The sequence below is a fragment of the Acromyrmex echinatior genome, chromosome 18, assembly GCF_024713525.1.
Source record: "Acromyrmex echinatior isolate Ae372 chromosome 18, ASM2471352v2, whole genome shotgun sequence".
Lineage (NCBI taxonomy): Eukaryota > Metazoa > Arthropoda > Insecta > Hymenoptera > Formicidae > Acromyrmex > Acromyrmex echinatior.
Genome location: NC_141869.1, coordinates 4,222,231 through 4,277,990, shown reverse-complemented (window position 1 = coordinate 4,277,990; position 55,760 = coordinate 4,222,231). Strand labels below are relative to the sequence as shown.

Genomic DNA, 55,760 nt, shown 5'->3' with positions numbered 1-55,760 from the left:
AATTTTTTATATTTGTTATTACTATAAAGATTAAATCGATATTTTTATAAAATCTATTAAGTTTCCTAAATCGTACCACCACAAGATAAGAGTGATAAATCGATAATAAAAAAATTTATAAATAAATACAAATGTTAATTTAAAAAATTAATTCAAGCATCTTATTTGATATTCTTATCTTTTTATTATTCCTATATAATAATTATTAAATATTTGATTCTTTTTCGATAAATTATTATAATTACATATTAGTTAATTATTAGGTACGAATTAATGATTTCTTTTATTAATCTTATCGTTTTAAATATTTTTATTTATAAAAATTTAATACTTTTAAGTAAGATACGATTTAAAAGAGCTATATACGATTTAGGCGAATTTTTACTTAAATTATATTTATTTTTTGTAGCATGTTATTAAAAAACTTGTAACAAATTAATTTGTTATTGGTAAAAAGTTAAAAATATAATAATAAATGTAATGAAACGTAAAGCTACAATTTCTAATGTTCATTTACGTACAAATCATCAAATAGAAAACACAATAAAAAATAACTTAAGTGGCACGCATTAGCAACTGTCTCCTATATCTAATGTTAATTCTGACAGAACTGACAATGAGCTTGTATGTAAAATCAAGCTTGCTATTTAATGTAAAATTTTTATAAAACGCTAATATGCTTCGCAGATTTGTTTGATGGACAGCTGGCACTGTCGGATGAAATTGCAGGTCTATCTTTCGCAAATATAAACCGATTCCCCGAAATCTTAGAATGACGGGGTAGACTTTCGGATGAAATTGGTAATAGTACGATATCCATTCACTTGCGAATGCACCTGTTCGATAACCGGTTCGCAATTTTACTTGCTTTCTCTCCCTCTTCACTCTATAAATCTCTAGATATCTTCTCTTGTAACTTGCAAATGTCTAATGACTTTTTAGAACGAAGTTGTCAAGAAAAATAACGAATAATCACAGTTGCAATTAAAGAGAACTTGTAACGAAAATTTAATGCTCGTTAAAAGCACGACTTTAAATTCGCATACACGTGTATTAAATGAGATTAAAATTCAACATGTATGGAAAAGATGGTTTTGCTAAAGTAGGTATCTAAAGCTAGATGCAGATCTGAAAATAATTGTATCAGACCATCAAAATAATTATATAGGACACTCAAACTGATTGCTGGAGTGTCAATACTTTTTGCAGCATTGCTCGTTATGTTTAATCATCCTATATATACATAATTTTAACATTCTAACACACATTATTTTGATAATCCAACAATTATTTTCTAGTTATATGTTTACATATTTTAGCTTTAAAATTGTGTGGGTTACAATAATAATACAGGAAACATTTTATTAATTTAATAGATTCGATTAGATGTACCTTTGTTTTTTAAATAATATTTAAAAAATTGCATTATGTTACTAGAATTACTTAATGTCGCAGAATCTTTCAATGGTGTGCGAAACTCAAGATCATTCTTATCCCATGCCGAATCCCTTAAAAGCTTCTTCAGTCACCTCGAGACACGTTCCACTGGATCGACTTGAGAAATAGATGAAGCGTTACGTAAAACTGGTTAAAGTGTATCTTACCAGCTGAATAAGGTAGATAGATTAGTCGGTACACCCATCGAAAATCATGGCGCGATGCGCGAGTCCGTAACGAGGAGAAGCTAATCCTGGGTTCGTGTGAAACGGCACGAGCGATCACAATTTAAGAAAGGGACGCTCGCGCATCCGCGATCGGTATCTGTCGTGAGTAGGCGCGAGCACGAACGAGACCATAAACTGGATCGTTACAGAAAAGATTCAAGCTATAAGCGCACTGCGAATCGCTTCGAACATCACTTCCTTACTTCGAAAGTGACGCAACTCAAAAAAACATCATCTTCGAGTTATTACCGCATGAATGAGTTAAGCAACATCTGGAATGAGATTCTAAGGCGTAAAACTTAAGCTTCAAACCTTAAACCATAAGAAATTGATTAATCACAGTTAAATCTGAGAAGAATAATCCACTATAATTGGTCAATTTTTTAAGGCTTAAATTTTACGCTTTAACATTTCATTGTATGCTGCACCGTTTTAGATATACATTACACTAAGAGAAATGTTTGGTATGAATAAAAAATATTTTATTACCCAAAGACTATTTGTTGAATTTATTAAACTGATGATTCAATATAAATATTATAATATATTCAAATCTTTTATAGTTAAAAATAGAACATTTTGTTACAAAACAATTATATAAGAATAATGTATGTCTCACTCTCTACAAAGTGAAATCATGTTAGGTGTTTTTTTAAACTTTTTTATCTTGACAAGGGTATATAGATTCGAATTGATTGATTATTAACCGCCTTAAAAATCGTCAAGATTAGCTATAATGTGACGAGAAGTCGAAAATGGTCTCTAATCTTCGTTTTACAGGTGGATGTCAAATTTCTTTTATGAGAAGACACGCTATCTCTAAGAGTTATCTCCACGAAACACTCCTTGCTCTATTATATAGATTATTTTGTTGAAAAAAAAAATCAATTTTGTAATTCAATTTAATTTTATATTATTATTTACAAAACGTGAGTACGCCAAATAAAATTGTATTGTAAATATAATTTTAAATCAAAAGATTTACACTAAATTTTGCTTATCTTTAAAAAATATATATTTTGCTATTTTAAAAAAAAAATTGTGTCTATTGGCTACTTGTGAATAATTCTCTTTTTGTTACCATTACTAATTTTTTTATTAATATATTAGGTGTTGGAATTAATTCGTAGCGTTTTACAAGTGATGGGAAGTACTTTCATTAATGTATTTTTTAATGCTCATGTGAAATAAATAACATTCTTTCATTAAAAAACGCTACGAATTAATTCCAACACCTAATATATTAAATATATATTCTTTTTATCGATATTATTTGATCACTCAATAATTTTTTCAAATTGAAAAATAGTTTTTCTCTTTTGTGAGAAACTTAATTTTTTAAATAATATTACTTTTGAAGTAAAAGAGCGATAAATATTTTAGCTACTAATACCTACTGCAAATAAATCTCTTTGCATATCATCCTTAAAAATTTCTTACGTATAAAAAATTTTTTAAGATTCTCCAATATTACATTCTTTGATATTGGGTCATTTAAAAACTATCCGCGGTTTTTTCATTCAAAAATTGAACAAAAATCCGCAGATACTTTTTAAATGACCTAATATTTATAATATTGAATCCACGAATTTTGAAATGTTTTTAAATCATCAGAACTTTGAATCATGCTAATTTGATATTTTATTGTAATTTATTTTATTACATTATTTGTAATTTAATTGCTTTAAACATGAAAAAAATAATGCTATATGTATACATCGAAAATAAGATTTATTATTTATGGACTCATTTCTTACCTCAAATATTACAGATGAAATACTATACTTGTATCAAGTTTGAACATAATAAATGTTTCTTCTATTTTTAAACTGCTTGATATTGGTCGTTCTACTTCTGAACCATTAATGTACCGGTATCTGTAGTTTCGATTTCATTTATAATTTGTCCTGTAAAATAGGCCTACATTTGTAATCCTGAAATTATAGTCTGACACAGGTCTGACACTTTCGGTTTTTATCTTATAGTACCACTATAGTTAGAAGTTGCTATTAGACAAAATTATAGCTCGCGCCCATTATCTTCCGTTAAAAATTATGTCGACTGCGTTGCATTTTTATACGCAAAAGCATTTAGAAATTTCTGATAAATATTGACGTGTTTTAAAAGCAATATTATTATACATAATTATTGCATTTTTAAGCAACTTTTTTATTTAAATTAAAATTTTAATAAAAATTTTTTAAATTAAAATTTAATTTAAATTAAAATTTTTAATAAAAATTTTATAAAAATAACCCAAGATGTATTATGAACTAAAAATCAAACGATTTGTAATTTTACAAGTTTTAAATGTGTTTAGTACATAAATATACATTAATGCTTAAAAAAACCGAGTTATTGACGCAAATATAAATCAGAGCTTTGTTAGGTATTTATTGGAAGAGATAGATGATGACATACCAACAGATATCTTGCCCTCGAAAAAAACCCGCAGCTGAAAATATCTCCCGAGAGAACCACAAAGTTGAAGATATCTGTGAATCCGGAAGTGTAGGAGTCCACAAATCTACACTTAATCTTATTCGATTGCGGACTGACGCAAGTATGTCTCGTACGTAGTAACGTGTATATCGATCGAAAATACTTATGACGACAGCGTGGATACACGTTTACAATCTGGCGTTCCGTTTACGCGATACCAGTTCGTTTTTGTGCGCGTTTTACGCCAGCGGTTTGCCTCAGGTAGGCAGGGTCGCCGGTGCATTTTTGTTTGTGTAAATTGTGAGAGAGCCAGATCCCAAGTTTTACATGGAGCCGTGTGAGTATCGGGAAACGCCGATCGAAAAGTGCGGCCCTTACGAGAGAGTCGACCGGGTCGTCTCGACTACCGTAGTAAATCTTGGGATTTTTTAGCTCTCAGCCAACTATAATGTAGAATGAGGAGAAGAGTTGTTAATTCGTTACCGGACATCGTATTCGTGCTTTGCTCTCTCTTTTCTCTCTCTCTCTCTCTCTCTCTCTCTCTCTCTTCTCTCCTGCATCCACACGCACTCTTGCACTCTTATATTCTCCTTTGAATAAGTATTTATTTAAAAAACTGCTCGTGCGTAGTTTTTATTTTTCTTATCACCATAGCTTTGCACTAGCTACTTTTCTTTCTTTTACTCATTTTATTTATTTTCTCTTTTTTATTATTATTTTGTGTATTTTTCATCGCTTAGTTCATTTTATTCCTTCTGTATGTAACAATTATGTTGTAAATATGGATTATATCTTAACGCTTTAGAGAATTCTCATCCTAAACTTACTTAACAAATAGCGATCTATTTATGTATCTTTCTTTCTCTCTCTTTCTTTCCCCTTCCTCTTCAACTTCTTTCAAAAGAAGGAAGTAATTCATGTCCGCCCAGTTCTGGCCAATTCTTTAAAAAACTGACTTTAATAATAAAAATAATCCTGAGATACGTGAAAAATTAATATTCAATTTCGCGACAATTTGAAAGATAATAACTCATTTATTATAAATCACATCGAATAACAGGAGTTTTTTGCGCGAATACTATACACAAATTTGAATATTCGTGCCGTAATTTATACGCAAAGAGGATTAACTAGATAGTTGTCTCCGTACGAAATATGTATGCATTTCCATTAGCATGACGTTAACAGTTAATTAATTGTTAATTGGGATGTATCAGCCTAAATTGCTTTGCATGCTTATTGCGATAATTGAATATTCTACCTTCAGTCAATGTGATCATTTGAATTAGTAATTATGTAATAAAATTTACTATATGTATAATATTATGTAATATATATTATTACATCATATAGATAGGAATGGATATAAATTCAATGATGATCCATTGGCACGATAAAAATAATTATATTCAATTATAAATTAGAATTATATTTTTTTATTCTCCAATATTTGTGTAAGTTTTGACAAGAGTTTATTGCGTGACGAAATTCAATTCCGATGGAACTGATAATCCTGACGATATATATATTCTTGGGTAAGTTTCTTACTCTGGCAGATTGCGAAATTCGGGGAAATATTAGGTATAAAATCGAACAAAAATCAAGCATGGTTCCCTTGGTGAACGGAGACACATATAAGTATATGTTATAAAGGGAACATGCAGACGGAATAGCGTCATAACAAGTACGTCCACGAATCACGAATGTTCCCAACGACGACAAAAGGGACCATCTCTCGAATAAGGATCGGAAAAAGGTAGGACGAAAAAGGTATGACAGGCCCGCAGGTACGACGGACTGGAATTAATACAAAATCTTGGTGGGCCAAGAAAGATGCCAGCGAAACTGTGAACTTTCCATAGAACGGCGCACAGGAGAAAAGAAAAAAAATACCGCGCGACTCACTGCTGTGCTATCGATAATAATACCATGGTAAATCGTGCTCTCTCCGAGTAGGCCGATGATCTAGCAGGTCGAATTTCGTTACTGCTGGTTCTTTAACATTCTCCGCCTGATCCTTCCGCTACAGGCTCTGTCGTTGCCTTAGGCCCACAGCCTTCATCTACCTGTTTCCTCCTCTTTCAATATTCTCTTTTCCGTTCTCTTTTTCGACGCATCTGAACGGCAACAATCAGCATTCGATCGAGGCATAGATCGCCACAGAATCGTCTAAATTCTCGCCGGCGATGAAAATCGAGGTTTTGAATTTTGAGAGAATATCTAAATGTCATTTCTTTTTTTATATTGTTAATCGCAAGACAAGTTTCAATGTTGTAGCAGACGAGATAGACAGACAGATAAAGAGTTAATTAATAGTTCTTTAAAGTTTGACTTTTTGATAAATGGGACTTATCATAAATCCATATAATAAATTATGGTGATTTTGAATATAGTAACTGCGATTTGAATCTGTCTACCTGAGTCGACTGTCCTCGAAACTTTTAATGTCCTCAAAATTGTTAATAACTTTTTGACCAAATGTGCAAACAAAAAATCAACTTGTTGCGAAATATGCAAACGGAAATCTATTGATTGAGATTAATTAAATGTATTTTGACTAGAGGGGGAGTGTGAAATGAACTCCCCAAAATTGTTTTTTTAATAACTTTTTCATCAGAATCGAAGTATGCAAACGAAAATTTGAAATGTGCAAACGATGAGTAACCGAATGAGTTATAGAAAGTTAATTCATAAGTTGGAAAGGATCATCTGTACACAGGTACAAAGTTGTCTATGTTTGACGATCAGAGACTCTCTCAATTTTCTCCGGTGATGAAAATCGAGGTTTTAAAAAAGTATGTGGTCGTCGGTCTTTTTTGTACTGTTAATCACAAGGCAAGTTTTGATGTTGCACACAAACAGGATAGTCCGCGGATCGAGATCGAAAATAACTCATATAATTAAACTCACGATTCCAATCTCACTTCATATAACGATAACATCCACCTCGCCTCATAGAGTCTAAACTTCTAAACTTTTGTGATTTATGTGCGGAATGTCTCAGTGTTATAGCGATTTTTTTCAAAACAAATAATAATTAATATATGAGATTGACATATATTTCCATAGTTTTTCTTCGGCCATCTCTTAATTTACAACTGCGGTTGCTTGATTTTGACTACCTAAAGCCCAGTTAAAATCCACGTTCTAAATACGGCTCTCTAGCGCGGCAACGAGAGCTCGCGCTATCAATCTTATAGCATAAACAGAGATACGAGCGTTTATCGTGTGCGGTTGCACATCCTATAAACATAGATAGGAGGTAAATAGGTACTGGCGAGATATGTATGCATTGACAAACGTGTGCGCACGCGTTTATACACGTACAACTATTTGTACAACTGCACTCGCGCTACCTCGTGTCGATCATACTGACCATTGGTTTTCTGCACTCATGCATTGACGAACAAATAACGTCGAACAATTCGATTAGGAAACATCAAAAGGTAGGCCCGCCGTTTGGATCCTATTATTCTTGGAAATTACTTCGTCCAGATTGCGCACAGGCACACAATCCAAAAGAAAATGATCATCATATTAATTTTCTCGAATTTAATCCGGTGCTACTAAAGTGAAGATATGTAGTACTGATTAAACTCTAGCTAATCTAGAAGCTTAATAACATAAAATGTATTTTTAAATATTTTTAATTAGATTAGTCCCTTTTAGATCCAACTTATACCATAAAATGTATCATAAAATTGTCAAAAAATTTCAAATTATTTTAAAATCTTTTTTTCATACAATGACAAGCCTGTAGTGAAAATGATGATTGTTTGGTAATATTTGAGATTTATTTCATCTAATACTCTGTCTCAGCAACACTAGATTAAAAAAGTTTTCGTTAAGTTTCTAAAAAATCAGATGTATATATAGTACTTCTGTGTCGTACCTAAACCATTAGTTTTCCCCTGTAAAAATGGGAAAAATAGAACGCCTGTCCTAAGGAGTCAGAGAAGTCATATTTGTATAGAAAAGAATATCCTTTTTTTCTAAAAGCATTAGTCATCGTAATTTTATTGATGGATTCTCAGAAATTCGGTGTCACAGTTCAGCTTTTAGCCTTTTCATTTCTTGAGCCTGAATTTTGGAGACTCTTTTGGAAAGGGATTTGGGTGAACGGTGATCTGTGAGAAAAGAAAATGGATTTTTCTCTTTCGCGCGCGTGCCAAGTGAAGTACGTCGTAGAAGGTACACGCGCCGGGCAAGCGGTACACCAGCAGGTGAAACTCACAGCTGCTGGACAGCTGGACCGATATCTGCTCCCAGCTACATTCCGATGCGAGTCCGAGGCGCGCGATAAGGCACCGCCACGCCGCGCTACGCAACGTGCCGCGTCGCGCAATACGACGCGCGTAATTCCAGCCGATGCGAATTATGCGTGTACACACTTGGTCGCTAAGGCGCAACGCCGTCTCGCCGCTTGGTCTCGTCGTCGCCAGTTACTCTGGTGATTATTCGCGATTAGATTACTGCTCGCTCGGTGAGGCCGTCGATCGTGGTTGCGTGGACGGACATTATCTAACAAGAAGCTAGCAACCAACTTGCGACATCTCTTAAGTACGCTTACTACCTTTGTACGCATCGCTGTTTAAAATAGGCAAACACTTCGTTTTTCGGGTAAAGTGTTAACATAACAAGAGCTAATCATTGATGTATAATCTTTTTTTTAAATTGTTTTAATTTAAAATTTACATATAAATATTATTAGACACTAAGATTTAGCCTCGACTGTATTTGATTCTTTTTATTTATTTGACTAATTTATTGATTTATATAGTCATTAATTAAAAGGAAATCAGAAGAGTAAAAAAAATGCTTATTTTTACAAATTCTTTTTTGCGAAAACTATTAACTTTATTTAAATAAAATTTTTTATTATTTTATATGTATATTAGTGAGAGTATTATATAAAATTTGTTAAATTAAAAATATTAACATATATCGCTGTCAAGTTTATCTGTATAGCCATTTATGATGATCATCGTAACTTTCGTATCTAGTTTGTTTGAAATGAAAAAATTCAACAAATTCTTGAAAAAAAATTAATAAATCTAATCTTTGTTATAGCTGATTTTAACTATTCTTAATTTTCACAAAATGAATTTAATAATTTAATACTTCCGAATGTCTCCCTTCAGAAAATTATAAAATCATCTCAGCATACACGGTATGTCAAAATTATTAGTATCATTTTAATTAATTTTTATTTTTTTATCTAACATAATTTATTAAAAGTATATACTGTTTAGTGTTATAATACGTATAATATATTTAATTAATATATTATGCAATAATAAAAAATGTATATGTCACAGTCAAAGTGTTAACTTTAGTAAATGTATGTACACTTTATGTACACTTACTAGTCAACGTATACATTCATACTTAAAAATAAAATGTTAATTTTAACTTAAAGACGTATATAATGGACTTTCTGACATGCAAAAATATTAAAATTAACATTTGTGTACATAAAAATGTTAATTTAACATTTCTGCATATCTCAGAAAGAGAAAGTCCATTATATGTATTTGAGTTAAAATTAACATTTTATTTTTAACAATATATGTATAGTAAATGTATACATTGATTACAACAGATTACAGCAGCAAATGTATACTTTTATTGAGTTAACATCGAGTTAACTCAATGTTGAATAATCGATAATAATTTGAGAAAACATTGCTGTAATACATTTTATATTTTTTCAAACGAGCATAGCACAATTGTTCACACAGTTTCCTATCAGCTTTAAACGTTTATCTAAGATGCGTCTTTAGGATTTAGATGTTCTAACGTGTGGTCGGTGGCGCCCAGGATGTGACGTCAACATGCGTGTCGTCTCTGAAGATGTGTGCGATACAAGCGGCTTGTTTTTACCGTCGATCGTGAGCTCGCGCGACTCTTGAAGACCCTACGTGATGAGCATCGAAGATAGTTTCACGAAAATGAGAAGTCACACGTGAGCCGTTTCCAAGGCTCTTCTGAAAGTACAAATCCAAGCGAGCAAAACGATTCATCATGCGAATATTAATCTACGACTGCAATTTGGAATACTTTTTCCTTCATTTAAATCTCGAGACATAAAAAAGCCTTTAATTTCCCATTAGACCGATTCGCATAAAAATAAACATATTCTACGTATCGATACGATCGTTTGCGATGATAGGTCAGTGTACATCGGGATAGATTTTCTAAGATTTAAATCGATTAATTCCTCGAACTAGGTGTCTAAGATGACCGAGGGCCTAACCACAGAGATATGCATTTTGATTTATTTCATATACGAGCCTTCACTGACTCACTCGAGTGTGACTCATACGTGCCGTCGTTCGGTATCGCGCGAGCCTGCGAGTTGCAAGCACGCTTTCGTATCCACCGGCTACACGTGCACCGTCAACATGATGAGAGTCTTGGATAAGGATGCCCTCGCGAGTGCACAGGCTGACTAATTTCACGATATTGCCCTACTAATGCTGCGCAGCGTCGTTATCACATGAAAAGCACGACGAGCGTTCAGACTGGTTCAAGGTAAAACATTGTTAGAACGTCCTTCATTAAAACATCTTTTTTTCACAACTGTGATCTAACGATAAGGCATGTTACAATCTAAAAATACAAAAGAAATCGAGTGAACTGCATTATAATCTGTATATATATTGAAGGAGAATCTATCGAAATTAAGTGCGAGGATTTCCGTTATCTAATCTGTCCTCCACGGCGTGTAACAAACAAGATAAGAGTGCACACGATTACGCACTGCAAATTCATTATTTTCTCCCTGACACAATATGATGCTATTATATATCGTAGATTAGCGGCGAGAAACTTCGAGAAGGACTTTTTTTTTTCAATGAATTTTATCACAATATTAACATTTAAAGACAGGATTTAAATTTCAATTTATGATTGTAATTTTAATAGTAGATTCTTTCAACGATTTAAAATTAATTTTTTCATAAAGGAAATCTTTATACTAAAAGAAAAAAAGATCAAGAGCAATAAAAAGATGTCAAATAAAAGAAACAGAAATTTTATTTTAAAACGAAATGGCAGTTTTGACTAATTTTTTTCAGTCAAATCGAAATAAATAAATAATGAGATACAAAAATATAGTCATAAAAATGAAGAAATAAATTATAATTATGTAACTCAACAACTACAATTGTGAAAACTACACTTAACAATAAGTTCTAAAGTATCCTGTTAGAGATACAGAACACTATACTGAGAAAAAAATTGTTCATTTGATTAAATTAACTTGATTCTTTTGTCTTTACTTTTTTTGTTAAAGACTATATGCATTTAAGTCAAATATGATATATTTGAATTTAGGAATTAAGTATAATAATATAGTAAAGAGGATACATGATGATTTTTGACTCGGTGAATTTTGAATTTGAATACTATTTTGAATAGTGTAATCCCAATATGCGCTTTAGCCCGAGAAAGAGCAGTTACTCGAGTGAATCGAGAGTACTCGAGAAAATCCTTCAGAGTCCCGCGTGGAAACAAAAGCCGTATGAGATGACGAGCGATCCGGGTACCCGCAGCGAAGACTATCGGGACTGAGTCTCTTGACCGCGTGCAGAAATGCGATCCAAGCTACGGGTACTCGGAGACCTTCGAGAGCCAGGAAAGGAAAGCAATATACGCTCAGACATCCCTAGGTCTGCGGATCGTTGGATCCTAGCTTGAATCGAATATTTTAAAGCCTCACTTTCGTGAATAATTGCGTAAATTACGCAGTTTTGAAATGATTTATTGCAAAAAAAAAATATTAGGAGCGCAAACAGATTAATTTTCAGTTGACTTTTCTTTGACATGATATTAATTCCAATTTAAGTTTTTGAAAAATGGCTACTGAGCGTTGGAGAATTTTTTGAAGAATTAGAATATAAGATAACTAAAATTGTGATACAATTGATACGATCAGAATCTTTTGGTTCGTTCATTTTCAAGAAATTTTTAATATTAGGTAATTTTTGATAAATTTATATATTCTATACATTGCCCTCTTTCAATTAATTTTAATCTTGGTTTAATTTTACTCTCCAACTTTTTCTATAGTTTTTAGAATTAGAAAAAACTGACGAGTAAGTTGAACCGAGATTAAAGTTAATTGGAAAGGGGCAATACAGAATATACAGATTTGTCAAAAGTTATTTCACATTAAGAATTTTCTAGTTACTCGTTCTAAGAATTCTAAAAAGATGAAAAATAACTGAGATTAAAGTTAATCTAATCAACATTGTGTGATAGAAAGTAATCAACATTGATTATAGAAAGAGGCACAAAACAGCTTGCAAGAGACTATATGTTATAATTAATTAAAATAGCTAGCCCCATTCCACAGGGCTGCGAGTTGTTAGTTTATCAAAGCATTCTTCGATCAACAGTAAAGGAGTAGATAAGGAGGACAAGCTGGATCGCACCATGGTGGCCGACTCGAGGGGGACCAAGGGAGATAAAGAAGAACGTGAGCAGTTTAAAGGAACGATGGACGGTAGTCGCGTGGAACTCGCGAGGTTCCGTGTTCGTACATTAAATCCGCACATAGCATACTAATGGCAATTTCGCCCTTAGCCCATACGCAGGACTAATATGTATTAAGGAAGACCCTCTCGCGTGTCGATTCCGAATGCACGGGACATAAGACGCGCGTGGGTCGTCGTCTTGGTCGCGTGGTGTAACCTCTTAACTACTTGCTCATTGTACTCATCTCGCATTACCTTTCTCCCGCTTAACATTCAGGAGTAATAATGACTACGATTAACATTCCAAGTTAAAATTCTGTGTACGCTATTTTCAATCGTTACGAAGTCAGGAGGTTTTCCTTCGAATTTTAAAAATGGAATTGCTGCGTTAAATGAAAATGCTAGTTCTAATTATAAAGATATGATAAGATAAGAGTAATTGATGGTAATTTGTAAATTCTGAATCATCGGTACCTAGGCTATCCCACTTTTTTTTCTTGCGAACTTACCAAACGTCATATAATTTTATATTTGTATACGTCATATTCAATCATGATGAAATCAGAAGATTTTCTTTTGAGTTTTCTTAGAAAAGAACTAAGAGAAGCTACCGCATTACATGGAAATAATAATTTTAATTATAAAGATATGATAAGATAAGGATAATTGATAAAATATTGATTTTGTAAGTTGTGAATCACTGATGTTTTCCTTTCGTTTTTAGGAATTTATCTAACGTCATATAATAATTCTATAATTATATACACCATATTCAGTCATAATAAAATCAGAAGATTTTTCTTCGAATTTTAGAAAAGAAATTGAGACAAACTGCCGCGTTAAATAGAAACAATAATATAATTATAAAGATAAGAATAAGTGATAAAGTAAGTAGTTAATTTTATTTTCAATCATGATGAAATTGGAAGATTTTCCTTTAAGTCTTACAGAAGATATGAAAAGATGCTACCGCATAACATTGAAATAATAATTATAATTATAAAAATATGATAAGATAAGAATAATTGATAAAATATTGATTTTGTAAATCCTGAATCATCGGTAAATCCTGTGAATCATCTCTCTTTTTTTGCGAATTTATCTATAATAATATCACATAATTCCGTAATATATCACATTCAATCGTAATGAAATCAAGAGAGATTTTCTTGCAAGTTTTAGAAAAGAAGCTGAGTTAAATGGGGACAAACTGCCGCATTAAATGGAAATCGCATAATATTAATTATAAAGATACGATAAGATAAGAATAATCGATAAAGTATTAATCTTTTTTTTAATTCTGAAGCATCAGTAGCGCGTGTCCTTTTTTCTTTCTCTTTTTTTGCAAATTTACCAAACGTCATAATTGCGTAATTGTTCGAAATTGCGTCTTGTGTCCGAGCGACATTTCGAAAATTACTCCGAGAAAGAAAAAAAAACGCGAGATCCCGAAATGATGACACAAAGTCGACGGGATATCCTGTCTAGCCTCGTCCATTTACGTCGGAGGAAACGTAAGGTCAACATATTCGGGTTTATCTGCACGGGATGTATATCATTTCGGGTAGTAAGGCGACGCGCGTGCGAGAAGAGGAGCCGAAAGAGGAAGTAGCAGGAAAGAGAAATATACGGGAACGGGTGAAAGCCAGAAACGCGCTGCCACAAAATAACAGACGTGGCGTGTCACTACCCACCGTGACACGGCATCATGCATTTCGTGAATTTTCACATCCGGCGCATTGTGCGAAACGGCATACCGTGGCGCGTCCGCGTCGTTCGGGGCCCTTAAATTATCTGCGGAAGTCGCAGCACCGAATTCTCCATCGATTATCTCGCTCTCATGCTGGGGGCTTCTTGCGATTTTATATCATGGTAATTTCATTAATAAAAATTTATTCGGCAATTATAAAAGCGGCGATAAAAAAAAGAATATTATTAATATAATTTATCGATATTGTAATATCACACGAAACATTCTAGATTCAGCTTATCTTCATCTATTCATGATGTAAGAATAAAAAGTGTAAGAGGCTTTCTACGATAAGCCATTAGTAATAAATTAGAAGTTAGAAGTTAGAAATTGACTAATCATAATCGATTATTCTTCTTATTGTTACGTTCGACTGTGATTGTTCAATGTCTTACTCCTGATTTATTACTAATGGCTTACTGTGGAAAGCCTCTAACATTTGATATAAGAGTACAAGGTAACATTGTACATAATGACGCTTGAATTGATTTAAGACCAATCTCTGATTGACGGTAAATTTCTAATGACGGGTTTGTATTGGTTTTTAAGATTTGAGGCCGATTTCTAATTGAATCATGAGAGTTTGAACACTTGACTGCACATTCACGAAAATGTACACTTATACTCCGATTCTGTAATTTTTAATGACAGTTCGTTAGCACTGTCATTAAAACAATTATCATTGCGCAGCTTTTTTTTTATATAATACTTGCTCAATGACTGTCTAATGATATCAATACTATCATTAAGAGTTACATAATCGAACCTTAGGTATTCTCACAACATGAATTTAATCTTATTTTTTTCTTTTTTAATAGAATAATTAAATCATGAAATTTTTATAATACATTGGATGATATATTGAAAATTGAATGCTAATGAAAATCAGACATGCTTTGCCATCTGTTGAGTTCTGATTCAACCTTGACGACAAGGAATGATATGATCATTTCATATATATACCAATATATAAAATAGAAAGTTGATGGAATTAATTATTTATCTTATATATATATTAGGTGTTGGAATTAATTCGTAGCGTTTTTAATGAAAGAATGTTATTTATTTCACATGAGCATTAAAAAATACATTAATGAAAGTACTTCCCATCACTTGTAAAACGCTACGAATTAATTCCAACACCTAATATATATATATTTTTTTTTAGAACTTTATAAATATGATTTGCGAATTATCATATATTCTTATAAAAGCGCACTTAAATCAAGTAAACTTTTCTAGATAATCGTCAGAAGATAATTCATGGTTCGCATTTTATCCTACGATGGTCAGACAGACAGTTACTTAAAATCTTTTCAAAATTAGTCATATTTTTAAAATTTGTTTTATAGCTCAAAATCTATTCACAGTTTTGCTACAACAAAAGTCTTTCAATTTAGTCGATGTATGTTAAAAATTTATAACAAAATTGCGAATTAAAAATAATCTTTGCATAATAACAACGGAAAATCTTTTTATCTTACGTCAACAAAATATAAAGCATCTTGTTGTTATCATTTTTTAATATCTTTATAATTAAATCTCGGATTTAATTATCAAAAAAGCTGCTACGTATTAATTAAAAAAATAAGCTTAAATTACAGAATCCTAGTAATATAATTTACATATTTAATTTCTTTAAAAAAATCGATATGATAATGTGCAAATAATCATATATTACGCACGTGAAGAAATGGTTGTCAACTCACAGGCAGTCTCATATAAGATTATAGATCATTATAGATTATTGATCGCGCGTTTGCTCTACTTATATTTCTTTCATTTGTTAATCCTGAATTGTTTAGCCGTTAATTTAGTAAAATTAATTTTTTTGCACATATTTATAACTCAATAAAAACATGGAAGATTTACTGATATAAATTATTGGCTACGGTTGATTTAGACACTCACGCGCTTTAAGAGCGCTTTTAATCATCATTTTATATTTCCCGTTCATTAGACGTAAAATAAGAATAGAAGTACTGAAAAGTGCTGAAAGCGTCCAAATCGATCGCAGCCTACATATTCCGCGAAATCACTAATGTGAATTGCGAAATTTAATATCTCGAAAAATATCTTAAAGATCTTTAAACCTTTGCCGAATAGCAATCGTCTTGAAATAAAATCATTTGCAGCTCCAAGCTACATATACATACATATGTATCGTGATATTGTGTAAATCCCGCTATTAAATAAAGTACAGAGCAAAACCGAGAGAAGAGCAGAGTAGCTCTTCTCAGAATGCAAATCGCGAGTCGAATGTAATTTATGAAAAATCCGTGGGTTGGGTCAAAACGAAATTGCTGTTGGTCGCACGATCGTTTTATTGCTTTTTCCCAACGAACCATTTAACGTGGTAGATAAAACGATCTCATCGAATTAAATTGCTAAGCTGTAAACGGATAGTGCAAGCTTGTTTTTTAATGAACTCGTCTCGTGCTTTTTTCTGCTCGAACGAAAGTACTTCTGAGATTTAACTACTATATCTAAAAGTGAAGATATAGCTAAAAGTAAGGATAAAAATAGAAACGCGATAGTGCATATACAGATTCTATATAGCAACTGCATTCGAGAGCGGATGCACTTATCCACTTCTCGACACTTTTGAAGGATTCGGTCCACTTCAACTCAAACTCGATAGATTCCAGCTCGAACAACCTTATGCTTGATGACGAAATCGTTCCGTTTTTCTTTCATCTTTATGCTTGCAACGAATTCGAAGCACACAAAAACGGAAGAAACATAATAAGGGATAAGAATATCTGCTTTCTGAACAAACAGAATTCTGTGAATTATAGTTTCGCTATATTTGTCGTCATCAAATTTGACAGTTTGTTCTAGATATTAGGAAACAAAAGCAAGCAGAGATCAGCAACGAAAACGTTTGCGCATTTCCCGTGGGATTAGACATATAAATGACTTTATTACGTGTCATCTCAATGTGTCACTCGGGAATTGCAGTCAAATGCATATCTGCAAGCGTTAGCAACTCGGTATGAAGTTCGTCTCATTTAGCGAATTAACTTAATATCTCACGAGTAATCGACGAACTGCTTATGCTATTTTATATTTAAAATCGAATGCAAAGACGTTATTATTTTATACTTAACTTATTCGTAAACCTTACCCATGTTTCTTGTCTTTATTAACAGGCATTAAAAGTGTTCGCAATTTATTATTCTTTGTTGTTTCTTTTTATTATTTTTTATGAACAATTACTTAGAAGATAAAAGATAATTTTTGTAAGCAAGAAGCTTTGGAAATTAACCGAAAAAAATATATAAAATAAGATTATCAGATCTCTAATATATGCTATATAATATATGCTAGTACGCGCGATGTTTAATAATCTTTCTCTTTCAGCAGTTGGTCTACGTGGAATGCTCATCGAATTGCGTGATTCGCGTTCAAAATGCAATTGCACTATTGCTGCTGGCATACTGAAAGTCAAATTGCGGTTTTATTTTGCTAATGTGATCGTCAATGATAATCAACCGCGCAAGATTAAAGAAATTGTAAGTTTCGTTCATGCACAATTTTTATCATTCCGCGCATACAAATTTAAAACAGAGTCCGCGTAAGAAAATGATACTTTATCTTGAATTTAAAAAAGCTGCGTTTCGTATTTTCATATTATATATGTAACAACTTTATTTACGTAAAGAGTAGAATACACACAATAAATTTATTTCTACGGCAACGTCTCTTATTCTAAAGTTTGTTCTCCGCTGTAGCTTCATTTTGCATATCTTGTATACTTACGTTAACATTTTTATGAATAAGCAGCATAGCGATGTAATTAAATTTTAGAAAATATAAAAATTCTGTGTGAAATATGGAAGTTTCTCGAAATATAAAGAAAAAAGATCTAAAAAAGTTATGAGATAGAGAATATAAAAAATGAATTTCACATTCGAATCGTATGTAATAAATCGTATGTGTGTTGGGTTTTACTATTAACATTTTAAAATTATATATTAATTTTAGAGAGAATTAATATTTCTACTGTGCAACGTAAAAATTTTACTTATCTGTAAAATCTAACGCATTGCATAAATTATAAATTTCATATATATATTAATTTTAGAAGGATTAATACTTTTATGGACGTATTTTAATTATTTATAAAATCCAGCGCATTCCTCTATGAATTGTTAATTTTATATATAATTTATTTATTATAATGTTCGTATAATATAATTTATCAATATTCACGAAGTTATGAAAGATATAAGTTTTTACAGTCTGTATTTTCTTCTCAATCTAACCGCATTTTCCTGTGCACAATTACGACCTGTCCTAAGCAGTACATATTACTTATGTTACATTCGGAGCCACAGAGTAATGCGTTCCATTATGACTACCACCCGCATGCATTTCTCGTTCGTGTTTGTTCTCTCGTTGTTCCAAACCGATCGTGCGATGATGGAACTATTTATTCTGTGAGAGACGTTTTCCGGTTAGAATAACTTGTTCATCTTATCGACGTCGCATAAGGATGAGTCAATTTTATCCTTGCTATTATTAGCGTGTCTAATCAAGAATATTACGTAATCAAACTGTATAGATAGTAATTCCGCTAATTAAGAATCTCAGACCACTTTTTTTGACCACAATTTCTCTTTTTTGAATATTTGAATAAGAATCGTAAATCTGTCGTTTTAGGCGACGCTAACAAGAGATAAATTAATAATCGATAAATCGACCGACGATTCGTCGAATAGCTAAACGAGGCTCGTTTTGCCGATTAAACGAATTTGCACGAGCGGATCTTGTTAATAACTTGACGATCGTAAACTACCTTTTCCCCATGAGTCAATATACCATACATTTTGAATTACGATTTTAGCTCTCAAACGAGAAATCACAGAACGTTACAGGTGGTCAATATTTCAAAGTGTTTTTATATCTTTTGGAATATTTAAGATAATATAAAAAAAACTAATTTGATATGCGAATAACAAAAATTTTCTCATTTTTTAATTTAGAATTTGTGTTCTAATTAAATAATTATGTGCAAAGTTGAAATCACATTTAGTTTAATAGTTTATATATGTATAATCAAAATTTATGTTATCATCATGTTGTCACATTAATATATTAAAATGTATATTTTGCAATTTAATTATCATAGACAAATCTGATATATAATCTGATATATTTATGAGCATATAAAAATATATCTATGAGCATATAAAAATATTGCAAAAGGATCATATTTACAATTAGAATAGATTATTAAAAAAATTTGAATACTTTCCGTATATTCATTTTATTATTATTATTGTGAAACAGATACGGTATATACTGTTTTATATAGAAAGATAAAATTCAGAAAAGATTAATAAAGACACATATTAAGATTAAATATTACATCAAATTTATGTATAAATCACATTTGCCATATAATTTTGATAATTCAATATAAGTTTTCTAATTACTTTTTTTTTTTAGTTTTAAAATCAGAAGTGCGCGCGCGCGCGCGCGCGCGTGTGTGTGTGTGTGTGTGTGTGTGTGTGTGTAATAAAAAAAGTAAAGTAATTTTCATTAAAACATAATTTAATGCGTAAATATATATATATATCGACAATAGAATATCTTTTTTTCATCTTAAGTTAAAAGAGAAAAATTTAAATCTCATGGTGGCATTCTAATAAGGGCCCTTTAATATACCAAAATACTAATAATGTCACGCGTAATTAATAATCGATTAATTAATCATAATCAAATTGAGGGAAACCTCTAATTAATTTTACATTTTAATTCATTTATATTCTAAATTTTCAACACGTGTCGAAAGCATCGAACTGTGACGCAGTACTCAACCATACATTGTCATATATCAAATGCATCACGCTGGTATTTCATCTACTCGCTTATATCTCTGCGTTATGTCCGCGATGGCTATTTGTTTCGAGTACCCGCCAACGCTGTTTCGCGAGCATTATTAAAATGGGCTATCGCACAATTTGCATGGCGACAATAGCCTAAGGCGACGCCCTGAAAAGGAGCCGCGCGATAAACGGTGGTAATAACGGCAGTTCTTGATATGACGAAAGGAAAGGGAAAGTCGAGGATGCCTCCTTGGGTTCGAGGATGTTTGGATGAGATAGATAGTAAGAAAAATATGAAGAAAAAAAGGAAAGACGAGAAAAACGCAGGAATGCGAGATATAAAAAAAGCAATGGAAGACATTATTATTTGACTATCCTGCTCTTTGTCATCATTCGCTATGTATTTTCGCTCTTTGAGCACGTACGCGACATTTCCAATCTTTGAACGCAAAACATGTGGAATTTATATGTGGAAAACATCGCCTTTTTAGCATAATTATTAAAATGATTATCAAAAATATACTAACTGACTTTGCCTGACAACGAAAAATATATGTATAATGTCGATACCGAGAAATGAGATAATATCACAAAAATTGAATATCTACAAGTTAAAAAAACATCAATATCATTGTTTAACGAGCTTAAATAATATAAATATTCGATTGTATATACATTTTTCTATCATATTCTAGAATAATTTAAGAATAAAATTGAGTTCGAAAAAACGAAGTCTTTTATTTTCAAATGGTAAAGAGCTTGCGATTCTTTCAATGAAATATTTATATAGGGAGATTGTCTCGTAAAAATATATAGTATAAGAATGGCTGAATCCACTCGTATCTCGAGGAGGAACAAACAGTACAGTTGTATTCGTGGCAAATTGGATATTTCAACGTAGATACGTGGTGACGAGAAACAGATCGTATCTGTATACATCGATCCTCCGTAGGTTTTACTATGTAAACAACTGCAACAATCGACACCACAAATTACGTATCGCAGTAATATTACATACATTTTTTTTAAAGAAATGACAGGTTTAGATCGATTATGGCAGCGGTAGGGAAATGAAATATATTGTATTTATTACCGAGATCATTAGTGTGCAAATGAAATTGAATATATCATTATAGTCATCAATATGCAAATGAAAGATAAGGCTCAATCCATAGATTATTAATACAAATCGCTTATCTTGTAATAAACGATTAATTCGACGTTTCATAGGCAGAAAATATTCATTGTGTGTTGTATAATTATACTTAGGGATTCATTGCGAATTAAAATGTATAACGTGCTCAGCTGGGCTCAATAGGCACATAAGTTTTATTTTCAATGCAAATACTTTTACTATTGCGTCACTATCGGATGTAGGAATCGAACGATTCGAGGTTTATGTTGAAAATTGATGACACGAACGTGACTAATGACTAGTGACGCGATATTTTCTCTAGCCTGCTTTCATTCCCTCCGTTTTTTTTTTCTTTCCTTCGTACTCATCTCCTCCGTTTGTCTAGTGACTTGCCTAATTTTATCATCATTTCTTGTAACTACGTAATATATTGCTAAATGATTCGGAATAATTTCAAACGAGTTAGCGCGTGACGTATTCGTTACTTTCAATGATTGATATGAATCGGATTCCTCAATGCAATACGCTGAAATAAGTTACACAGACGTAAATCGGACATTTTGCGTGGTCTGTCATGATCTACGATGCGAGATAATTTATGTTAGCCGATCAAAGAGAAACATTACGTGGCCTGCATTTCGGATGGTTTGCATTTCTCGTATCTTGTTTCTAAAGCGACTCCTAAAACTAATATCACTTAGAGAAGGTAACGATTGAAATTCGAAATTGTGGTTTAACTCATAGTGGAAAGTGCGAACCTGTACGTTTCGCTGCTCATCACCGTAGTTGATTTTGGATTGTATTTCGTGTAACAGATTTAGATCGATTAACTCTTCATCACATTTGAAAGTTATTTGGAGAGCAAATCCTAAATAACAATTAATTTAAGAACATTTCATTACTAAAAAATATTAAAGAAACACATAATATATTTTTTATTTTATTAAAATGCCTACTTTTGATATTTTATTTTTACGCACATTTTTGCATTTGATTCTTATATATCCTTTCTTATTTCGCTAATTTAATTTGTGAGAGAGAGAGAGTGAGTGAGTGAGTGAGTGAGTGAGTGAGTGAGTGAGTGAGTGAGTGAGAGAGAGAGAGAGAGAGAGAGAGAGAGAGAGAGAGAATTCTTATTGTCCTTACTTTTAAAAATATTAATTTTGAAAACATTTACTTGGAGGAAAAGATGTACATATAATACCTCATTTACATTTTATATAGGAAATATTTAATAGGTAATATTTATAATCTTTACACGGAGAGAATTTTTTCTTAGAATTTATCCTAAAAATATGACAGTCGTAGGACAACATTATATTTCGAAGAATTTTAATGTAAATCTCTCTCATTCATTAATAAAACTACAATAAAATATAAAATAAGTTTGATCAATTTTACTGAAGTGCATAGTAAAAGTCTTTTAAATATTATATTATACCACAACTACTATATTTTCAGGATAAATTTTAAAAGGAAATTCTCTCCGTGTAACAGTAATATTTAATCTTTAATAATCAATATTTAAAATTTAAGGATTACGTTCGTAAAGTGTTGTTCAATCAATTTTAAATTCAAAGTTACGAAATATTTATTATTTAAGACATTATTTGAAAATATGACAACACTGTATAATGATTCGAAGAGGAACAGGAGTGATAATGTGGCTTTCTACAAAAATAGATTTAAAAAATTGGTTTTGTTAAAAAAAATAGTATTTTTACAAAATTTTGAAAAAAGTAAAGTGCAGAACGTATGCAAATCTATATATATATACACACACACACACACACACACACACACACACACACACACACACACACACACACACACACACACACACACATAACTTCTTCCACATATAGGCTGCTCAGTACTAAAAATCTATAGTACATAAATTATAGATTAACAGTGCCTACAATCAATTTATGGAATAATTATTTTGATATGAAAATCTTGAAAAGGAGGCTAACAATCAATACATTTAGGGAAGCACATTAGCAAAATGATATGCTACAATCAAATAAAATATTAAATGATAAACAATACACTCAAATATGTTCGTGTAATAATACGTTCAAGTTTAAGAAGAATGAGGAAGTATATTATTAAATACTGAAATGTATCTAAAAAATATTTCAGATTGCTTGAAAGTAAAAATGCGTAATAATAAATACTGACTATATATATATATATATATATATATATATATATATACTGTATATTGACATATTAGCGTCATGGTGTAACGGCGAGTAACTGAACCAATAATTTCATAAATAATAAGTAATAAATATAGAATACTCCACTTAACGGAGATATTAATGATATATATACTAGCCATAATAATACCACTCCTCTACTAAAAAAAATATTAAAAAAGTATCATATCAGAGCTTTTGAAAATAATGTGATAAATTGTATTATCGTTATTATCATTTTATATCGCGATATTTTTTTTGTAAGCGAAAGGATACCGAGTACAAGGATACATTTTTCGTTCAGAGCGCATAATATCGCATGCGAAAAAGAATTGATCATGTCTTCATACAATGAGATCCATTTTACGTGCCTCATCGGTGCTTTCCCAGCGAATCGCCAGGTAATCTATCAAGGAGCGACTTTTCACGCGAAAGTTTTCAAGGCCAAGCACCTGTGGAATACACCTATACCTAGAAATCCCAGTGACAATCTCGTCGTTGGCACTTCGCGGCGAGATACGAATTCACCACAGATCGTGGGTGGTCGCAGTTATCTCGGGAACAAGAGGAGAGAATGCTGTGACCGAGGTACACGGGTACGTTTGATTGGACGAGAATGCTTTGGCGGCGAATCGGCGGCGGGGTGGGAACCACCATCCCGGGGGTGGGGACGTGCATACGGTGTGAGGGGGTGCGAGAGTCGCAAAGTCGCGGGCTTATATAAACGCGCGGCGAACCGTTCGCCTTCACAGAGTATCAACCGTCGCTGGACGACACACCACCATCCCCAAAGATTCTCCGACAGGCTCGCTTTTGTCAGTTACCCCTGGCCTTCATCAGCGACAAGGTACACATTCGTATCCATTATTCCTTTTTACGCGCAGTAATCTTGGTATTTTAAAAAAACGTCCCGTAAGTGTTATCGGTAGTTTTTGTCATATACAGATTTTTAAAAAAATTACAGCTTTTTGCAATGCAAAAATATCAAAGTATTAATAATCTCTAAATTGTAAGCGATCTTCGAATTGTGAACCAAATGATGAATGCAAGTTAAGTAACTACTGAAAGTAATATCTCTTTTTAAAAGGAGATGTAAAATATAATTCGTATTGGATCGACGAGAATATAAATCAATTAAGAGAACTAAATAATTTTGATCAAATCGAATCTTAGTGTTTAAATATTTCAAAGTAAATTTATATTCAATTATGTAAATCGCGCGCCGAAATTTTTTTCAGTCTTAAAATGCAATCATGGATAGAACTAGAGTAGTAATAAGACATATTAAATTAATAAGCAATTTAATCATTTTGATGCTAATAAGAATATTAGAAGGATATTAATAATTTGATTTGCTAATCTAAGTATTTTAAGAACTGTAAATGATTCAATGATTAACGAAATAAATAATAAAGAATAATTTAATTTATTACGAAAAATATGATTTCAGCCAAGATTCGAATCTGAATAAAATATAATGTCTTCAATTTATTTTTAATAAAATAGAGAGAAAATGGATATCAAAATCTCATCTTTGTCTCAAATTTGTTTTAAAAATTTCTTAGTTACAAAGATACCTAAAGTTAGTTTTGCCACAGCAATGCAATGGTAGCAAATCTTTCAAATCGGATGACAAATTGCACGCATAACCCTTACAGTTACAGGAGTAACTCTGCTTGTATGATTATCCAGTAGTAAATTCTAGCACTGTGTCTCCCAGTAGTAAGACCCCGCATTGCCACAGACAGTAGTAAGACTCCATGTTACGATGAACAGTAATAACTTCCCATAGTTTGTCAGTAGAAATTATTGCGGATACTTGGAGAACCCCCTCGTATAATTCTCGGATATTCTCTAACATGAACAGGATAATTCATTTTTATTATATTTTTGAAATTGGAACTAAAACGACTTTATTCATGTGAAGAAAGGAATTGATTAAAACAAATTTTTTCTGAAAAATTTAGGACTTGGATAAAATTTTATAGAAAATTACGTTTAACAGTAATAACTTTCCATGCATTTTTTTCAACTCATAGAAGTTACTGTAAATATTTGGAGAACCTCTCGTATAATTCTCGTATATCTCTAGTACGAACAGAATAATTCGTAACTATATTACTACTATAATATAATTTTGAACTTGAAACTTTATTCATGTGATGAAAGAAATTGATTGAAACAAATTTTCTAAAAAAAATTCAGGACTTAAATAAAATTTTATAGAAATTTATAGAACGGAATATTTTACAAATTAAATTATCATATTAAACATAAACACGTATTTAAAAAATTCATTTCGTTATTTAGTCTTTGAGGGATTATTACGTTTGCTTTATTAGAGATAACAAATCTTTTATTATGACAGGTAAAAAAATATATTTGGAAAAAAAAACATTTACTGATTGCTGTTTTTAACACGTGAAAATAAGAGTATTTCTGGATAATATTTAATAATGAACAAGAGACAAATAATTTCATCGCGAAGAAATTATTTAGGTTGAACAAACATCGCAGAATGATTCACACAAAACTTCGCAAACTCGACTGCGTAAATTCTTCCGAAGTTTGACGAATTGCGTTTGTTTAAAAACTTCAAGGCGCTATCAAAAAGATGAAAGGAAAAACACAAGGTACGGGAAAAGAAACTTCATTTTAATAAAAAAAAAATGAATATCGCATCAAATCCATTCATCCAAAAAGTTTTTACCGATTACGATACAATTATAATAATATAACGAAAATTCGTTGCTTGTTTTTAAAAATTAAATGGATTTTCTTTCCGTCGGAGAAATGTAAAATATGAAACTTTATCGTTGAGAAATTTTATTATCATTTAATGCAAAATATGAGAGAATTTATATGACTTTATAAGTTACAAGATCTTCCTCGAAATTTTTTAAAGGAAAAAGCGATTTCAAATTCATGAGAAAAATTTTTGCCGTGAAATTGATACAGGATATACTGAAGCATCTTGTGTTAATACATAAAATTCGACCTGGATGGATTTTCATCACAAAATGCATGATCAACGTTTATTCTATGCTTGAACACGATCGTGGTCGAGAGGGCATATGACGTGCGTACAGCTTGTAACAGCAAAAGGATTAATTGTTGACAGATAAAGCACCTAATGAGGCACATGCACCGCAATAACCAATCGTGATTCCGCAATGCTATTGCCAGCAAACGAAGAAAAAGTCCGATGTGTATTTCGACACAAAATACAAAACCGCAGCGAACGCATTATGATAATTTGCAATCGATTAATATCTAATTACCGCCCCCGGACATTATCGCGAACGGGTGCGGAATTATACGCACGGTGAGATTACCCTGCAATGCGTATCCTCGTAATTTCCTCAATTGCACGATTGATTAATAGGCCAATTAATCAATCGTTTGAATTGCACGTAATTATTAGCTTAAAAATTAGCATTACTGGAAAGTTTCTTAATAAGCAGTTTACCAAATAATTCAGAAAACCACTTGAAAAACAAAGTAATTTATAAATTTGTCAAATAAAAGAAAGAATTCTATATTTGGTGCGGAGATTTTAATAATATTTAATTTTAATAATATACAATTTCAATAATATTCAAATAATATATACAGTTTTGAGATACTTATCATTAAATATTTATTAATACACTGAAAGAAAAGATTGGTTGCTGCAACAATTTAGATAGTAAAATATGGCATAACATTTTTATATGGCTGCAGCAACCAGTTTTTGGTTGTAGCAGTAAATTTTTAGTTGCGTTAGCCTATCGAAATCATATACTGATATTGCTAACGCAACTAAAAATTTACTGCTACAACCAAAAACTAGTTGCTGCATCCATATAAAAATGTTATGCCATATTTTACTATCTAAATTGTTGCAGCAACCAATCTTTTTTTTCAGTGTATCATTAAATTTAATATGTGATATCATTATTTCGACTTTATGATTGCGTTTCAAATTCGACAAATCAAATTGGTTTATGGTACAATTTATAGAAATGAAAAATATTAAAAAAGTTGAATATTATTAAGCATCAAGAATTTCGCTTCAACTGAATATAGGATTTATTTTTTTCTCTTAAATTATATTAACCTATTGATCCATTTTCTATTTTATTCACATAGTATTATATTTGTTATCCAATTTTACAAAAGCAAAACGAATTCACGACACAACAGTGCCTATTTTTATACAAGCGGTAGAAGCCTGTTGGCACGCAACTTCATGCGTTTTCGTCCGAAACTTTTAAGTTTGTGGTAACACGAAAAGCACTTAAAGTTCTTTCCGCAAATTGGAAAGCCAGTTTCATCAACGTGAAGATGAAACAAAGAAAGAAAAATTGTGAAATTGTGCGTTCTAAAAGCTTCGATGCGAATCATTTAACTGCTAACTGATAACAAATTTCACACTTTAATTCATATGAAATATCCTGTGTGTTATTTTATATTTTTAATTTAATTAACATTTCTATAATCTTTTATTTGTTGGAAAATATCTAAATTTTTCATGAAATTTTCTACAGCTACGTATATATATATATATATATTCGAGAGAAAAATTTGTTAATCACACTTTTAGATCTGAAATGAATCATGAACAATGACTACAATTTTATTATTTTTAAATATGATCATTTCTGAACTTTATAATATTTGTATTATTTAAATCCATTAATTTCCAATTAAATTGAACAAATAATTCTTTTGAAAATATATTGAGAGAATGAAATATACGCACGGTTTATATTATAATATTATTAATAAATGTTACAATTTTTAATATTTCCTACGTAAATCGAGACGTGTTTTATGGCTTGATTAAATTTTAAAAGAGGAAAGGTACATTTGAAAGAAATGTGCTGAGCGTCCCATCGGGAAGGCGAAGTGAAAAGGCTGAATTTTGTTGCGGTAGCTATTATAAATTGATGATCAAATATTGACGCATAATGGTTTGCGTGCGGCAATATAAGTAAATATTTTATGATTGACTTTAGATAGAGACTTTAGTGATCGCGTATTTACAAAACGATTAACGACGATGGTGAATGGCGCGTTCGGAGTACGGCGCCACGCCGTGTCGGCAGGAAATGTTGGACGAAAGGATTGGCTCCAGAATTAGCGGTAAAAAACTAATGTTGTCTGAGCGCTTTTTCTGTCATTTAACTAACAAGCGGGAAATGCAAGAGATAGTCGCAATTAATTACTTTTTATGAATAAAATCATTCGAAATGTATTTCTTAACAAAAATTCTTTCTTACGATTCTAATAATTTGCAGCTTCAATAATGCTGTTTTAATAATTACAACTCTGCTTTAAAGAGAGAAAGAGAAAGAGACAGAAAGAGCTTTGAAATAAAATAAAATTATACGAATAAAATATCTCTCTGACATTATTAAAAAATTATCGCTCGAGGAAGCTTATTAAAAATATAAATTATAGAATATTTTAACTATGGGAAATTTTGTAAAATAGCAATAAGAGAAAAAAGTAAGTGACCTATAGAATAGAAATAGTAAATAAAACTTTGATCTTCAAGTTAATTTTATTATTGTTACGTCTGTCTATGATTAATGGATTGCGACACGAAGTGCATTAGTCATTTCTATTTCTAGGTTTAAACAAGATAACGCTCTTTTTGGAATAGCGGCATTTGTATAACCTGACGGAAAGCAAATTGCACTCTGCACACAAAACGCTCGACGGGACGTGGCTAGCAATGTCATTTTGTAACGATACGTTCATGAGTTTCGTATGAATGGACCCTTGATGGTAGCGAGTTCTACCTGTAACCTGAACACGTTTTAACTTTCACGCTCAACGATATGAAAGCCGCGAGAGGATATATCTCGTCGACGAGCGTGTGCGATATATTCTCTCGTCATGGTAAACTGTTTAAAGTATTTATCCTCGGGTTCGCGCATATACGTACAGGAAAAGGATGTATATTTCATATTCGTTTCAGAATTTACGCAATTTTAAATGCATTCGTATGAGTAGAATGAACTGCGTGAAGTGTCAGTGATTTACAAAATACGTTAATTTTTCATATCGCGCTTTTCCGAGCAACATTACAGATTGAACTTTATATGAGAAACTTTGGGAAAATATTGTTAACGAATTGTATGTAATCAAAAAAATTCATGGCAATATATTTATTTCGAATTCGATTCGGAGTAACAATTAATGGTTTTTTTTTCTATATGACTGAATTTTTATTTGATTCTAAAGAGTACAGAGAAATATAATAAAATAAATTTATTAATAAAATAGATAAAGTAGAATACGACAAAATATAATAATCAATTATAATAATTTTTAGAAATATATAGATACCACTTTTAAGTTCGTCTAATAATAATTAAATTTTCAGAAAAGTAGCGCAATTTCTATTCTTCCTCATATAATTTTTCTTGAATCTACATAAAGCCGATCTCTTTAATCATTTTTTCAAACGCAGGCAAAGTGACTTTATTGAAACGAAAAAAACTCTTTTCCGGAGAACTAAACGTTTGAAACACTAATCACCTGGCGCGGAGTATCATTGATTTATAGGAAAATTCGGTCGTTCTTATTGCAGTAATTGTAGAAATTCTAGTAGACTGAAAAGAAGTAGTTTTTAATACTAGCACGATCGACACGAGCATCGACTAAGAATATACATAATCGATTTGACGATGGCGATGTTCTTTCTCCAATCTACCGTGTATCAAAATTGTTCACTCGTCCTTTGTTTACAGATGTTTTACTCTAAACGTAATTTCTTTTCAACGTAAATTTTTTTAATTAAATATCTCCACGATGTTTATCTCCGCAACTAATTTTCGAGTTAAAATCTTAAATTTTTCAGTGCAGGTAATGAAAAAATTTATATTCCGTGGTCATCACGTTTTAGAAAGTAAAATGAGATTAATCATAAAATGAATAACTTCACCGAGAAAAATTTCTAGAAAATGGACGAATCAGAAAATTCTAATCATTTCAACTAGAGTTATAGTAGATGTAACATAACATTTAAAATTAATTTTAAAATTCAACATTAGAATTGTAATAGTATTATAATAGATTTAAAATTAGAAAATTCTGACTTGTCCAATAAGAATTCCAATTAATGCAAGATAAGATATTTTTAGCGTATAACATGACGTAATGCCAGGAAACATCAACATATGACAAGAGTTTTTGGGACGAGACGAACATGAGAGTCGAAACTATCGAAATGCTGCTTTCCCAAGAAAAACACATCGAGACATTGTTTCCATAAAGTAAACATGGAGCCTAGTTTGTCTTCTTGATCGAAAAGATACGGCAGTCTCTTAATAATAGAGGTCGGAGCAGTGAGAGCCGAGGCTTACGCGTATCGTGAAAAACGACGAGACAGGCGCGTAGTTTATTTCTACGAAGATAAATATACCCCAGAAATTTAATGATTATACTTTTATTTTTACAAACAATAAAATGTCAACAAACGTATGTCGATAATTAATAAAATAACGTTTTAATACGAAAATTTTAATACGATATAGAGAAATAAATTAATTGTTTTCATAATAATATTATTAATATTTCTTATTTATTTAGCATTCTGTAAATAAAATGATACAAAAATTAATAAATATAAGCGAGTTTATTTCGTTATTAAAATATAAAAATTTAACTTATTTAATTGTCGACATATATCAAATTTATTTAAAAATTGACATTCAAATATCTCTCATTGAAAAGCGAGATTGTTTTTTTAAGCAAAAGGGCGCTTTTCAAATATGATAAACAACTCCAGATAAATCCTTGTTTATCGGTACTAAAATAAAATAATAATCCGCAACTGATGGTAATTATTACGGAAGTGTTTGAAATTGCGTGTTACTGTAGTTACGATGTGGTCAGGAAATTGGATAATTAAGTACGATTGAATATGCAGAAACCGTATTCCGTGACACTGTCAATCATTTCATAAATTGCGATGTGTTTAATTCTAGTTTAATTAATTAAAAGTTACAAAACGTGAAGATTATGTAAACGCGATAAACGTGGAAAATATCTTCTAATAAGCTACATGGTGCAGCAATATCTTAGACAAAGGCAGCAAATAACTCAGTTTTATTACACACCTCTTGAGAACATTTCAATAGAATTTTTCATGTAATAACTTTGTGCATCATCTCACATACAATGTATTATATTAAAAATATGATGCGGATATATCGCTCCTTTACTTTAAAAGTGACACAACTACAAAAATATATGATTTTCGAGTTATTACCATGAATGAGTTAAGTAAATATTATCCTATCAAATATCTAAATTTAACTTTATAAAGATCGTCGAAATCGTTGTAACTAAAAAACAATGGATTTTAAGGATTGTGAAACGAAAATGAGAAAAATAACGTTTAATCATACATATATTAATGATACATTCTTTTTGCCGATATTATTTGATTAATAACTTTCTGGTAAATGAAAGTTGAAAAATAACTTTTCTCCTTTTCTAAATAAAAAAATTAATTTAAGTTTTTTAGTTGTGTCACATTTGAAGTGAATGAATGATATGAAGTTATAAAGTAAGATAATACATTTAACGTTTAATTTTTGAGAAACTGTGCTTTACTTAACTCGAATGTAAAGTAAAAATATAAAGTGCAACTATGATAAATAAAACATTGAAAATGTCGAAAACAATTCGTATTACATAAAATGTATCATGTTTTTGTAAGCACACGGCAAAAATGCATTTTGTTCATTTTTTTTTATTTTCAAATCCCTCTAGGTTCGATTATCAACTCTGTGTTTACTTAAAAAATCGTTAGTACATCTAACAAAGTGCCAACAAGTTCAGTGAATTTGATCCAAAGAATTAAATCCAAGCTCGAAATTTTATTATAAAATCCATAAAACTATGTATCTATCACAGTATATGGACACTATACTCAGCTTTATCTATACAACAGCTGTGTACGCCGTGTGTGTATTCAGTATGCCATATCCCTTGAGCGCTTAAAATTAAATCATCACAAGATTACAGCGAGAATAGTAATTTTCTCATGCAACCTTTAGCGTTATCATTTCTATTGTATAGCGAAATTTATTTTATACGTGACAGAAATAATTAAAAATTCATATTTAATTAATTATTTAAAAAAAATGTCTTGTTAGTATTTTGATAATTTATCGATTTGATTACAATTAAAAACATGTGATTTTTTTTTATGATACACTCAGCACTGATAATTATCTAGCCTTGAGCATTGATGTAATTCTGAATACATCAATTTCTTAAAGTTGTCATCATTAAAAAAGAAGGACTGTTTCAGCTGTCGAAGCTTTTTTGAATTAAATTTATGAAAGAGATGAATCAATTTAATCTACGATGAATCAATTTAATGCACGATGATATTCTCGCAGCGGATTTCAATCAAGTATCATGCATAAACTAATATATAAATGTCAACGAAACGATACATCATTTTAAGAAAGACATACGCGATGAAAGTTTTACTATCAATAAACCATGTATCCATTTCGCTGATATCGTTCTCCATTAATATTTATCATGGAATTATTTTATGTCTAATTAAAAATTGACTGTAATCCTATACTATTTTAAGGTAAAATACAATATTCGAAAGAGGTCAATTAAAAGAGATCAAAAATCTATCTTGTTCAATTTAACAAGTTTAATAACGTTTACGTTTTTACTGTTTCATTTTAAATAAAATGTCGAAAAATGTCTGAAAAGATCCTTTTTCGCTTTGATATGATTTTTTATTGAATTCGCGCGTGCAGCAAAATTTTATAACGAATCCATCATCCATCGGACTTGCTCATCGTTCGCGCCATGCAAAATTCTCAAAGGGACCTAAACCGCGAATAGACAACCACGATAACAATGGCAGCAATGGCGAGCGACAGGAAAAGGGACTTTCCTGAAACAAAGGCACCTTCACTCTCGGCACTAGCAAAGCGAAGGGTTGTCGAAATTCCACCACGTTGTGGAATTTTGCTGCCATGTACGCATGCATGAAATGCATTATGGTCTCATGTTAACAAGTATATCTTTTTTAATCGCATAACTTTTCGGAAAATTTTGTCATTACATGCACCTTTTCTTTTCTCTTTTTTTTGAAATATTAAACGTATAAAATAGTATATTATTATTTTTGCTTAATACTTTCTCTGTGCCTCGCATATTTTAACATTACTGAAAATAATATCTTTCTAATGCAAATGCAAATATTATAAAAGATTGAAAATAACGAGATGTACATCGAAAAGATCTAAAAGAGATTTTGAGTTAGCTACGTAAATTTTTTGAAATAATATTTGCGGTTCTGAAGAAGAAAAACAGTGCTTAGTTGTCGGACGTGCACTGAATCTTCAAGTGTTTCTTAAGTTTATCTCTCTAAGTGGAGCACGAAGTCAAGTATTCTTAGGATTCACGTGTCGTCGTGTAAATCGTATATCGTATGGAAAGTTACTTCCGTGTAGATATCGCAACGATGAGAGGTCAATATTCGAATTACGAAGTTCCAAAATGTTATCTTCTTGTCGAGAATTAAGTTTGAGATAGCATGTATTATCGTTAACATGACACAGATAAACTCTACTTTGCAATCTCTCTTGATTATAATCAGTATATATCTTTGTACCCTTTAAGGACAAACGAATAAAAAGATGGAAGGGATAAACATAATACAGTTCTTAATGACAACTACAATTTTACTCAATTATTTCATTCAGTTTTCCATTAAAGCCTGGCAAACTTTCAAGAAGAACTTGAAGCATTGAATGTTCTAAGCGAAGATTAGAATCGAATAATATGTCTCCGCCTTGACAAAAAGATGCTGTTTTTATCCATATTTCAAGTAAAGAATTTAAAAAGTTTAATATTTTATATAATTTGAATTTTTTTAAAAACTTAATGTTTCAATTTTGTTATATTATTTATAATTTGAATCTTGATTTATGAAGACTAATTAATTTTAATTGTAATATAAATTGCTTCACGATTAAATGGGATAGAAACGAGTCTAACTTTATTGCACAGTTTAAATATTAAAAATATGCGATCGTTAACTCGAACGAAGGATATAATATTTAATGGAAACGGTTCACAATCCGGGATACAAACCATACATAGAATATATCTTTGGGTTTCTTGCGTAATCATGAATGTCTTTATCGAGATGACTCAGGAAGTTCTTTTTTATTTCACATGAGAAAAGAGTGAAAGCGATAAAAATAATATCTCTACAGCATTCTAGATAAACTCCTTCATTCTATACTGATATTTATTAATTCAGATGGTAGTTTTATTTTTGGAAAAGTTGATCTATTATTTACGAAAATTGCTACCGCCAGCTGTTTCAATTTCATAGATCATAGATATAACCATATAGACACATGAAATCGTAATACACATATGTTTGAAAGGTTTTATTATTAAAGCATTAGGGTTGCAACCTGGCAATAAATTCTCAATATCACGCATTCGAAACGCAACCGTGTAATATGTTGAATTTCACGGAGCGTCGAGTAAATCCGCTAAATTCTAACCACGGTTTAGGTGCGTCAATTTCAAAGAGGAACATGTGTACTTCTCAAACTTAAGCTCATGTTGCGAGATATAAATTTTTAAACAGTTCACGTTCCTTCGAAAATCCGGGTAACTCCGCAAATCCTACGTATCTAAATTCTGCGTGTTAGCGTCAAGGAAAAAATACGAATATATATCACAGTCAAGACTTCATCAACGATGATAATCCCATAAAATCGAGATGAGCTGGAGATGCGACCGGAATGAGATATCGTTAGAAAACACTTCTCTCATTTTTTTTTCTAGTCGCACGTGATGACGTCTCCGAGCGGGCAAATATTCTCATAAGAGCAATCATGCATTGCCCGTTCGCATAGTCGTGTATTGATTATGTAGCCGCTCGTAAAATTGTGATAAACTTGTTATTGGAGAAGTCCCCAGAAAGGCAGATTCATCTCGTCTGGTCTCACGTCCATTCTTATAATCGCGATATACTTGCGTCAGGAATTTAATTTTCTCGATATGACGTACGTGATACAGCGTATCATTTATTTATCGCGATAACGCAGGTATTCGTTTACAGAGAATCGTAAAATTTTGACTTTAATCCAAGTGTTCTAATAACAGAATCTAAAGTCAGTTTTAAGAAAATTTATGTACTTGAAAAATTGTCTGTTTTTATATAAATTAATTTTAAATCGATTGATCGTCGTTACAAAGCTAAGAATGTGTCAAAGCATCGTGTACATTCATTCATCGCTATTCCGCGAGAGCGGTTTATGCTAATGGAATTCGTTACCCAGCTGTTGCTGCTGAACTTCTCATACACAAAGGAAGTCAATATAGTAATAATCGACAATAACAACTCGCAAACATTTAATATAATTATAATTTTATTAGGTCGTAAATTTGCACATTTGTTGGACTCGACTAGTTTAAATCTTTAAAATACAATGAAATTAATTTTGCGCAAATTATCGAAGTTTTGACAAATACACAGAAATGCATAATATGTTTTGCATATGTATTAGCCAATATTACTTATTAACAACCAGTCCGAACGATTGGTTCATTAAGTCAATTTATATTTAGCTTCGTATTAAATTATATTGCTACGTAATAATTATTTTTATGATACGAAGTATTAATACAAATTGCAGTATTAATATGAAATATTACAAAGTATTAATACGAATTGGACAGGATGTAATAATCCAATATTTCTGCGAATTGTTTTCTATGTGGGAAGCACATGACCAGCCTGAATTGATTTGTTAATTGAGCTTGTTACTGACTGAACCATATATTTATTGCTCGAAATCTATCTACCCTGATTCTCCTTATATCCTCCCTGGGAATTATCACATTTGTTCGTAGTGACAGAATTTCTTGATATTTGATTTTTCTTTTCTGATTGTGAGAAATGTGAGAGTAAGCTCCAGATATAAGTAAAAGACATTAAAATTTTTTATTATTTCAAATAACTTTTATGTTTTATTTTATGTTTTATTGAAATTGCAAATTATTTCACAATATAATTATAAATTTGGCTATTAGGAATTAGCGCTGTATTACGTGCGCGATAAATTTCGATATTATTAAATTGTATCTATCATATTTAATTATTAATTCGTATACATGTTTCGGCTAACTTTTTAACCGAAAAATGTATATTTCACAATATTAAGATTAAAAACAAAACCGTTTATATGAATGAATCAAATAATACGATAATAAATACGAGAAGCACCTATTACGACTAAAGTTAGATATTGGAATAATACAATACATCTATAAGTATTTAAATAAATTTTACTTCAGAAATAATCACGCGTCAATTATTTTCAGACTTACAACACAATTAAACAGAAATAATAATCTTAAAAATTAAATTAGATTATTGATTTGATACTATTAGTATCTTAAAACTTGTAAAGAATTTATTGCGAAAAAAAGCATATAAAAATAATGAAAGCACGAAATTTCTGTAAGACTCACATGTTTTACAGGTAAACAAGAAGAAAAGCAATTATCCCGAAATATTCTATGTAAAAATAAATTATCTCGAAGGACGTGTTCCAAAATATTATTCTTTGACCAAGCTGATCAAACAGAAATCGTATTGGCTCACGTTAATGTTCTTACAGCTCAATTTTTGTGAGATTAACCGTGTCCGCCGATGACGACAGGCTTTCATGTTTTACGTCATTCCATTGTCTTGTAAATCGCGTTTATGTGTTATTTTCTATTTCAGTACAGGCGAACACAGGGTAAATGCACTGCGTATACGATATATCGTCATGATAACTACAAAATGCATTTAAATGTATCTACAATGTCGGCAAAGTTGCAACAACGGACAATGTATTGCAGAATCGGTCTTGGTTATATTAGCTGCTACTTTATCGCGCGTATGGAAGCATTTTATGAAAAAGAGTAACTGTCACGCACATTGGCGAAAGTTTTTCCATCTCGCGAAGTTGCTAATACCCCCACGAGTTTTTCCCTAGTCTTAGCCTTAAATCAAATAGAAGTGACATTAAGTGAATAATATAAAAGAAATTTTATTTTATTTCATAGATTTCGTAAATACATGATAAGCGATTAAATTTTATCCTTTTTTTCTAAATTATATTTTATAATATCTAATAAAGAAATTATAATAAATAATAATTACATATCTTGTATATCACACATCTATGAAATATTAACATAAATTGAAAGTTAGTAAAAGTTATAAATAAATGAAGTAAATAGAAATATATAATTTATACATAATTCCGAAAAATCTAAAAATATGATATAAATAATATAATAAAATATTATAATAATATAATAAAATATGATATAAATAATATAATAAAATATTATAATTTAATTTACAGGCACGAAATATTTAGACTATAAAAGATAAAAATGCGAATTATAAAAAACTTTATTCTATTTATACACTGAGAAAAAAATAGTCCAAATTTAAATAAATATTTATTTGAATACTGCCAAACATTTAATTACAATAAAATATTTATTTAAATAAAAAAAACTTACTTTTACTTTAATAAAAAGAAGTGATTGTTAAACCAAATTAATGTTTTTTGTACCAAATAAATGTATTTTTGTTTAATAAATATTTAGTTGATACTATTCAAATAAATATTTATTGAAATTTAGGATATATATTTTTTTCTCAGTGTAATTAAATTAATCATACAAAATTCCAAAATAGCTACGCGTTTTTTCATATGCTCAGCTGAAATCATTCGATTTCCATATAGCTCGGAATAGCGTTTACGATAAGCGATCGGCGTTCATTCGAATTTAATCATGCATGGTCTTTATCATCATGCGTGCGTTGATTTTGTCATTCGCCATGATATCACGCATTATTATACGAGTACTAAAGAGAGAATCGTTTATTAACCACTGATATTGACGACATTGTTCGGAAACTAAATCGCTACCGCGATTGAATCGATTTAGGAAGTGAATAATACTGTTATTGCCGCGTTTAAAGCCGTGTGTACAATTCATGCTATTGTGGAACAGATTTATCCACTATGGAAGAATGAATATTTAATAACAAAATGAACGCGAAACAACAAATTAAAAGATGAGATGACTGAATTACATTATAATTGCGCATATCATAGAATCGAAATCTATTATCATCTTATTATTTCAGAAATAATATTTCTCCTGTCTTCTGTATTGCGATAAGACTACCGTTTTCAATTTTAACGCAACAATACTGAGCGGTATCGTTATGCACAAAGAAAAAAATCGATAACGAAAAAAAAATATAAAAAGAATGACCGACTGAATTTTTGTCAAGAAATACATTGAAAAAAGTTAATTAAATCTTAATATATATTTTTTTAGTACTAATTAAATGTTTACTCCCAGTAAATAAGTATTTACTCAAAATAAAAAATGATAGTTAAGTCAAATTAATAGTTCTTGTATCAAATAAATATATATTTACATTTAATAAATATTTAGAATTATTCAAACATATTTTTTTTAATTTAGTTTTTTTTAGTGTATCGATAATTTTTTCAAAAATCATGAGAAGACATTTTCTTGGCCGAATAATTTTATGATATTTGTATATATCATAAGATTGATTCGATTTATTCCTAACGGCGAACAAACGATTTTTTGGCAAATTGGAACCACTTCATTCCGTAGACAGAAAATTAGAACACTTGAGGACGCGCAGGTAGAAAAAAAATCCCCGGTCGGGATCGCAAGACTGAACGATCAACACAAGTAAAGTTTCTGGATCGAAACTCCATTATCGCATTATTAGATTCACTGCGGTTACGACGGCACTACCGGGGACAATTATCGGGAACGTGTTTTCAAGAAAAATAATTTTTATGTCGGGAACTAACGATGTTAACCGCGTGGTATATTTAACATACTCTTGTGTTGCCGCGTTGTTTTTCTTTTTAGATATGATTTGATTTATATCGCCCATCTCGTTCGGCACACGGTTACGCTAAGTATCAGGGACGATAAATTCAATGAAATTGCGTAGATTTATGGTTCGCAGCTTCTCTCGAAGTATAGTATACTAAAGCGACGGCGCCAGAGTCGTCTAATCCGCATTAATGGCAACCGGGGAAAATTAAACGCGAACTTTAAGCGTTCTCGGAACGTTAACTCTGTGCAGTACGTCTTTCTGTTTTCTGTTTGCCTTCAATGTTATGCGTATGGAATTATAGTACGGAAACGATCCATTTAGTGGACATTACGAGCAGAGAAATGTCTTGGAAAACTACAATATAACTTGAAAAATATGGATCATTTTATTTTTGGATCATCATGTAAATTAACAAGAGCAGTGCTTTTAAAATGTCGGTTATAATGCAAATTAACAAGAGCAGTGCTTTTAAAATTTTGGTCATAATGCAAATTAAAAAGAGTAGTGCTTTATAGAGTACTGTTCTCATGTACATATATATATATATATATGTGTGTACGTATACAATTTGTAAAGAAAGGCGAATTTAAAAAAATACGATCATTCAACAAATTTTTAATAAACACTTTGTACAAAATAATAACGAAACAGTGCGATTTTCGCACATAATTGTATGTTTAATATAAAAATTCTCATATTTATGCTGTGAAAGAGAAATAACGTTCTACGACCCAGAGTATAAACGCATCGTCTTTCACAGACGAAAATAAATACACGGATATGGAATATCAGCCTATGGCCATCAATTACTGCGAACCGTGTATCCAATTATCTACAAGATACTATTCAAAGCGAGTTGTAATTATACCGCAATAAAATGCTGATTGAATAAACGTCAAAAAGAAAGAGAGAAAAAAGTGCTGCGAAATTCGTAGACATAAAGAGTATAAAAAGAAAATAAAATGAGAACTTGAATTATAGCTTGAGTTTCTAAACGTTACTCTGTTTGGAAGACATATATTGCGTAAATCTGTTACATCAATATTACTTATAGTCTCGAAATTAAAAATAACGATCTAGTTAAGTTGTTATCTTTTTTCTTAATTCCTTCGTAATTATCTCACTTAAGATTCTTATTAATGCATGTTACGATGGTATCATTAATGCAGCAGTATAGAATATTACACTATATAGTTAATATAGTAAAAAATGACTTTGAAGCTAATTAGATGTTTCTTATACATTCTTGAATGCTAAAAATGTTACCGCAAATTCCAACATGTTTTCTATAATTCAAATTTAATTTCCAAAAATAACTTTTTTAACGATATTTCACATTTTTTTTAAAGAAGATAATCATTATTTTGAAATTTCGATTAAAAATCATGAATGTATTTTGTTCATTCCTTAGAAAATACATTTTCTTTTATTTCAGTATCTTACTCTTTAGCTATGTGGATTTAAATGTAGGGTTTTTTAAGATAACAAATTTTCCGCTTACGACGTCATATACAATTTTTAATTTGTTGCTATCGATACACAGACACTGATGTGCAACTTTTTGTTAAAAAAGGTTTTTTAGATATTAGAGATAGGCAATTAAAATGAGACATTGTGTGTGTGTGTGTGTGTGTGTGTGTGTGTGTGTGTGTGTGTGTGTGTGTGTGTGTGTACATTTACATCTGTAATATATAATTATCTATAATATAACAAATTACACTGTATAATAGTCACATTAGAAATTATAAGTATAATGATTTCTAATAAGCGGAAAATTTACTATCTTAGAAAAAGTCTGTATATGAGTCCTTCAGACTGAATAGTAAGATATTGAAATTTCAAAAAATACATTTTATAGGGGAACAATACTACAATGACTTTTGATCAGAATTAAAAGCTAACAATCCTTTTTACAAAAGAATGTCAAATAACGTAAAAAAATCATTTTAGTGCATTAAATCTTGATTACTTCGGAAACCTAACGTGCTAGTGAAATTTAACTTGCAACATGCTTTTATTCAAAAATCTATAAGCAATGCCTAGTCTAGTTCAAAGTAATTAAAAAATATTTTTTGTAAACCTAGTGTTATAGACATTCATCATTGGGCTAAAGGTCGTTATATCTATGATAGTTTCTAAATTATATCTTTCACTGCTTATATGGATATGCTACTAATTCTGCAGAACGAGAAAGCTACCTCTACCCCATATACATTATCGTCGGATGACAGGACGTTCTTCCTGGGTCGCGAGTTGAATAGTTTGTTAGCCGAGAACACGCCAACTTTTCTCCATATTCTGGAGGGACCATTGTTTCATCTTTCGCCTTCAACTACTACAATCTCTCATCTCCTTTACTTGGCGTTTCATTTAACAACGAACTTTCCGCTCCTTGAAAGATACTTGAAAAGATACGGACCGCCTACGATGGTTTTGAAACAATATTCGCATTGCTTAACTACGATAAATATAAGTAAATCGATGATCATTTAACTAACGATCACTTGTCACGTCTATCACTTATCACGATACGATAAGAGTACAATGTTTTGAGAAAATTTCTGAAAATTTTACGTTCGAAAATATACGAGCGAATTACCATCTTTTCAGTAGACACTGTCTTTCTTATCTTGTGACAATCTTTTCTTAACCTTACAATTTATATCTGGCGATATGAGATCAGCAAAGTCACGTTGTACATTTATAAAAGAAGCTATTCTAACAAAATAAAACTTGGTAGGCAAAATAAACACAAACACTTTGATAAAATATTTGAAATTTTTCTACACGGAAAGAATACAGAATGTCACAAATTCCTTATTCTAAAATTCCATAACTTTTCTCTGATGCTTTGAATTTTTTTATATTTTCTAATTTGGAAACCATAAAATATTTTGTTGAGAAAGCAATTTAACATAACAATGTAAATATTAATATTGTTGAGTGCTGCTTGCATTTAATTGTTAAGATAATATTCCACACAAAACTACGTACTCTCTAAATCTGAATGTCTGGGTAATCAATTAAATGAGACTTAACTTAGCTAATCTTATTATATGATCTAACTTATTATATGAACTAACTTGTTTTAGCGCTTAAATTGAATGAATGGAAAATTGAAATTAACGTGCAAATATCAGTATTTCAATTATATAATGCTTAAACATTCTTTCTTTTTTTTGTTGAACTTCACTGATTATCAGTGTCAAGTATGGGTAATTAGTAATTATCCACTGATTCAGATTTAGAGAGTAGAGATGTATATTAAAGTAGAGATATACATGTATATTAAATTTTAAAGACAAATTTTAATTTTACAGAAATAATTTTTGCAAAATTCCTTGACTTTTCCCTGATATCCCTGATCGTTTTCAATTTCCCTGACATTTCCCTGATTTTAAATTTTGTGGCAATCCTAGAATGATTCTGTTGAAGTATTATTATTTAAAAATTTTGCTAGACACAGCTCTAAAAATAATTTTATTGGATTATTAAAATCATTATGTAGGATATTTAAGCATAATAAACAATGTTGATAAAAGTTCCAATATTCTACGTTGATAGGAAAGAAAATCCGATTGCATTAATTGGAATTTTAATTGAAAACAAATCAGAATTTTCTGGTTCGTTCATTTTCAATTAAAAATTTTTCAGATCTGTAGCTAAATTTTCAGATATTACACTTCAGCAAAATCGTTCTTTTTATGTCTTCCTCATTTATTTTCCATCTTACTTGTTTCCAATTCTATCTTAGCAGAATATTTAAAAATATTGTACAATTCAATTCCTGCTATTCTATCAATTACTGATAAAATTACAGTTTTGAATGAAAGCTTTAAACATGTTTTTCTCGAAAACAATATTTTATTCGTACAATACTTGGTACTTTTTTTTAGCTACCGTCACAATTATTGTTGCATATTTAAACAAGTTTTATACTTGAGTTAAATTTTGCTTTAAATCAGAATTCCACGAAAATGAAATCTCGCGAATGTTTCAAGACAGCCCCAAATCCGTTGCAGTAGTAGAGTTGTTCGCAATCAGGAACGTTTCTCTACTAGGATTTGCTGGTCTTTAAGCAAACGCGCATGGTAAAGCATATATTGACATTGCCATATTTTTCATTAAACGGTGGTGAAGATAATAAACCAAGTAGAACAATGGGACGAGGAATATCACAGGATTACGTATTACAAAAGGAATGCATGCGAGTATGTCGCTTTGTATTCACGCATCTTAATCTCATTTACTGCCGAATTTAACATTTAATATGACCACCTGAGATGCCAAGTATTATTATATAATGCAGGAATTCAGATCTCCAGACGAGATCTGAATATTTACATTCCTTATATAAAAGCATATTCTCATCTTATTATGTGGAGTGCCTAGATTGTTTTAGCTATAAAAAGCCGTGTGTACCTGACTTTCATTCTGATCTTATTTATGATTTACTACCTCTTGATTTATAAAGGTACAATCAGTTATTATAATATAATTATATGATTAATTTATTTTAGATGCAACCCAAGATGACTGCTTTGTGCACACTACTGATGTTCGTAGTCGTCATCGCAGTTTCGAGTCTCACAGCCGATGCGATACCGCGGTAAGTAATGTAACTCTTCCTAACTTTGATAAATCGGAAAGACGAGAGAAACAAAAGTTATTAGAATATTATATAAATTATTAAATCCTGTGTGTGCCGAGTCATATATAATAAACCGCCCGTGAATTTTCTCTCTTTAAAAAAAAGTCATATATAGTGTATAAAAAACTTTAACATTATCGATGGTTGAACGCTATCAGTAAATATTTAGTTACGTGTCTATAATTAATCAAGTTATATTCAACAATAAGTAGGCGCCCAAAATTAATTTTTAAATATACTCAACTTCGAATCAATGCAAATAGAAATTTCCTCGAGTGCTTATTTACAATTAAATGAATATATTGAACGAGAAGCAGAAGTGCATCTGCTCGGACAGTTTAACCTAGTTCCTATTTGACATGCCAGCCGATTGAAAGGAATCCTGGTAACTGAAATGACTCGAACGACGTTTTAGACAATCGCGAAGAATAATTCCGAGTTGCAGGCGTATCTATTAACGCCGTCCCTGAATTATATTTGACAACTATATTTTTACCTCTCTCACATCATTCATTTCAGTTTCCAGAGTCTCTTTCTCATGAGAGAAAAATAGATTTTATAGAGGTCGTAAGTTTTGGCGATTCTTATCGATTTCCCAGTTAAATTACATTTTTAACGTTCATTTCTTATCTCGTGTAATTCGATGTTTATTATTGTGTGCAGTTCTCACGATTAATCGATCAATTCCTCAATCGATTCTTATTTTACACTACGCACGCAGCCATGAAAGTTATTGGGATCAGCAGGATGACATAGACCGAGACGAGTTTCTAGAGATACTCTCTCGTCTTAGTCGCATCAACCGCCCTGAGATGGAAAAGTAAGATAATGTTATACAATGATATCTTAACGTTATGCACAATTCATGTTACTATCCCTGTCCAAACTTGAAACGCAAAACGTCTTTTAAACTCATATCTTATGTCATGATTTTAGACAGGCATGCTATCAGGTTAATAATTAATACATATGGGATGTTAATTTTGTTAATATTGAGTTAAAATAAAAATTCGTAGCTTCAAAATTCAAGCGGCTAAACCTTTGTTAAAAATGAACAAAATTTAACTGTCAAAAATAGTTTTAAAGCTTAAAGTTTGTACTTACGAAAAGTATTTATGGCTGCGTTCAGCAGATTAACAATTGAGTAAGCATTCGTTATTAGTGTATTCTTTTAAATCATCCAATCAGACTTTTTAATCTAGAAAAATACATCAATAGCAGCGAATATGTTGAATCTGCTGAACACAGCTTAAGCTTTCTAAATTCCTGTACGTGTAGTAATTTTTACATATAGAAAATTACTAACTGAATAAAAGGAAATTTTCTCCCTACTTTATGGATCTGTCATGTGCCCAAAAAAAATTTGTAAAAATAATAATCGAACCTCTTTAAGTTTATTATTATTTTTTGTTTGCTATCGTAGATTTAATAAAAGAAGCATTTTGATTTTGCTTATAACTCGGTTAAAAATCATCGTATCGTAATCCAAAAAAATAGATTCTTAAAATTGAAACTTTGCTCTATCGAATGATATAATTGCCAAATTTTTTTTAAACATATAGACATAATGTAAATAAAGTAGCGAATTTTTGTTTCAACTCAATATATTATTTATAGATATATATGTGTATATATTTCTTTATAAAATTATGCCTATGTTTACTATGTTTACTGCTTTAGTTGGTAATATTTTAGATAATTGATTTTCAAGAAAACTTATTAAAAAATTCGTTAAGAATTACTTAATAAAAGTTGAATCTCAAATTAAACTGCGGTGTAATAAAAAGCACTTCAATATAGGAAATTTGGGATTTGTCAACGAAACATTCTATATTCAGAATATCATTTATCCTTTGATACTTCTTCCGTACCGCAATGTCTCCTTTATTTGCCTTTAATTCCATCGGATATAAATGGAACCACTTATTTTAGGAAGGGCTTTATTTAAAAAATGTCGATAATGGATTTTCACTGTACGTGTCCTTTTTTACATCGGCATACATTCATATATAGAAGAGACTTCGTTTCAATCAATTGATATAAGAGCGAGATAGAATCGGAGATGTCTAGCTCTTATTATACATATAAATCGGGATGTGCTATTCGAATGCTTTTTGTGATTCTTGAGTTTGCGAACTCGTGTTTGTCGGAGCAAAGCCCTTTCTAAGATAGTCGATTTAAATAACAGTGTGATAAACATTCAATCGGTATGTCCGCAGCAACAAACGAGGATTGGATCTGGGTCTCAATCGTGGCTACAGTGGTTCTCAGGCGGCGAAACACATGATGGGACTCGCGGCAGCGAACTACGCCGGCGGTCCCGGACGAAGGCGTCGCTCGGAACAAGCGTAGATCGCAGACACAATCACTGATGCAGAGAGATTACTATACAACTCGTAATAACGTCATTCCCGACTCGATCCTTCCACTTTATCTCTACCTCGAGCTTGAACCACTGATCTCAGAATCGTCCGTTGCCAGTGGCGTAACTATTATAACTCGAGCGATGAATTACTTCTCTTCTCTCAAATAAACCTGTAGAGTGTGTATAGACATACATTTCCTCCGAAGCACAAAAATAGCATAAGTTCCTTAATTAAAAATTATAGATACGATTATAGATACAATTATAATTAATCGGTGTTGATAAATTTCAATGATCAATTTTACATTTCACCATTTAATCCTCGCACACTTACAGCTTTTGCACACTCCTAGTTGCACCACTGGCAGTTTGCAACTGCATTGTTAAATCGCTCTTTATTTTGTTTGTGTAAAAGCGGATGCGATATAATTGCTTCGAGCGGAAATGTTTTTATTTAAAATAAATTTGAAGTAAATACATCTATATAAAGGAGCACACAAATAGCACATTAAAGAGTCCGTTTATTTGCTCTATATTAGTTCCATAGAACACAATTCAATCTTTATTTAAGAAGTAATTAATAATAAATTCCAAAGCTTTTCTAAAAATTTTATAGACTAATTCAGATTAGATTAGGGGTTTCCGTTCACTCGCGGATTTTTTCTTTTTATTAAAAAAAAAACATCCAGATCTCTTATAACTCAACTATCTCAATTTTATAACTTAATTTTATACGGTAGATCGCTCGACTTGCTTTTACGATTAAATATTTCTTTCCTCCTTTCAACAAATAAAGAAAAAAAAATTCGCAAGTACCGTAAAGATATTCTCGCCAGATATCGCTATTGCATTTTATTCTTTTGCTATATTTATTGTTATGCATGAGCCGCGTATGAATTAGCAACTTTATTCCTGCCGTAAAATAAACGAAGTAAATAGACGTAGCATTTTGCTGATTCAACAAAAGGGTTCCTTCGAGTCGCGCCTCCGCGAATCGATGATGCTCCACTTCCGGGCTGCATTTGTTCTAAATATTACTATCTGCAATTGAAATCATATACCGCGACGAGTTCCTCCCCCGAACAAGAACTGCGTGCGAGAGAGAATTTTTCCTTAATCCTTTACGTGCGTGGAATAATTTTTCTCCCGCAACTTCTGAACGCTCACTTTGTTAAGCTTTCATATCAAACGACGTACTGTACGATTCTTTGCACTCCTTCGTCTTTCGATCTCTTTCCTTCTCTGATATTCTAGTATCTCTCTTGTAAAAAAAAACGACTCGTCGTACTTACTATAATAATCATAATCGATGTTGCGTTCGTTAGGTCAGGCGTTCTCAAATTTCGTTTGCGCTGACGACAAAGCAAATACACGTGTGCGAATTTCTCATCAGCAAATCTGATTTCGTCGGTCAGCTAGAGTTGCGTAAGAAACTTCGGTGGCTTCGGACGATCGTATTTTTTAATTTTATGCGTATCGAACGTTTTACAGCACTTCGACGTGTCGTGCGAAACGATTTGAGGACCCTGCTACTTAGGTCACTTTGTTTTACTAGCTCCAACGTCTATCTACATCTTATGTAATACGCAACGTGCACCGGATGCACATGCGCTTGCATAAAATATAAACATATGAAAATACGACGTAGAGATAATAAAACTTCGTTCCTCTTTCATGTTATAGACTTAGAATTAGTCCGTAGATCAGGGATGCGCAAAAAAAATGTCCGATTTGTTTTAAAATAAAAAAAAAGGAAGAAAAAGCAGTTCGATGCTCTTTTCGACATATTATTGCATTATAAATCATATCGAGGAAACAAATGTCGAATGTTGTGTATGACTTTACGAATTCGATTATATGTAATCAAATTTCCAATAAATTATATTTAAAATAGTAAAATCCTTTTTAGCCAGAGATAATTGATCGCTCAACATCGAATCGATGCTGATTCAACATCGATCGACCAATCATTTTCTAGCTGGATTTACTTTTATAGTGAGCGTTTTTCAATAATACATTAACAGACTTTTACAATTTCAAACGCTACGAACAATTCAATTATTAACGAAATTTAAAGTTTTATTTAAACTAAACGGCATCTATTCTGACATTTAGCTTGTGCATTCCTGTCAACAGGTGGTAACCAAAGTGCACAGTAAATATCGATACCGGTTCCGTTAATCGCATTCGATGACAAATGATATAATTGAGAAGACTTGGAGTCAAGTATATTACACGAGGTTGTCAGATTGTACTTCTTTAACAATGTAAAATTATATAACAACAGAACAATGTTCGATATAGAGATAATTATGATTACTCCAAGATTTAGATTACTTTTCGATTGAAAAAGTATTAACATACGTCATTAAAATAATCTACAAGATAATGTTAATTAAGCGACTATTAATTAATAGTTACAAAAAAATGAATCCTAGTATTGTTATAAATATATGATAACATTTGTCGTATTGTTACGATTATTTTGCAACATAACTCCTGTTGCTCCAATACGTGACGTATGATATCATTTATTTTGAGTGACGTATGCGGATCTCGTTTCACAGATAAATTACCTACCATTTCAGAAATAAATGTGTGCCCTGCACGGACGAAGCGATTTGTTCGCTTAATCGCGAAATCCTGTTATTTGGTTATCACCGAAATCCAAAACGAAGCGCGTGAAGTCGACCTGCGTTATTTCTGTGTATCATAAAAAAAATTTATTGCGCCTCTAGTAAAAACTGATCGTAAATAAAAGTTACTTTAACCCAGCCATGCGCGTATGTTTATTTCGATAACATATTCCGTATTTTCTTTGTGTCTAATGTTAAATATAGTCTGTTTCTCTTTATCACTAAATTTGAAAGTGGGGGACGCACAATACAAAGTACAAAAAAAACACACGATACGGAGAAGACATATTCCTGTAGTATTATAAATTGCTGACAGTGAAATAGTTTTTTAGTACAAAAAAACGTTAACGTTCTGTTCTTGACTGTTTCGTAAAAAATTATGTATAAGAAATATAAAATCATTTGAGAACATTTTGAGTACTTTTAATAGAATGTGTTAAAAGTTTTTTGCTACGTGCTCTCAAAAGTGCAATATCAATTTTCAAGCTCAAAATTGCTAAGCAATGAAAGTAACAGAGAGATCAAATATGAGTAAATAATTACAAAGGTCACAAAATAAAAAAAATAGTTTATTTTAAAAATTAAATTTCAAGAATATTAATACTAGTTTTTCAACAAATAAACAATATAGCTTTTGAACTAACAAATGGCTTGACAAAATAAAAAAATGTATTATTCTGAAACTATTTAGAATAATATTCATAAAAAAAATATATATATTATTCTGAAACTATTTAGAATAATTATTTATCATTTTCAAAGAATACTCCAAAAATACGCGGTTATCTTATTGCCCTTAAAACCATTAATAATGTTGTAACCATTGTAATGTTGTCAAACATTTATCAACTCCTTACTAGAGATAAAGGTCACTAACAGACCACTAACACATTAACGATATCGCTTGATCAACTTCAAACATCACATAGTTATCGAATAAAGTCACTTTATAACGAAAAGAAAACAACATATCGCTCCATAATCAAGAAGCAACTGAAAGCCAGAAGCGCATTTATATGAAATTTACGTAAGTATGACACACGAATACACACGCACATATATATATGTCTTCACGGTCGATCTTTCAGCCATGTACAGCGCGAGGAAAAGCATGCTGGAAAGAAGAGACGTGAAGTGAACGCGTGTCGGCTCTCATCCGCGGACGATTCTGTGGTTCGCAGCAGCAATAATAACAGAGTGTGTGTTATCGAATTTGCGTCCGCGAGTTCGACCGATTGTTGCACGTTTCGGATTACAAATCACGAGTACGTGCAATTTCGTGTGACATTCATGCACGTCACGCATCTCACATCTCCCTCCGCGCGCTTCACATACGCCAAGAGGATACCGCACGACGTGCTGTAGCGATCACAGTGCCGTATCGACCACGGTAGTTTTTAGTGCTGACGTAGTCGAACGACGTCCCACGTGCAGAGGTAATGATAGATAATGAAGAAGTCTGCGATAAGCGCACCGGTATTCTTTATCTGATAGAGAGTTTCTAACAAATATTTGGAGAAACTTTTCGACGTAATTGAATTCAATGAATCATTTGTTTCAAAGCCGGATAAACCAGTGAATACTTATTTTACAAAAATAAGTTATCTTTGGCTTAATGGCTTCTTTGATTTAAATGTAGGAGACAAATATTTTTTTTAAATATTTGTCACATAATAAAGGAAAAGAAGATTTTCTAATTGCATTTTTAAGAAATACATAATTTTGTAATTTAGATCAGTTTCAAATATGGATATCGAACTTTAAAAATGTGAAAAGATTATCACATTTTTATTTCTTCCTACACGGAGAAAAATAATTTTGCTATGAATACAGAAGGATTGCAAAATTTAATTATCAAATTTGTGTGCTGTTTATAACAAAGAAATTTGCATATTTGACAAATATTTTGCATTTGTTGCAAATAATTTTTGTAATGAGTACAAAAAAAAATAAATATTTGTAAGACCTACAAATAATTTGCGATCCCTATATTTGCAAATGAAATTTGCTATTATGGCATAGGATTAGCGTTCATAGCAAATTTTTCTCTTCGTGTATCGTTTTTATTTCTTTAATTTATGGTTATTGTTAGATCTGTATAATCTAATAAATTTCTGTTTTGCTAAAATAATGATTCACTAACTGAAGAGATAATTCCAATGTTGAGATAAACAAAGCAACTGGTTCTAAATCGCGTAAAGTAACTTTATATATGTACATACTAACTTATTTTACACAAGGAAGCTGCTAAATAACTATAGATTTGTACCGGACTCATTGCGCTAACCGCTAACAAGCTCTCGTTTACCATCTAGTCTACGATTGGAGAAGTTACTTGAGATTGCTACAGGAAACGTGTAATTAGGCCAAATGGATCGGGCCAAAGGACGAACCTTGATGGGTAATTGTCGTATCCGAAAGCTTGGCGTAAGCGTAGTTATACTTGGAACCTTCATCGCGTGTATGCTGTTAGCGTACACGGCGTTTGCATCTCCGGTTACCGAACGTGAAACGTTGCAGCAGGTGGTTTTTGTGAGTAGCTCGTTTGTAACAGTTGGTCTGTCATCCCGCTTCTGTCATTAACGTGTTGATTTAATGTTTACATTTAATGAAACTTGAATCTGTTAATTCATTTCACAATTTTACGAGATGTTTAATCACTTCATGATAAAATAATTTCAATTAAATATTTGGTTAATGTAATCGAAACTAAACACTGCTTTTATTTTTCTAAATATTATCTTAATTATTATTTACTCTTAATTATTATTACCTCTATAATTAATTATAATTATGTATTTGGTAATAATAGTATTAATCAAACTTAATAATAATTTAACTAAATATTTCATCAATATGTGTGCTAAACGAGATACGTTTAGTAGCTATTACCAGATTTCTTTTTTAGTGTATTAAAAGTATCTGTAACGTTACTTTAATTTTTTTTAAATAGCATTTAAACGAATTCTGCTTCAGGAATTTTAATCAAGGAATTTATTAAATGAGGAAAAGCGCGATGGATTTATGTGTTAAATGAATAGTATTTTTCTCTCATACAGAAATTATCATTATTTGTTGACAGCTCTTTCGTCATGGCGATCGAACTCCTACAGAGACCTATCCTAAAGATCCTTATATAAATTACAATTGGCCTGGTGGCTGGGGCTCTTTGACCAAGGTTCGAACAAAATACGCACAGATTCTGATGAATCGATATTACCGTATATAATACGATAATATATGTTCAGACTTGCTATAAATAAAATCACATCCTTGCACAACATGCATTGCGATTGTAAAACGCGTGATCGAGCATGAATAATGCACAACGTTATTAATCTCGAAATCCACTTTCAGAAAGGAATGCGTCAACTGTATAACTTGGGTCAGTGGATACGCTTAAAATACGGCCCTATAATCGGTCATAAATTCGAGAGCACAGCCACGCTGATACGTAGCAGCTACAGGGATCGGTGCATCATGTCGGCACTGGCATTACTCGCTGGATTGTTCACACCAAGTCCCGAGGACATATTCGTGCCTGGTTTGACATGGACTCCTATTCCTGTACACTCGATACCACGGGAATTGGACAAGGTATAATACAAAATCTAATTTATAATGTTAAATAAAAAAAATTTTTTTTACAGTTTAAAATTTTATACGAAGTCCTATTCACTATCTCCTTGTTTTAAAAGTTCTCTTTTTTTAATATTCATTATTGTTCAAACAAAAACACGTAATTTGTAACCTTAAGATTGCAACAAGTTAATTAATTGCGTATATTTATAATCTGCGTATAAACATCAAATTTTATGCATAAAATTTCATTTTACGTTGCAAAAACACTCGAATTAAAATAGTACAATATGATAAGAAGATATATTTGTAATTTTAACTCGTTGACTATGTCAAATATTTGTATCTCCCGTTAGCAACTTGAGGTTTTGAGCATTAGGACAAATTATTCCAGATATAAAAATCTGAAAAAATTCTTGTCTACTCATGAAAAGTTTAACGAGTTTTTATCATGGAAGTTGAATTGTTTTACTTATTTTTTACAGATTTAAATTTATAACCAAAATTCATAATCAATATATCGATTATGATTTCAAAGTCCAATTTGGCCGACAGAAAATTAAACAAATGATAAATTACTTGTTAAAAACATAAAAGTCTATAAAGAAGCTTATTTTTCAATAGTGATATTGTTATAGCTGATTGTGATGAAGGCACCATGTCCAAAGCTAGAAGCGGCTCTAAAACAGGCGTATATAGAGGAAGACAAAAAATCGGGTAAGAAAATGGCCAAGTATTATAAGGAACTAACGCAGCACACTGGACAGAATATGACGCTCACCAATATCGAGTTTCTTTACAACACCCTCCAGATCGAAGAGCAACACAATTTACAGCTTCCAGCATGGACGCAGAATTTTTACAACGACGAGATGCGCGAAATAGCCGCTCGTAGCCTCGCAATCTTCACCGAGGGCACTATTCAAAAGCGTCTTCGTGGAGGTATGACGATATCTCTACAGCGATAAATATCGCTGTACCTTTTAAATTATATTACAAAATCTTGTTTTGAAAATTATATTATCACTATTTGCAGGCCCGCTACTAAAAGAGATTTTATATCACATGGAAGAGAGTAAAGCTAAATCGAAACGATCTTATTTTTATTCCGGTCACGACATAACTATCGTTAACGTGATGAGGACAATGGGATTCACGAAGCTTCTTAAACCAGATTACGGAGCGATGATCATATTGGAGCTACACTTCGTCAATAATGGAACCGACCAAGAAGTAAAGGTATGGATAGTTATCGTAGTATCATTATCGTAAAATTTTATGATACAGCTATGAATATTTTTATAATCAGAAATTGTTTCACATATAGAAAACTTTAACACGCTGTAAATTCCATCTAAGTATTTTGTTACGTCATTATTGAACATTATAACAGATATTACAGGAAATAATTTTATATATTACCGGAAATAATGCGTAATCGATTTAATTAATTAATGATAACAATTAATGATAACATTAGCGGTTCTGCATAATTGCTGAGATTCATCCGGAATTCCTGAAATATTTCCTATTTGCATACTAATATATTACATGCATATTATCTAATAAATACTTTTATACCTCCTACGATTACTATTCTAGTGATTTATAAATTATAAAATAATTATATAATAAACTAATTTATTCTTTTCTCTATTTGTTATCAAAGGCACTATATTTGAATAATACGGAAACGGACAACGCGCATCGTTTGGAAATTCCTAACTGCGCGAGTCCTTGCCTATTGCAAAACCTGAAGCAAATGTTGCACGAAGTGATTCCGGACGATTGGGACGCAGAATGTAAAATGTGAATCCATTGATGAGAGTACGACGTAAAAATTCATACATATTTCATATTTACGTTAAACGATACAAACATTTCTATTACATTTCGAGCTGTCCTTAGCGAAAATTCTTCTTTTAAAAATTTTTTAAATCTCACGCTCTTGGATAGAGATATAGTCATTACTCCGATGCCATTTAAATCGAAAGAGCAAATGTATAGCTTAATTAAAGAACCAAAAGAGATTAAAAATACAAGTTCCTTCAGAAATAAAATAAAAATTTGCAGTTATATAAGGAAAAGTAAACAGATAAAATGTAATAAAATACGAGCGAATCAGTTTACAATTATGTTTCTTAACCTGTTCAACATGATTGCACATTTTAAGTCCGAAATATTCATATGAACTTTTACGCATAAAGTACCACGCTGTACTCTCATTGCTGGTCTCATTATAAATTATATTTTTCAAATAAGATCTTGCTAAGTTTTCTTTTTATTTAAAAAATCACTGAGTTTTAGATAATAATTTACAATATGTTTACAATTGTACTTTATTATGAAATTAAATTTGTACCTTCACGAAATTGCATATACAAAGTGAAATAAGAGCATGCGTTCGGAAGAGAAGCTATTAGCATTATTTATGATATTCTATCCTTGTTTTACGAAATGAACGATAAACATAGAATGACACATACAGCGCTAATAGCGTTTCTCCCGATGCACTCATTAGTGCTAATCATTTAGTATGTGTTACATGAAATATATGTAATTCCGAGATCAATACTTATTAATTTAAGTATAGGACTAGTTAAATTTATACTTGTAATTATTAATCTCGTAATTGTCACACACAATGTTAGCAATTGAGGAATCTGAGATACACTTCTAATATTATCACAAAATGATAGCGATATATAATAAATATTAAAATAATATATGTATAACTAATTGTAAGATAGAAAGAAAACTAGCAGTTTTCGCAATAAGGTGAAAATTTTATTGTACTTACTAACGTTGATACCACTAATAAAACAATGTCATTGTTCGAATACGTACTTCTTTTTTCATCTGCGTGTATACGAAGAATTCATCGATGGATGACTCCATCTGCGAATTCTGTAAAAATAAAATTTAAGCAAGTGTAATTAAAAATTGCTCATATTGCTTCAGTAAATTATTTGTCGGATGTACAGTACAAAAAATTTAGCACAGAAGGCGCCTCTGACATCTTATTGCAGATAATCGTCAAAACTGTTATTAGTAACAGA

The 55,760-nt window shown here is 31.2% G+C and overlaps 2 protein-coding genes across 7 annotated transcripts; both read left to right on the top strand.

Annotated features, from left to right (window-relative positions):
* Nucleotides 1-24,205: 24,205 nt before the first annotated feature.
* On the top strand, nucleotides 24,206-49,262 carry Dh31 (diuretic hormone class 2). 2 transcript variants are annotated; one of them, XM_087415617.1, is made up of 4 exons: nucleotides 24,206-24,353; nucleotides 43,991-44,079; nucleotides 44,843-44,941; nucleotides 46,341-49,262. In XM_087415617.1, the coding sequence occupies exons 2-4, from the start codon at nucleotides 43,991-43,993 to the stop codon at nucleotides 46,471-46,473; spliced, it is 321 nt and encodes a 106-aa protein (XP_087271743.1). In that variant the 5' UTR covers nucleotides 24,206-24,353; the 3' UTR covers nucleotides 46,474-49,262. The 2 variants fall into 2 exon arrangements, with proteins under 2 accessions (XP_087271743.1, XP_087271744.1); XM_087415618.1 differs by having other exon boundaries at nucleotides 44,785-44,941.
* A 131-nt stretch (nucleotides 49,263-49,393) lies between these two features.
* Nucleotides 49,394-55,541, top strand: LOC105144875 (putative acid phosphatase 5). Of its 5 annotated transcripts, XM_087415609.1 has the most exons (8): nucleotides 49,394-50,149; nucleotides 50,211-50,558; nucleotides 51,473-51,654; nucleotides 52,205-52,300; nucleotides 52,480-52,719; nucleotides 53,340-53,643; nucleotides 53,738-53,940; nucleotides 54,371-55,541. In XM_087415609.1, the coding sequence occupies exons 3-8, from the start codon at nucleotides 51,493-51,495 to the stop codon at nucleotides 54,512-54,514; spliced, it is 1,149 nt and encodes a 382-aa protein (XP_087271735.1). In that variant the 5' UTR covers nucleotides 49,394-50,149; nucleotides 50,211-50,558; nucleotides 51,473-51,492; the 3' UTR covers nucleotides 54,515-55,541. The 5 variants fall into 5 exon arrangements, with proteins under 5 accessions (XP_087271735.1, XP_087271736.1, XP_011052390.1 ...); XM_087415610.1 differs by having other exon boundaries at nucleotides 49,394-50,558; nucleotides 51,488-51,654; XM_011054088.2 differs by having other exon boundaries at nucleotides 49,394-50,558.
* The last annotated feature ends 219 nt before the right edge of the window (nucleotides 55,542-55,760 follow it).

Coding starts and splice junctions, on each gene's coding strand:
- Dh31 (XM_087415617.1), top strand. CDS start 43,991: ATGCAACCCAAGATGACTGCTTTGTGCACACTACTGATGTTCGTAGTC. Junction 44,080..44,842: donor ACAGCCGATGCGATACCGCG/GTAAGTAATGTA, acceptor CTACGCACGCAG/CCATGAAAGTTATTGGGATC. Junction 44,942..46,340: donor AACCGCCCTGAGATGGAAAA/GTAAGATAATGT, acceptor GTATGTCCGCAG/CAACAAACGAGGATTGGATC.
- LOC105144875 (XM_087415609.1), top strand. CDS start 51,493: ATGGATCGGGCCAAAGGACGAACCTTGATGGGTAATTGTCGTATCCGA. Junction 51,655..52,204: donor CGTTGCAGCAGGTGGTTTTT/GTGAGTAGCTCG, acceptor ATTTGTTGACAG/CTCTTTCGTCATGGCGATCG. Junction 52,301..52,479: donor GCTGGGGCTCTTTGACCAAG/GTTCGAACAAAA, acceptor ATCCACTTTCAG/AAAGGAATGCGTCAACTGTA.